The sequence below is a fragment of the Muscardinus avellanarius genome, assembly GCF_963383645.1.
Source record: "Muscardinus avellanarius genome assembly, chromosome: 14".
Lineage (NCBI taxonomy): Eukaryota > Metazoa > Chordata > Mammalia > Rodentia > Gliridae > Muscardinus > Muscardinus avellanarius.
In genome coordinates this window covers 81,970,805-82,031,752 of record NC_137800.1, presented here as the reverse complement: position 1 = coordinate 82,031,752, position 60,948 = coordinate 81,970,805, and the positions used below count along the sequence as shown (strand labels likewise).

The window sequence follows — 60,948 nt, the reverse complement described above, 5'->3', positions numbered from 1 at the left end:
TTGCTTCGAACCTGCGCGATCCTCCTGTCTCTGCCTCCCAAGCGCGGGGATTACAAGCGTGCGCCACTATGCCCGGCAGCAAGACCCTCTTTGAAAATAAAAAGTATAACGCTATGTCTAGCTTAGAAGTAAAATGCCCCTTGCCTTAATGCCAGAAGAGAAAACAGAGATGTAGCATCTTAATACTGATATTCTATAACATGTCATTCATTTTCATTTTTCCTCCAATCTAAATATAGATTTTCTCTAATATGTAACTTAAACAAAAATAATAATTCTAAAATGTAATATTGTTTCCAGACTTCACATTTATAATTTGCTACTTAGAAGTGGTATGTTATGATAAAGTTTTGCACATGCAATAAAAATAGTTTTTTTTAATGCTGGTATCCTATGTGACTTCTGGAAAAATTATTTAAAGTTTGCCTAGAGCTTAGTTACTCTACATAGGTGTAATTTCACTTCCAGCCAAAATTTGGAATTGAGTTCAGAATCTTTGAAGACATCTAAATCACAAGCACAAGCTGGGCATAATGGTGCACGCTTGTAAGCCCAGCACTTGGGAGGCTGAGACAGGAGGATCACACAGGTTCAAACCCAGCCTCAGCTACTTAGTGAGGCTCTCAGCAACTTAGTGAGACCCCTTTTCCAAGTAAAGCATAAAAAATAGGTCTGGGCGGATAGCCCGGAGGTAGAAAGCCCCTGGGTTCCACCCCAATTACCACAAAAAACAAAACAAAACAAAACAAAAAAACCTTAAATCACAAGCACAATATATTTTAAAAAGAGACCAGAGTAGCTCTCAGTAACAAAAAACATGCAGGAGGAATCATAATACTTGACTTTAAATTGTACTACAAAGCTATAATAATAAAACAGCATGGTACTGGCACAAAAACAGATACATAGACCATTGGAGCAGAATAAAAGACTCAGAAACAAAGCCACACACTTATAGCCAATTGATTTTTGACAAAGGGTCCAAAAAATACACAAAAAAAGATAGCATGTTCAACAAATAGTGTTGGCAGAACTGGTTAACCATATGCAGAAAAGTGGAAATACACCCCACTTTCTCAACTGCACAAGAGTCAATTCAAGATAGATCAAAGGTTTGGAAATCAGACCAGAGACCTTGAAGGTCCTTGAAGAGGGCATAGGTCCAAAACTGCAATATATAGACACAGGTAAAAACTTTCTCAACAAGACCCCAAAGGCTCAAGAAACTAAAAGTGGATCTATATGTGGAATATATTAAACTGCAGAACTTCTGTACAGCAAAGGAAACTATGAAGAACCTCAACCTCTAATAAGAAAACTAACATAGGGAAGAAAATTTTTGCCACCTACTCCTCTGATAGAGGATGAATATCCAGAATATACAGAGGACTCAAGAAACTCAGCACTAAGAAAACAAATAACCCAATAAAAAATTGGGCAAGTGAACTCAACAGACACTTCACAAAAGAAGAAATTCAGAGCCGGGCATGGTGGTGCACTCCCAAATTCCAGCATTTGGGAGGCTGAGACCAGAGGTTCACAGTTCGTGGACAGCCTCAGCTACTTAGTGAGGCCCTCTGCAACTCAGTGAGATCCTGTTTCAAAATAAAGAATAAAAAATTGGTCAGGGGGTGTAGCTCGGAGGTCAAATGCCTCTGGGTTCTATCTCCAGACCCTCAAAAAAAAAAAAAAAGAAATTCAAATGGCCAATAAATGTATGAAAAAATGTTCAACCTCATTAGCGATTAGAGAGATGCAAATCAAAACTACCCTGAGATTTTACCTAATTCCAACTAGAATGGCAATTGTTCAAAACACAAACAGTAACAAATGCTAGAGAGGATGTGGAGATGTGGGAATTCTAATACATTGTTGGTGGGACTGCAAATTATTACAACTACTTTGAAAAATAGTATGAAGGATCTTCAGAAGAATGGGAATGAACTTACCATATAATCCAGCAATACCAGTTCTGGGTATCTACCCCAAAGAATGGAAACCGAACTACCAAACTAATGCGTGTGTATCTATGTTCATTGCTACACAGTTCACTATTGCCAAATTATGGAAACAGCCAAGATGTCCATCAACAGATACTAGAATTATGGGATTACAGAACTATGGGTTATATACACCATGGAATTTTACTCAACCATAAAGAAGAACAAAATTACATCATTTACAGGGAAATGGATGGAACTGAAGAACATTATGCTAAGTGAGATTAGTCAGTCATAAAAAATAAGAAATCAGATGCTCTCCCTAATATGTATAAGCTAGGGAGAAAATGGGTCACAGGAGGACCTCTAGACGAAGGAGGAGAAACCATAGATGAGCAAATAAGGCAACCTATCTGAGGGGGATGGGAGGAGGGAAGAGGGAAATTCTCTAATGTACATGATTTACATTCACAAACATATAAAAGTCAACCACTAAGCCAAACATGAGAATGAGGGAGGGGGGAGGAATTAGGTAAGGGATAATTGGGTGATGTGTACATGTATGCCTCTACCATCTTGTACTTCATTAAGATGTACGACTACTATTCACCAATAAAAATTAAAATATAAAAAAGTAGGTCTGGGCATGGTGGCGTATGCTTGTAATCCCAGCATTTGGAGGCAGAGACCAGAGGATCACTGTTCGCAGACAGCCTCAGCTACTTGGTGAGGCCCTTTGCAATTCAGTGAGAACTTGTTTCAAAAATAAAAGGACTAAAAACTAGAGCTGGGGGTGTAGCTCATTGGTACAGTGCCCCTGAGTTCCATCCCTGGTACCAGAAAAAAAATAAAATAAAATTAATTTAATTTAATTTAATTTAAAAAAAAGAGAGAGGACTTCCGGGAAGATGGCGACCGAGAAAAGCGGGGCTTAAGAGTCCCGCTAACAACCAATCTCCATTACCACAAAAAGAGCGCCTTTCATAGCCAGAAAACACCATCACCAGAAAAACAAAAAAAACCACCAGGCTCCAGAGAGAAAGCGGACTGATAACAGAGCTCAGGGCCACAGAGGAGACACACGCGCCCGAGAACGCGGCAGCAGCGCCATACTGCCGGCGGCAGCGGCGAACTCAACGGACAGCTACAGCAAGCCAGGTGAGCCGCTGCGGAACAGCCAGGCGGGATCTTTCGGCGCAGACAGCATTTAAAGCTCCCAGTGGCTGAGCTCAGCACACACTGCAGGGATTCAGAGTGGAAAACAAAACCAGAGAAGAAAAAATACGCCAGCCTCATGGCCGAGGGCGTGGCAGAGGCGCCATATTTCCACCGGCGGCGGCGGCAGCAGCAGTGAATTCACTGAGTCCAGTACAGCTACATCTGCGTACTCAAGAACAGTGAGTCAAATTGCGGGCCACAGAGGAGAAATCGCAGTATTGTGCCTCCTGGGACTTGACCCAGTGAGGGAGTGGTGGTGGCAGAGATATCACACCATAGGAGAACGTGCAACCTGGCACCCCCCATAGTTTAAAGCAGCCTCTATCGACTCTCTGGGTCGGAGACTCTGTGATACAACACAGTAAAGAAGTAGTGGGGTCTGAGATAATACAGACTCGAGATCCAGAGCACCTTAAGTGAAGCCATAGTGACCCAAGGGAAGAACCCAGAGAAGGCACAAACCTCCGAAATCATGGGAAAGAGGAATAACACTGGAGTAATGAATGTGCACAACCCCACAACATCAGAACCTGATAAAACAGAAAATCAGAGATTTCTAGAAGATCAAATCAGGAAAATAACTGTAGAAATAATAGAGGTGCTTCGAAAAGAACTCAGAGAGAGCCAAAAAGAGATAAAGGATGCAATTAATGAAGTAAAGGCCTCAATTCAAAGCACAAACAACCGATTAGACCACATGGAGAACAGAATCTCGCTCTTAGAAGATGAGCAATCCAAAAATGAATGCATAGTTTCTAATCTAGAAAAAAATTTCCAACAGCAGGAATCTGATATTGAAGAAATATGGGCCCATCTTAAGAGAGCTAACCTAAGAATAATTGGAATAGAGGAGGGTAAAGAAAGTGATACCAAAGGGATCAACAATCTCTTCAAGGAAGTAATAGCAGAAAATTTTCCAAATATAGAGCAAGAGGTTGATACACAGATCCAGGAAACTTATAGAACTCCCTTTAGACAGGATCGGAGCAGAGGATCCCCACGCCATATAATTGTCAAAATGACCAATGTGGAAGCCAAGCAGAGAATCTTAAAGGCAACAAAAACAAAGGGCCAACTGACATTCAGAGGCAAACCAATTAGAATCACTCCAGACTTCCCAAACCAAGTCATGAGAGCCAGAAGGGCTTGGAGTAACATATTCCAAACTCTGAAAGAAAACAACTTCCAGCCAAAAATTTCCTATCCAGCAAAACTTTCTATCAAATTAGATGGAGAAATAAGAAGCTTCCATGACAAAGAGAAACTGAAGGAATTTATGTCTTCAAAACCAGCGCTAGAGAAAATACTCAAAGAGATTAACTACAAAGAAGAAATAGGTAACACTCACCAGAACCAGAGAAACAAGAGTTTCCATCCAACAGACAACTAAGATTGGTTATCTGTGGAGATTCATTATTTATGTTAGTCTTTTACCTATCTCTAAGTTGTATTGTTTGCCTTTATTGTTGTTAATTTTTAGGATTTCTAGTTGGAATATTAATATACCTTCAGATATAGCATTTGGAAATATTTTATCCAATTCTATTAGTAACTTTTAACTCTGTTTACATTGTCTTTGGATATACAATATTTTTTTTATTTTTTAGGGAGTTTGTATATTCTTCTGTTGCCTGTGCCATTGAAATCATATCCAAGAAATCACTGCCAATTTCAGTGTTGTGAGGTTTTATGACCCAGATTTTCTCCTAAAAGTTTATAGTCTTAAGATTTATATTTAGGTCTTTTATCTATTTTGAGTTAATACTTGTATGTGGGATTAGGTAAAGGTCCAATTTTATTCTTTTCCATGTAATTATTATTTTTCAACAATATTTAGTTAAAAGATTATTATTTCCACCACCAAATGTTCGTGGAAACCTTGTCAAAAATAACTTGACAATATAGGGAAGAATTTAGCTCTAGGCTTGTATTTAACTCCAATGGTCTATATATCTGCCTTTAGAACAGTACTACACTGTTTCGATTATTGTAGCTTTATATGGTTTGAAATCAGAAAATATATATCTGCTAGCTTTGTTCTTTTTCAAGATCATTTTGGGTATCTAGAATTCATATTCCATATTAGGATAGATTTTTTTCTGAAAAATAAATATATAAATATATGATAGTTTCACCTAAAAAAAACAGAAAAAAATATGCTCTAGTAAGAAAGAAAGCAAAAAGAAATATTGAAATGCTATCTTTAAATCATCAAACGCTTGGTATCAGACAAATGAAACTGTTATGTGAGATTATCATTTTTAATTTTGGATAAATTGCTATAATACTAGATGTCAACCACTAAGCCAAGCATGGGAAGGAGGGATGGGGAGAGAATGGGGTGGGGATCGGGTGGGGGCTGACTGGGCGATGTGTTCATGTATGTCTACAAAAGTTTGTATCCCACTATGATGTATGAATACAGTGCACCAATAAAATAAAATTTAAAAAAAATAAATAAAAAAAAGAGAGACTGTTTGAGGAGAGTTTCTCTCCAGTATAAGTGGCAAATGACCCATCCGAGGCATGTCCTCTTCAGTCTCCCAGCACTCCCAGGCTGAAGCGCCCTCCTTCCCTGAGGCTGGCTGTGCCAGGTCATTGGCATTGGCACTGGTGGCCTTGGTGGCAGTGAAACTGCCTTCAGCAACTGGTACCAGCAGTTGCAGAATGAAGAGCCTGAGGAACCTGAACAGGCTGCAGAGTTCAGGTCTCATTAAGTTGTTGAGGGTCTTGCTAAATATCTGAGGCTGGCCTGGAAACTGATCCTCCTGTCTCAGCCTCCCAAGTTGAGGATAACAGGTGTTTGCCACCAGGCTCAGCTTGCATATTTTGACTACTAAGATGAGTTTGTATTTGCAAAGTCTCCATCTTACAATGAGGCTATTACGCTGCCCAGTTAGGAGAAAAGGGCGAGAGCCAAGGCGGAAGCCACCATCGCTTTGGTTCCTGGAAGAGATGAGGATTTTGTGAATCAGGATGTGTTTCATGAAGCTGACCAGCCGAGGATAGAAAATGGTAGGATTTTCATGTTCAATTTTTACATGGCAGTCCTCTTCAACTGGGTTAGGGTTTTTAGTCTTTAGGCTTGACCACCTCAGCTGCAGGAAGGTATGGGCCATTTCAGGGTTCAGTCTCTCTCTCTAGTTAAGTGGATCCTCGTGGTCAGGTTTCCACCTATTCCCTGGATACTCAGTACTGGCAGTACTGGCTCTGGTGGGTGTTCTTGGTTTTAGACTTTCTCCTGTTTCTCAGAGGATTTATCAACTATGCAAAAATCCAGAAGCTTCCAGAAATCTTCTCAAACCTTCCCAGGAACAGAGCTCTCTTTATTTATTAAGGATGTTTTCTGGCAACAGCCTTTCTGTGTTTATGATTTTTTTCTTCTCAAGGAGCAAGGGAACACCTGCAGGAATTGAATCAAGATGCAGAGCACAGTGGAATAATCACCTGCTTAAAAATACAAACTGTTGAAAATAATTTTTATCTATTTGTTCCATGGTGTAAAATTTTAATAGTTAATGCAGAATTCTATAATCATTGAAGTGGTTGTGGTTAATATTGGATAAGCTCTTTCAGTATAGTTTCAGATTTTGAAAAAAATCACTTTCCTGATTTAATATCAGAGACATGTGGACCTACATAATACCCACCACAAAGTCCTACCTTTCGATTATCATACTTAGAGCAAAGTGCACTACAGGAAGTGAGGAAGTGCCCTGTGCTTGTGCTTCACTATTAGTATGAACCACATTATGATGTGAGCCCATAATGCACCAATGAAAGTATATACAAGAAAAGAAATAATAGGAGAAAAAGAGACAGAGGCCTGCTTCCCAGGCCAGCCAGTGCCGCTCTCATTTCTGGAAAAACAATGCTGTGCTCATGTTATGCTCATCCCTAAGCCCCTCTTTATATTCCATTGTATCCGGTGTGGGAAAGGTCATTCTTGGTAGAAGACTGAAAAATACATAGAATTAATTAACATTAGTAATGAACACGATTCTTGGGTATAGATGAATTATATAAATGTAATAGAAGCTTTACAATCAGGATTGGTTTTAATAAAGATGGGACGGATGGAAGCTTCTGATTTTCTAGTCTCATTTGTTATATAATATGCAAGAAAGGAAACAGTAATGTGGAGATGTTGAACTGCAGTGTGTGTGGGTGCAGCAGTGGCTCCTGGCTGAACAAGTCCATGGCTGGGTCATGCCCAACATCCAAGTCCCCAGTGCTGCTTGTTATGGTTACTGATGGTGTCCCTGTGTGTGAAGGACTTGAGAGAGAAAGGAAGTGCTCGTCCTGGGCCTCAGAAGCCGTCCCCAGGCTTGTTTCCAGATGGGAACATTAGGGACAGAAAATGAGGAAACCTACATACAGAAACATGGCTGGTGGTTCACTTTGTCACTGCACATCCTTCCATGAAAGTAATTGCACCCTAATTAAGACTGAGATAACTTCTGAGCCCAACAGATGTAGTAATTGTGGAGGGACAGGGCAAGTTGTGCTTCGGGGACTGAGATTCTGCAGAGGGCTTCCTTGCTCTGACAGGGTGACAACTGTGAGCTCTGAATCCTTGGTGGTAGATTCTGGTAGCTGAGAGCTCTATAAAACCAGAAGCTGCAGAGGTGAGCTGGGAACCTCATCTGGCCAGCACTGACCCAGAGCCTGTCTGCACCACAGCTACCCAGGTGAGTAGACCTGTCAGATCAGATATATTCAAATGCCTCATGCAAAATTTCCTCAGAAGCATAAATCTCAATCTCTTTTACCAGAACAGATTTGATGACAGTCTCTGTGAGCTTTTATACTGTCACTCTCCTGTTGCCTAAAGGGACAAACCTGGGGCCTGAAAGGTCGAGGGGACGGATGCAGCAGATGATCCTCCAGAGGTGCTCGGCATCTGTGTGACTGTGCTGAGCATCTGCTATTGTCAGCCAGTTCTGGAGTGGATATTGATAAGGTTCTCACTTTGCTGTCTTCCAGAAATTAAGAGGTCAGAAGGGCTATTCAGGTTTTTAGAAGAACACAGTTATTTTTACCTCCATGGTTTTCTGCATTATGCCCATATCAGCATTATAAGTTTTCAGAAGATGTTTTTCACCTAATTGTTGTTGCATTCCTGCATTTTCTTTTTTTCTTTTTCCTTTTTTTTTTTTTGGTGGTACTGGTGTTCCTGGAAGCCCTTCTACCTCCGGGCTACACTCCCAGACCTATTTTTTATATATATTTTTGAAACAGGGTCTCTTATGCCAGCGCGGCTGGCTTCAAACCTGCGCAATCTTGTCTCCACCTCCCAGGCTCGGGGATTACAAGTGTGCGCCACCACGCCCGGCGTATTTCTGCATTTTCAATAAGCCATGATTTGCTTTTCAATTATATCGCTAAGTTTTAACATGCACTGTTTAATCTGATGCCATTCTTCCTGAATTTATCTTTAAACTCTTTGATTCAGATAATATTGTACCATATATGTAAGTCAACCTTATTTGTTTCATGCCTGTTTCCTCAAGAAAGTACTAAAAAATAACTATGAAATGTAGTTTCTCTCTTAAGAATTCTTATTGTGTTTTGGTCTGTCTACGTTATTATGACTGGAGGCAACACACTTTATATTTTTCAATGTTATGTAGCAAGGAGCACTAACCTCATATTTCAGTTGAGAAAATTGGACCTACATAGATTATTATTTACCTGCCTAAACTTCTGGGAGTTGGGTCCAGATGAAGGGTAATGCATCTATCTGAGTACCAAGCCTGTCTTTAATATACTTCACTATACTCTGCAGAAAGCAATCTAGGATCATCTTATCCCCCTTACTCAGACACTCTTAATTTTATTTGTCATAATGAAAGAGAAATGGAAATGACTTATTAGGTGTCTCAGAGGTGGATTCTAAATCAGTCTAAGGCCAGGCGTGGTGGCGCATGCTTGTAATCCCCTTGCTTGGGAGGCTGAGACAGGAGGATCACATAGGTTCAAAGCCAGCCTCAGCAACTTAGTGAGGCTCTTAGCAACTCAGTGAGACCCTGTTTCCAAACAGAGTATAAAATAGGTCTGGGAGTATAGCCTGTAGGTAGAAAAGCCCCTGGGTTCCAACCCCAGTACCACCAATAAATAAATAAATAAATAAATAAATAAATAAATAAATAAATAAATAAAAGCCAGGCATGGTGGCGCACGCTTGTAATCCCCGCGCTTGGGAGGCAGAGACATGAGGATCGCGCTGTTTCAGAGCTAGCCTCGCTGGCTTAATATACCCTGGTTCCAAATTAAAAAAATATAAAATAGGTCTGGGAGTGTAGACCGGAGGTAGAAGGGCTTCCAGGAACCTCAGTACTACCACTAAATAAATAAATAAATAAATAAATAAATAAATAACAAATAAATATAAATAAATAAAATAAATCTAAGAGTTTTTGAACATTGGGAGGAGAAAGAGGGTTGGCAAATGGCAATTTATTGAAATATAAAAACAAACAAGTGTAGGTCTTATAAATTCAATAGGACATGGAGGTATAGTGAGAAAAGTATCGTTAGCAGATTCAGTCTCTGATGAAGTATTCAATTAATTTACCATAGACATATTATCCATAACTGTGGAACTTTCCCTTTGGCCTGTAGCATGAGGCTATTGTATGTTAGACATACGAGATTCTGTCCTGATTTAATGCACTGATGCAGGTTTTAGTCTCCCCATTTAGTAAGATAGGAAACTGAGTGTAAATGGCAGTAATTGGTGTTCCTAGGGTCCTGGGCTCCATGCTACCAACCCAGGTACGGGCCTGTGTTTGTGCATTTTCTGGTGCCAGAGACCAACTCTCAACACAGAGAGATCAACAGCAATCCTTTATTCATTAGCAGGAATAAGAAGAGGAAGGCTTGAAGAATTGTATTCCAAGTATATTCTATATACTTGGATATCCTAGGCATTAGATTCCTTTTATGCTGGAGAAAGTGAGCATAGTTGGACAGAAGTTTGTAGACGAGATATGAGATTGGAGATTTTTGAGGTATAAAGGTAATACCAGGGATGGTGCCAAGTCAGTGTGGATTGATAATGATCAAAGAGGCCTCATTTTTAAGCAGGTTGACAAAATGCCATCGGATGGCAGGCTGAAAGTTACATGTAACCACTGTTCCAAGGTAATGAAGCAGGTGTCAGATACTACCACAACACATTCCTGGAATAATTTCTTTTCATACCAATGTTTCCACAACCTTTTGCTACAATAAGCTGTTACTGGGGATTGCTAATCATAACCTGACAACATACAATCCATCCTTAATTCTCTTGCCATTGTTCCACTTTGATACACATTCAGGATCTACCCAGGCTTCCCTTAGAGGCTCCTAAAGTCACTGGATAAGAATACATCCTGGATGGTACCCCACACCTCTGCTATAAGATACTGAAAGATGAGCATCCATGGTTTCTGCAGTGCATTCACCCTGGAGATAAGCAATCCTGAACATTATTCTCACCAAAATGAGAGATACATTCCTGAAATGAGACACTATGGAAGTTGAAACATGATTCATTTTGAAGATGGTAAAAAAGTTGAAGCAACATTAGTGTGTCCATGATCACATGTTTGGAGGTAAGGCAGACATTTTATGGATGAAGCCAAAGCTTTTGGTATTAGATAATGTGGTTATGATAGATTGCAAAGTCAAACATACAAATAAAAAACAAAGAAAGAAGCAAATAAACAGGAAGAAATGCTGGTTGAGAAATTTTGTGTTTAATGCAGGCCTGCTAAAGTTAAACTTAGATGGGGTATAGAAACGGATTAAAATAGACTGGATTTGCTAATATGAAGGTCAAAATCAAATCTGAGTCAAAAATTTAGATTTTTGAATGTCAGTTCTCAAGATAGCATCAAAGAGTATGGAAATGACATGATCCAAATCTGCTCACTTACTCTTTCTTTCTTTCTTTCTTTCTTTCTTTCTTTCTTTCTCTTTCTTTCTTTCTTTCTTTCTTTCTTTCTTTCTTTCTTTCTTTCTTTCTTTCTTTCTTTCTTTCTTTCTTTCTTTTTTCTGTGATACTAGGAATTGAGTCCAGAGCTATCCTGCCTTCGAACTACACCCTCTACCAATTTGATTTTGATTTAGAAACAGGGTCTCACTAGGTTGCTGAGAGTCTCACTAAGTTGAGAAGACTACTCTTGAATCCACAACCTTCCTGTCTTACCCTCCCAAGTACTGCGATAACAACTGTGTGCTACCACGCCTAGTTTTGCCTTACTTATATGTCTACCCCTTACACTCCAGAAAGTTGCTATAATAGGAAATAAACTTTTAACGAGAAATCTCATTACTGATACTTTTCAAAAAAGTGTTTGTTCCAGCTATTTATTTACTTGTCTATGAAGTAAGAAATGTTTTTGAAACATATCCAAGGAATAATCCTTGTCTTTGTAACAGGACTTGGCTTTGTAGGGAACATCCTCGTTTTTGTCAATTATTTGCGCATCTTTGGAGGCACTGAGATGACATCTGTACACCTTATTCACATGCATCTAGCTGTTACAAATATCGTAATGATTATTTGCAGAGGAATGCTAAAGATAACAGCATTTTTTGACCTGGAGAATTTCCTAGGTGATATAGGCTGTAAGCTTATTATATATCTAGAAAGGGTGGCCCGGGGCCTCTCAGTCTGCAACACCTGTCTCCTTACGGTGGTCCAGGCCATCACCATCAGTCCCAGGGCCTCTGAGTGGAGGAAGCTCAAACTGAAGTCTGCATGGCACATCCTTCCCTTGTTTCTCTTCTTTTGGATACTCAACTCCTTGATAAGCATGAACTTACTATTTTATGTAAAAAATATCAGCAATATGAACACATCACAAATAATTCAAACTGACAGCTACTGTTACTTTCTCTCAGAAAGCTCGATGCTCAGACGGATTTTCCTTGTACTCATGGCTCTGCGAGATGCCTTGTTTCAGGGTGTCATGGGCGGGGCCAGCGGCTACATGGTATTTCTCCTCCACAAGCACCATCAGCAAGTTCTTTACCTTCAGAACTCCAGGCTCCTCTGCAAAACTCCCCCTGAGCTGAAAGCAGCACACAGTGTTCTTTTTCTGATGCTCTTTTATCTTTTATTTTACTGGACAGATTGTTTTATCTTTTTATGTGCAGCTTTCTCTTTAGGGAATTATTTTATACAGCTAATTGTACAAGACTTTTTGATCATTGGTTATGCAGTTCTCAGCCCATTTGTGTTGATTTACAGAGATGGACGTCTGGCTGAATGTTGGTGCACTCAGTAAGAGAGAGACTTTGATAAATGTCTACTTCACTGAGCCTTTCAGTAAGTCAGCTGGAAATAAATGTGTTTGTTTTCCTGTATGCACTAAAAATTTTTAAAAAGTGGCCAAATCTTAGAGATTTTTTTTTTTATACCACCAAGCTGGTACCCCACTGAACTGACTCACAGCTGATAGAAACCAGAGGGACCCCCACTGTAGGGATTGTTATGAAATTGTTAAGAATGAATGTGTCTAACTCTTCCGATATGTAATGATTAGCAAGCAGAGTAAAATGAAATACGATGCAGGGCCCTGTGGTGAGTACCCATAATTCCACCACTTGGGAGGCTGAGACAGGAGAATCACTGGTTCAAAACCTGCCTCAGCAATTTAGAGACACTCTCAACAATCTAGTGAGACACTGTTTCAAATAAAATATAAATATGGCTGTTGTCATAGCTTAGAGGTAGAATGCCCCTGGATTAATCACTATTAGTAAAAAATAAAATGTAGACAGGCGTGGTGGTGCACACTTGTAATTCCAGCACTTGGGAGATTGAGACAGGAGTCTCGCACAGGTTTTAAGCCAGCCTCAGCTACTTAGTGAGACTCTCAACAACTTAGTGAGACCATTAAAAAAAAAAAATATATATATATATATATATATATAGGTCTAGGGGTATAGCCTGGAGGTAGAAAGCCCCTGGGTTCCATCCCCAGTACTATAATAAAATAAAATAAAATGGAATGGAAGGATATATTTAATTGGATGTTTATATTATGAACCTCTTCAAGAATACAAACGAAACTGAAAGTCATTGCTTGTTTTGAGAGCAAATACATTAATGGAAGAATAACAAATGGGACTTTGTTTTTCCTTACTTTAATTGTTGACATCCTAACCATTTAAATGCATTTTTAGCCAATGAGAGAAAATTAATGTTAAATACTATTTGTAGCTTCTTTCAAGGCAGCATTGCTTAGTGCCTTTACATTACACAATGATGTTTTCAGAGATCCACAATACGTTCTAGAGCACAGCTAAGTTAAGGCTTGCCTTTTTTCAATCTCAACTTGGAACCCAAAGATGTATTTGTGTAGAATGCATAGTTCTGGCAGTAAGGTATATCATCAAGCTGTTTAGAATAATTTGCGATGCTATTTTCTTATTTTTCATAGTCATAGTACAGAATATTAGAACTCCTGTAGAGTCTTCTAGTCCACTATGAGAATGCCTCTTTTATCTATCCTCTGGCTCTGGATAACTTTGGGTGTTTTATTTCTGTGGTAAAGAATGGTAAATGCCTGTGCTTTTAGCTGTGGTTATACCAAGTCCAATCAGATTTTAAGTAACTTACTCAAGATATTATGTGACATTCTAATGTGCTCGGGAGTTTAGCTTCCTCATATATCCAAGGCTTGCCTGAACACAAGGTGTACACTATTTACCTTAGCTCCACTAGTGACCTGTGACAGCCTCTTCTTTATATGTGTCCAGAGAACAAGACAGAGCAGGCAATCCCTGAAGAGCTCATTGGTAATTGTCTCTAAAGGAAGTGACACGAATCCTTGAAATGCGATTAGGAATCACATTTAAAATGTAAATGATGGCCGGCCATGGTGGCACACATTTGTAATTCCAGCATTCTGGAGGCTGTGACTGGAGGATGGCAGTTGGTGAACAGGCTCAGCTACTTAGTAACACCCTCCGCAACTTAGTGAGATCCTGTTTCAACAATAAAGAATAAAAAGTAGGGCTGGGGGTGTAGCTTGGAGGTAGCATGCCCCTGGTTTCTATCCCCATTACCGTAAAAAAAAAAAAAAATATATATATATATATATACACACACACACACACACACACACACACACACACACACACACACGATGAATCCTGGCATTGCATTGCTCACCTGTAATGCCAGTGACTCTAAGGAAGGACCTCAAGTTCAAGGCCAGCCTAAGCAACTTAGGGGGAAACCACATCTCAAATTAAAATTAAAAAGGAAGGGGGAGGTAGGTCAGTACCAGAGCATCCCGGGTTCAAATCCTGGTTTTGCAACAACAACAAACATACAAATCAAGTTGTGAAGAAGAAATGAGTGAACATTAAATATAAACAAAGTAAAACCTACGTGGTGGTGCATGCCTGTAACTCCAGTTCTTAGAAAGCGGAGACAGGAGGATCCCAGGTTTAAGGACAATCTCAGCAACTTAACAACACCATGATTTAAAATAAAAACTAAAACAGGAATAGAAGGTCCAGCTCAGACATAGAACACTCCTTGGCTCAACTACTGGAACTGGAAGATCCCACATCTCCAAAAAGACACAGCATCTTAATTAATATGGATATCCTCTGTGACTGGTGGAAAAATTAGAGAAGGTTTGCTGGAGCTTACTTACTCTAAATAAGTATAAATTAGTTATCAGCCCAAATTTAGAATTGAGTTAAAAACATTTCAAGATACCTACAATCATAAGCAGAATATATTAAAAGACAGACTGACCGACCGCCTGAGGGAGAGCTTCTCCTGAAGAGCACCGACCTTACCGACCCACAGTAGGGGCATGGCCTTCGGTCTCCAGCACTCCTAGGCCGCAGCAGCCTCCTTCCCTGTGGCTGGCTCTGCCATGGCATTGGCATTAGGACTGGCTTTGACAGCACTGGCCACAGTGGAACCCACCTGCAGCAACTAGTGAGGAAGAGCGTGGGCAACCTGAACTGCCTGCAGGCGAGGCTGCTCCACCTTCAGCGGCATCTCTGCAGAGAGCAGGGTCTCACTATGCTGCTGAGGGCTCTAAGTTGCTGAGTCTGGCCTGGAACCTGTGATCCTCCTGTCTCAGCCTCTCAAGGTCTGGGAATACAGGCAGGTGCCACCATGCCCAGCTTGCATATTTTGACTACTAAGAAGAGTCTGCGTTGTCAAAGCCCCCATCTTACAATGAGGCTATTACGCTGCCCAGTTAGGAGGAAGGGGAGAGAGAGAAGGCTGAAGCCACCATCGCTTTGGTTCCTGGAAAAGACGATAATTTTGTGGACCGGGATGCCTTTGATGATACTGATCAGCTGAGGGTAGGAAATAGTAGGATTTTCATGTTTACTTTTTTCACTGCAGTCTTTTTCAACTGGGTTAGGGTTTTTAGTCTTTAGGCTGACTGCCTCCGCTGCAGGAAGGTATGGGCCATCTCAGGGTTCAGTCTCTCTCTCTAGTTAAGTGGATCCTCATGGTCAGGTTTCCACCTATTTCCCTGCATATGTGTTGGTCAGCACTGCGTCTGGTGGGTGTTCCTATTTTAGGCTTTCTCCTGTTTCTCAGAGGAGTTTCAATTATGTAAAACTTCAGAAGACGCCAAACCCTTCCCAAATCTCTCTGGTACCAGAGTTCTCTTTATTTATCAAATATTTTTCACACAAAAGCCCTTCTGCATTTATGAATTTTCCCCCAGAAGCAAGGGAATACCTGCAGGAAGTGAACCAAGGCAGAGCACAGTGGAATAATTACTTGCTTTAAAAATAAAGAACTTTTGGAAATGATTACTTCTCTGTATTTGTTCCTGATGCAAATTTTTAATAGTTAATGCAGAATTCTGCAATAATTAAATCATTAGTGGTTTATGTTTGGAAAAAGTGTCTCTATCAAGACTGTGATGTCTTAATAATGCCTTATGGATTTTTGCAATAATTTTCTTTTTTATTTTCCTTTTTTTAATTTTTGTGGTATGGGGGATAGAAATCAGGGGGATTGTACCTCCAAGCCACAACCTCAACCTATTTGTTAGTCTTTTTATTTTTGAAACAGGGTCTCACTGAGTCACAGAGGGCCTCGGTAAGTAGCTGATACTGTCCACAAACCTTGATCCTATGGTCTCTACCTCCAAAATGCTGGGATTATAAGGGAGTGCCACCAAGCCTGGCTTTGCAATAATTTTAAATAACACAAGCCACGTTCCTATGGTCAGTAGAGGGCAGCCTTGCTTTATTCTTACTCCATTTCCAAGCGAATTTGGAATTAATGATTTTAGTGGAAGACATAAGGATAGACAATTTTAAGTGTTTTTTTCAAAAGTTAAAAATTTAATCATAACTACATTTCTGCATATAATCCATATATGCTATTAAATTAATCTTGAGATTTATTCAATTTTACTGTGTGTGAACTCCTGGAAGCAAAATTATAGTGCCCAAATACATTTAAGTAGAATTCCATTGTATGTATTTCTCATAATTGTGCAATTCATTTATCTGTTGATGGAGACCTAAGTTGGTTCCATATTTTGGCTATTGTGAATTGTGCTACTACATGGATATATATATGTTACTATAGTTCTCTGATTTCAACCCCTTTGGAAAGATCCAAGAGCAGTATAGCTGGATCATACGGCGGATCCATTCCCAGTTTTCTAAGGAATCTCCACACCGATCTCCATAGTGGCTGAACTAGTTTGCACTCCCACCAACAGCCTAAAAGAGTTCCTATTTCTCCACATCGTCACTGGCATTTGTTGTTATTTGACTTCTTTATGCTTGCCAGTCTGATTAGGGTTAGATGAAATCTCAGTATAGTTTTGATTTGCATCTCCCTGGTGGCTAATGATGTTGAACATCTTTTCATGTATCTGTTGGCCATTTGTATCTCTTGTTTTGTGAAGTGTCTATTCAATTCAGTTGCCCATTTTTTAATTCAGTTGTTTGTTTTGCTAGTGTAGAGTCTTTCGAGCTCTTTGTATATTCTGGATATTAGCCCTCTATCAGAGTAGTAGCTGGTAAAGATCTCCCATTCTGTATACTTTCTCTTTAGTTTATTGATGGTTTCCTTTGATGAGCAGAAACTTTTTAGTTTGATGCCATCCCATTTGTTGTAATTCTTGTTTAAATTTCCCGCTCTTTGGAGGTCTTGTTGAGGAAGTTACTACCTGGGCCTATATGTTGGAGTGTTGAACCTATGCCCTTCTCTAATAGCTTCACAAGTCTCTGGTCTGATTTCCAGCCAGTAAAGTTAGGCTCCTACCCTTCTGTACAAATTGGAAGAGAGGTGATTGCACTTCCAGAGGCCTCAGCAATTGGGGAAACATCCCTACATTATCAAGTTAACAAGTCCATTACATAGTTTTTATGAAGCTTGCTCCATTTAGACCTGGCAAAAAAAAAAAAAATTTACAAGTTTTCTAGACAAAATACTCTTATCAAAAGTAACAGAGAAAAATGTTCTATATTTAACAGGGAAGATTATTTATCATTCTTTTCCAATTTGTATTTAATCTTACATAAATCACGTGTAATTTACTCAACCTAACTATGCCTGCATTTTCTCCTTCAAAATAAGGGAATGGAAAAATGCACTTATCTCAAAGGACAACATTTAGGCATGAGGATCTGAGGCTCTGCTGGGTGCCAGAAGCAGGGCAGGGCAGGGCAGTTATAGAATAGTTACACAGGAAGCAAGAGAAAACCAGGAAGCAGGAGCTTTCCCCGGAGCCAGTCCAGGTCCTCTCTTGCTGGTGGAAAAGGATGCTGTTCTCTCAATGCAGTCTCATCTTGGTACCTTCATTTATTCACACAGGAGACTGGGAAGGTCTGTGGCAGCAGAATGAATAATGGATAGAAGGGCTATTCTTGGTTATGGCTATGTGTCTTTGAAGCTGCATTGCAGGCTTTGAAAGAAGAGATTGGCCATCTAAATTTTAAGTCTAATTTGTTAATATACAGGGAATAAAACAACTACTATTGTCAAGACCTTGAATGGCAATGTGAGTAGGTGCGGCAAGGTGACCCCTGTCTGGCCATGTCCATGGCTGAGACATGCCTGAGAGCAGAGTCCCCAGTGCTTGTCATCACTGATTCTGTTCCTGTGTATGAATAAGGTCTTGACAGAGAAAGGGAAGTGAGTTGTCCTGAGTCTCAAAAGCTGTCCTCAAGCTGGCTCACAGCCTGTAACATGGGAAGTTGAGGAGAGCCACGGAATATGGAGAAACCTAGATACACAAACTTGCCTACATGTTTACTTTCTTACTGCACATCCTTACATCAATCCCACCCTAATTAAAAGTGAGGCATCTTCTGAGCCACACAAATGTAGTAATTGTGGTGGGACAGGGAAAGTTGTACTTCAGGGATTAAGATTCAGCAGAGCCTTTCCTTCTTCCTGTCACAGCAGCAACTGTGGAAATCAAATCCTTGGTGGTATTTATGGTATCTGAGCGCTCTACAAAAGCAAAAGCTACAGAGATGAGCGGGAAACCTCACCTGGCCAGAATGACTGGTCTGCATACAGCTACCTAGGTGAGTAGACCCGTCTTTCTGATCTACTCACAGGTATCTTAACCTGTCTTTGACCAAGCAAGGAAGTTCATGAGAGCCTCTGTGACCCTCAGCACCATCACTCTTCTTTTCAGCTTTCAAAGGCAGCCACAAGAAGCCAAAAGGGGAAAGGGAAGATTTCCAGGATATGTGAGTTTAGGAGTGCTTAGGTATCTCTGCCCCTGTGCTCAGAAATCTTACACCAGCAGAGAGTTCTGGGGTGGGGCTTTGCATAAGCTCAACTCCTTGTTTCTTCAAGGCTTCAGAAAGATACAGGAGTTTTTCAAGATTCTATGAGAAACTCTTTTCTCTGGCCTCCAATGCATTGTGATTCTGTCAGCATCATTAGCTTTTATACAATTTGTACATTCCATTTTTTGTGTGTGATTTCTGTTTTTCTGAGAAGGTCCACCACCATAGTCAGGTCACTATGTTATAATTTCTTATGTGCATTTCTGTTTAATTTGAAGATATTCTTTCTAAATCCATCCTTAAACCCTTGCTATGGTAACATGGTATATCATGCAATATATGCAAATCACATTCATTTCTTATATGACTATTTTTTTTTTTTTTTGCAGTACTGGGGATTGAACCCAGGGGCATTCTACCTCTTGAGCTACACTTTAAGCCCTATTTTTTAATTCTTTATTTTTTGAAACAGGGTCTCACTAAGCTGCAGAGCACCTCACTAAGTAGCTGAGGCTGGCCCTGAACCTGGGATCCTTCTATCTCAGCTTCCCGGGTACTAGGATTGCAAGCAGGTGCCACCATGCCCTGTTTATATGACTTTTTTAATAGGAGGAACTTTTAAAAACTATAAATACTAAAAATAATTTTTGTCAGGCATAGGGGAGCACATTTGTAATCCCAGCATTTGGGAGGCTGAAGCAGGAGAATCTCAGGCTTTAATCCAGCCTAAGCAACTTAGTGAGACCCTATTTCAAAGTAAAAAACAAAAATAGGGCTAGGGGTGTAGATCAGAGTTATATCACTCTTGGCTTCAATTCCCAGTGCTACACACAATTTTTTTCTTAGAATTGCTACAATGAATTTGCCAGGTTTTGAGTTTGTATAATAAAAGATAACTGATTTAAATTTTATCCTAATATTATGGAGCAAAGAGTGATAATCTTGTTCTGTAGTGGAGAAAACAAGGCCTGATGAATACACGTATCTGCCTACATTGTGGGGTGTTAGATCTAAGTGGGGCTTTATACCTCTATCCTCCCACAAAGCCTGTCTTTTACAGTAATTTAATACAGTGTTTCCCTGGACAAAATGGGAAAATAGTCACCACGCTTTTCTGACATTCTTCACAAAGAAAGAGATGTCAGCCAGGTGTGGTGTCGCACACTTATAATTTCAGCATTTGGTAGGTTGAGACAGGAGGGTCACAGTTTGTGGAAAGCATCAGCTATTTAGTGAGGCCCTTTGCAACTCAGTGAGACCTTGTTTCTTTTCTTTTCTTTCTTTTCTTTTCCTTTCTTTCTTTCTTTCTTTCTTTCTTTCTTTCTTTCTTTCTTTCTTCTTTTCTTTTCTTTCTTTTTTTTTTGTGGTACTAGGGTTTCCTGGAAACTCTTCTACCTCTGAGCATCCTTTACAGGATGCTGAGGCCATTCAAAGGGAACATACACCTCCCATAAAGACCTCTGTGGTCCCCCACAGGGGACCCACCCTGGCTGCACCCAATCTTATTTTTCAGACAAAAGACTATATGGGTGTCTTTGGCTGATTAGAATTTACATTTGGTCTTTTCTAAAGAGGTTATTCAGTTTAACTTGATATTAAGAACTACAAAACTACAAAACACAATGAATAGTATAAGTGTGTATGTGTGTGTTTGTGTATGTGTGTGTGTGTGTGTGTGTGTGTGTGTGTGTGTTACTAAGAATTGAACCCAGTGACATTCAACCTCCAAGCCACACTCCTACACCTTTTGTTTTGAAGCAGGGTCTCCCTAGGTTCTTACTGAAAATTTTGCTAAGCTGATGAGGCTGGTCTCAAACCTGTGATCCTCCTCTGTCAGCCTCCTCCAAGTACTATCATTGAATATATATATATATAAAATTTTTTTTGGTGGTACTGGGGGTGGAACCCAGAGGCTTTCTACCTCCAGGCTATACTCCCAGACCTATTTTTTATATTTTATTTGGAAACAGGGTCTCACTAAGTAGCTGAGGCTGGCTTTGAACCTGTACAATCCTCCTGTCTTAGCCTCCCAAGCACAGGGATTACAGGTGTGTGCCACCACGCCTGGCCATCATTGAATATTTTTAAGCAATAAAATTACAAATTCAGTTAGGGGTTTAAAAATACAGAATTATTAAGATACTGTCCTCAAAGATATATAAAATTTGCAAGCAAAACCAAAACAAATCTGAAAATTAGCACGTGATCCAATAAAAGTGTATTTCAAAAAATTGCTATGTGCACCAAACTGAGAAATACAAAGGAACATTCAACGTAATAAAAGATTATGGAGCCAGGCATGGTGGCACAAGCTTGGGAGGCAGAAACAGGAAGATACCAGGTTCGCGGCCAGCCTCAGCTACTTAGTGAGGCCCTCCACAACTTAGTGAGACCCTGTTTCCAAATTTTAAAAACAATAGGTCTGGGAGTGTAGCTTAGAGGTAGAAGGCTCCTAGTTTCCATCCCCAGTACCACACACACACACACACACACACACACACACACAAATGAGACTATGGAAAATGAACATGGTTAAGTTTTCAGTGTCAAGGAAGTTTAAGCAAAATTTTAAGTCTCTGTGTGTTCAGTATATGAAGGGGCAGGAGGGACAAGCATGGTGTGGAATTGGATGATGTGAATATGATGGAAAGATATGAAAAAAAGAAGCAGTGAGAAATTCTGGTTAAAGTAAATTTGAGTTGAGTGCAACCCTGCTGAAATTTAACCCAGGTAGGATACAGAAATTTGAACAAGTAGAATGGTTGTGCTAGATGGACCTGAAATAGTATCTGGGTAAAAAATTAGACTTTTGAATATTAGCCATCAGGATGACACTTGAAACCATATAGAAAGACCCACAAAAAGGGATTAGTTCTTTAGAAAAATATCTGCTTTGTTAAATATATCAGGATTGTCACTTATACTCCAGAAAATTGCTATGATATAAAATAACTTTTACAGATACATATCAGCTTTACTGATGCCTTCTTCAAAGGGCTGTTTTCTGGATCCAGGTTTTCCTGACTGTGAAATAAGAAATGATCCTGAGCCTTGTCAAAAGAAGAATCTTCATCTTTATGACAAGCCTTGACATTGTGGGGAACATTTCTGTTGTTGTGAATTATATGCATGTTTTTGGAGGCACTGAGAAGACATCTATATATCTTATTCTCATCCACTTGGCTTTTACAAATATCATAACACTTCCTTCCAAGGGAAGGCAAAAGATAGTAGCAGCTTTTGGTTTAAGGAATTTTCTGGATGATACAGGCTGTAAAATTATTATTTATCTGGACCACCTGTCACCTCACAGTGGTCCAGGTCATCACCATCAGTCACAGAGCCTCTGTGTGGAGGAAGTTCAAGCCGAGTTCTGCATGGCACATCCTTCTCTTATTTCTCTTCCTTTTGACATTCAATTCCTTGATAAGCATGAACTTACCATTTTGTGTAAAAAGAAAAATGTCAGCAGCATGAACATATCGCTAATTAGTACAAGTGAAAACTACTGGGGTTTTTGGTACCAAGAAGCTGGATACTCAGATGGATTTTTCTTGCTCTCATGGCCCTGCGAGATGCCCTGTTTCATGGTGTCATGGGCGGGGGCCAGTGTCTACATGGTATTTCTCCTTCTCAAGCACCACCAGCAAGTTCTCTACCTTCAGAACTCCAGGCTCCTCTGCAAAACTCCCCATGAGCTGAAAGCTGCTCAGAGCATTCTCCTTCTGATTTTCTGCTTTTTCTTTTCTTGGATAGATTGTTTTATTTAAGGATATTGAAGTCTATCCTTAGAAAATTCTTCTTTAACAACAACTGCTAAAGAGTTTCTGACCATTGGATATGCAATTGTCATCCCATTTGTGCTGATTCACAGAGATGGACGTCTTGCTGAATGATGTCATGATCATTAAGAGAATCGTTGAGATGTTAAGACTTCATTGATCCTTTCAGTAAGTAAGTTAGAAATGTCAGTTGAGTTCTGCTGTATGTACTACAAACTCAAGTAACAGTAGCTGAAACACAGAGGTGCAATGTTTTACCACAGAGCTGGGGACTCTCCTGAGCTGACACGTGGGTGATAGGAAGCAGAGGGACCCAGCCCTCTCCTCATTCCCCATCTTGCCACCTTCAGGAAGGGGCTGATATTCTTATGCACATTAAATGGCTTTTTCGGCTTCATCACTTCTGGTGGTAAAATGCAGAAATGTGATTTGACAAATATTGTGAAAATTATTAATTTGTATACTCTTTGACACTAGGATCAAATCTTGCAGATATACTAGTTCATGTAAGAGATAACTATACAGATATTTCAGAGTATTCATAAATATCAAGCCATCTATGAGGATTTTTTGACAAAAATCACATGGTCATCTTAATAGATGCCGACAACATATTGGATAAAATCCAATACCCATTCATGCTAAGAATACTGAAGAAATTAGGGAGAGAAAGAACTTATCTCAACTTTATAAAGGCAATATACAAAACCCGATGTGGGCAGGGTGGTGTATGTCTGTAATCATAGTACTTAAGAGGCTGAGACTGGAGGAACACAGGTTTGAGAACAGCCTCAGCAACATTGCAAGACTCCTAGAAACCTACCTAGAACTTGTTACAAAACAAAAAATAAAAAGGGCTAAGGAGGTAGATTGGAGGTAGAGTACTGCTGAATTCAATGCCTACTGCACACACGCACACACACCAAAAACCAACAAAAACCTCCAAACTCAAAAACATCATACTTAGTGAAAATACTGAAAAATATTTTCTTTAAAATCAAGAAAAAGAGGAGGATGCTCGCTCTCTTCCCTCTTATTCTATATGTTACTTACAATTTTAGCTAAAGCAATAAGGCCAGAAAAGGAAATTATAGGGGTATAAATAGAGAAAAAGAAATAAAACTATCTGTTTCCAGATGATAAGATTCTATACTTAGAGGATACAAAAATCTCATCCAAGATATTCTAGCACTGGTCAATTTAGCACAGTAGCTAGATACAAAATAAACTTTCAAATTTAACATCTGTATTAAATTTAATTTTAAAATTTAATTATCAGTATTTTTCTGTATCCCAACCACAAATCACTGAAAAAAAAATCAAAAGAATTTCATTTTTAAATAACCTTTTAAGATGCTTAACTATAAACCTAAGTAAGGAAGTGAAAGGCCTGTGCAATAGAATTATAGACTCTCTGAAGAAATAAATTGAAGAAAACCTTAATAGATTGAAAAACATCCCATGTTCTTGGATAGGCAGAATAAATATTGTTAAAATGGCCATAGTACCAAAAGCAATCTGCAAATTCAATGCAATCTCCAAAGCAATTCTGATAAATAATAACCATCCTGGAGGCATCATAATACATGATTTAAAATTATACTACAGTTATAGTAACAAACACAGCATGATACTGGCATAAAAACAGATACAAGGACCAACCAAATAGAAGATACAGGGACAAACGTACAGACTTTACAAACTCACAACTCACACTTACAGCCAACTGATTTTGGACAAAGAAACCAAAGCATATACTAGAGAAGAGACAACTTTTTCAACAATGTTGTGATAACTGGATTTCCATACATAGAAGAATGAAAATAGACCTGCAACTCTCACCCTGCACAAAAATCAGCTCAAGATGGATCAAAGACCTAGAAATTAGACCAAAAATTTGTAATTACCAGAAGAAAACAAGGCCCAAATCCCCAAGCAAGGCCCAACATGGGCACTGGTAGAGATGTCCTCAATAAGACCCCTGAAGCTCAGAAAATAAAATGGAGAATCAATGTACTGGATGGCACGAAGCTAAAGTTCTGTGCAACAAAAGAAATAACCGAAAGTCTGAAGAGAAAGCCTTTTACAAAATAGGAGAAAATCTTTGCCAGATACTTTTCTGATTGAAGATTAATATCTAGAATACATAAAAAACTAAAACAAAAATGGGCAATTGAACTAAATTGACATTTTTCCTAATATGAAATAAAAATGGCCAACAAACATGAAAGTGCTCAACGTCATTAGCAATCAAGGCAGTACAAATAAAAATTTCACTGATAGTCCACCTAACTCTATTTAGAACAATCAGTAAGAATACAAATAAGGAACTGGCTGCCTCGTGCGAATTGCACAGCTCAGCTCCGGCGGCTGGGACCAGGATTCTAAAGGAGTCCTTCGGTTCTGCAGCTCCAGCGACCCCGACACCTACCCTTTCCCAGTGTGCCGCGCCTGGTCCCGCAGACTGGTGCGCACAGTGGCATGGCTCCCAGGGGTGCCCATGGAACCCAGGTCGGCGCAGACGTCACCCTACCGAGCTCTAGTGGCCGCCAGCCCCGCAGCCAAGTGCCCCGGCTTGGGGCAGGGGGCGGGAATGCAAGACCAGGACATCTCTCTGGCCTGCCAGCTTTGGTCTCAATAGCTAGGAAACTCCTGCGGGCGGAATCTGCAGATCCGGGAGCGCCCAGGTTAAAAGAGGCACAGCCGTGAGCAATTGGGGTAAGAGAAACTCAGTGAGACCCGGTTTCAAAATAAAGCATAAAAAACAGGGCAGGGGGTGTAGCTCGGAGGTCGAATGCCCCTGGGTTCCATCCCCGAACCCGCAAAAAAAAAAAAAAAAAAAAAGAGAGAGAGAGAGAGAGACAGAGAGACAGAGAGACAGAGAGAGATCCCATTTGACCCAAGCCCTCTCCTCATGCAATACCTTGCCTTTCTCCACTCTCTGTCTCCAGGGAGAGTGGGGGTGGGCTGGGGTGTGGGGAGGCAGTTCTTTAACAGCCCAGGGCTAGGACAGGGCGTGGAAAGGGAAACTGGAGACTCAGCGCCAGCGCCAAGCGCGCTGGAAGTTTCCGGGGCGCGCCAGCCAGCTGGGCTGCCGCGCGGTGACCTCTAGATTCAGCTGGGAACCTGATGGAGGAGTTACCAAGGAATTCGCAGGACTGGCTTGCGAGGAAAGAAAAGCTTGCTGTCTCCATGGTCCTTCCGTCCTCTGTGTTCTCCCTTGTTCACCCATGCCCAAAAGCTGCGCTCCGGAGCTGGGGCGAGGAGAGCTATGGGGCAACCGGGTGCTCCGTGTGCCCCGCCGCGGTCCGCGGGTTCCCCAACCCGGGCACCTCCAGCCAACCTCTCCGCTGATCCCGCCCACAACTGCAGCGCCGAGAGCTACATTTACCAGGACTCCATCGCCCTGCCCTGGAAAGCGCTGCTGGTTGTGCCGCTGGCGCTCATCGCCATGGCCACCACGCTCTCCAATGCCTTTGTGATCGCCACGGTGTATCGGACCCGCAATTGCACACCCCTGAGAACTACCTGATCGCCTCCCTGGCGGTCACCGACCTGCTCGTGTCCAGCCTGGTGATGCCCATTAGAGCTGTGTACACGGTCACCGGCCGCTGGACGCTGGGCCAGGTGGTCTGCGACCTCTGGCTGTCGTCGGACATCACCTGTTGCACCGCCTCCATCATGCACCTGTGTGTCATCGCCCTGGACCGCTACTGGGCCATCACGGACGCAGTGGAGTATTCGGCTGAAAGGACTCCCCAGAGGGTGGCGGTCACGATCGCACTGGTGTGGGTCTTCTCCATCTGCATCTCGCTGGTCAAAGACGAAAAAGAGGTGTTGGACTGCTTAGTGAACACCGACCACAGGCTGTACACGGTCTACTCCACGGTGGGTGCTTTCTACTTACCCGCCCTGCTCCTCACCGCCCTCTATGGCAGCATCTAGGTGGAGGCCCTCTCCCGGATTTTGAAACAGACGCCCAACAAGATTGGCCAGCGCCTGACCCGAGCCCAGCAGATCACCGACTCCCCCGGGTCCATGTCCTCGGTCACCTCCGTCAACTCGCGGGCTCCAGACGTGCCCAGCGAATCCAGGTCTCCGGTGTACTGGAACCAAGTCTCCGACGTGCGAGTCGCCGACGCCCTGCTGGAAAAGAAGTTTCTTCTAAGAAATTTCTAAGTTTTTAAATTCCTGTTCAGCGATCGTCAAACTACAACTCTTACAACTCAAACAAAATATTTTGTGTGGTGTCAAAGTCTGCAGGTTGCTTTATTTTTCCTCCTAATTTCCATGTAACTGTTATTTTACACATTTAAGTCCCCATAAATGAAGAGTATGATGGATAACTCAGCCCAAAGTGCTGCTATATATGTCTTATTAATGCAATCTGTTAAACCGATTAGTATTAAAATAATATATTAGAAGCCGGGCATGGTGGCACACACTTGTAATCCCCGCGCTTGGGAGGCTGACAGGAGGATTGCACGGGTTCAAAGCCAGCTACTTAGTGAGGCTCACAGCAACTTAGTGAGACCCTGTTTCCAAATAAAATATAAAAAAGGTCTGGGGGTATAGCCCGGAGGAGGTAGAAAGCCTCTGGGTTCCACCCCCAGTACCACACACACACACACACACACACACACACACACACACACAAAGAATTGTATATTAGAGCTCTATGTTCCTAGACAAGAAAAGATTTTTATTCCTTATGGAATTAGGTGAGATATAAAGGAGTCCATTGAAACAGGAATGGTTCTTATACAACTAAGGAATGAGGGGGGTAATAGGAGGGAATGTATATTTTGACTTGTAAAAAAATCTTAAAATGCATGAGACATTTTTCTGATAGTCATTTGCACTCTCCTTCCCATCTGTGATTCTTTTCTATGCAAACATATAATGTTACTAAAAGAACTAGTTTTCTTCCCCAGAAACCTACATGCAGCAAGAGTCCTACCAACTATACTAAATAGAAAGAGAGAGATTTTAAAAAGGAAAAAACTTTTATTTTTCTTTGCTGTCGAAGTTTGGGTAGGAACAGAGATTATTAGAAAATGCTATGCAAGAAATTCAGAAAAGCTTAGAGAAATTGAAATTGAGCCTATTTTATTTATAACTTAAAGAACCAGCCCTCAGACTTACTAAATAATCAGGAAAGTGGCAAGCTTTTTAACCTTGGAAATTTGCCACTAACCTGACACTAAAATAAAATATCTGAACAACTTTAAATGTATCTCTTCAAGATTCAATAGTACTTTGTTATTTCAAATTCACTCTGAGGGCTCCCTAATGCAGGGCAAAATCACACACTAAAAAATAAAAAAGTATAATCATAATAGAAAAGTAGTCTTGAAGGATCATCTGCATAGAAAAATGTGTATGTGTATTATTAAAATGCCAAAGAAGCTGGGCGTGGTGGCATATGCTTGTAATCCCAGTATTTGGGAGGCTGAGACCAGAGGATGGTGATTCGTGGACAGCCTCAGCTACTTAGTGAGGCCCTCTGCAACTCAGTGAGACCCTGTTTCAAAATAAAAGAATAAAAAATAGGGCAGGGGGTGTAGCTTGGAGGTCAAATGCCCCTGGGTTCCATCCCCAGACCCGCAAAAAAAAAAAAAAAAAAAAAAGCCAAAAGATTCGCATCCCTTTCTTCAAAGGGCTTTCTGCAGCTGACATGTTTTGTCCACAGAAGCAAGTTGCCTTTATAAAATGGACTCATTCTCTGCTTGAAGCTCTCCAGCCCAGATTGCCAGACAGTAGATGTATTTGAGCTAAAGTATACACTGCTTGCCTACTGTGTAGACTTTCACTCTGGGGTAATACTCATGAAAATATACCATTCAAAAGTCTACATGTAAGCTAGGTAAAAAAGGGGATTTTGATCAACATTGTACCTGTCACTAGTGTAAGATAAATTTTAGGCATTAGATAATCCTATACCTCTGCTGGATTCCCAAGTTTCTTTGTTCACTTTTTGCAACATTTCTCCTATGGTAGAATGTACACAGAGCATGCTTATTTTTATGTTATTAATACTTAGCCTTCTGTTTAGGCAGCTGTGTTTTCTTGGGCCCTAAGAGGCAATTAAGTCAACTTCGAAGAGCCTTATGGGAAAAATTAATGGAAACAAATACCCTTTACAAATGATTTCTTTATAAGGCACCTACAATGACTGTGTCCTCATATTAACAAAACACAATCAATTTAGTCAAATGGGTTCTTTGCCATTTTGTAAATTACCCACCTTAATTCTTGCTTGTTTATTTGGCTGAATTGATTGGACTTGGAGCATATTGTATCCAGTAGAAGCTTGCAACCCCTTGTAGTTATAAGAGATCTAGACTCATCATCCAGCATTGCACATGATTATGCAAGGTGCATTATTCATCCCAGGGGTATACAGTTAAGACTGTTAAGCACTTTTTCAGTTACTACTGTCTATAGTATAGTTTGTTTCATAAATTAGACACATGGCTATTCTTCAGAACCTGAAATGGAAGATAGAAATGTTTAACTTACATAGAAATAAAAATATATTTTCTTGACTGTAGCAACAAAAACATTTTACATATTGTTTAATTGTACAAATTTTCACACAAATATATGAATGTATACTCATCTAAAAATAACAATATTGTCTACTGTTTTTAGGGATTTTAGAGTTTCCTTTTTAAAAATGGACACTGCACCCATGAATGAATGTTTAGTAAGTTCAACAAATTTCCTACAGAACAATATTTGTCACATTTCCTTTCTATTATCTTAATTTTGTCTTCTAAGAAAACCCTAAGAAACTATAATATATTCAAGTAGTAAAGCCTCAGATTATGTGTATTTGGTGGAATTTCTGTGACTAAAAACTGCCTTTGGTATTCCATCTTTCAGCAAATGTATAATTGGAAATAAAGTTTAGGAAAACAATGAAATAAAAGTCTTTTTGTGTTATAAAAAAGAATACAAACAATAATAAATGTTGACAAGCATATGGGGAAATGGGAACTCTTAGACACTGTTGTTAGGATTATAAACTAGTACAAAGCCTGTTTAGATCGGTATGGAGGCTCCTCAAAAGATTGGGAGTAGAACTGCTAAATGAAGCAGCTTTATTACTCCTAGATATCTTTCCAAAATAATTAAAGTCAGAATACTATAGAGACACATGCATACCCATGTTCATTGCAGCACATTTCACAATAGGTAAATTATAGAATCAACCTAGGTGTTTGTCAACAGATGCATGGATAAAGAAAATGTGGCGCATAGACAGAACGGAATGTTACTCAGTCATAAAGAAGAACAAAATTAAGCCATTTCAGGAGTGGATGGAACTAATGAATATTATGCTAAGTGAAATCAGCCAGTGTCAGTAGTCAAGGATCATATATTTTCTTTCCTATGGAGAAACTAGAGAGAAAATAGAAAAAAAAAAAAAGGGTCTTCAGATAAATGAGGAGAGAAACCAGTAGAAGAGTGGAAGGGGATTGGGGGAAGGAAATAAAGAGAAGAAAAATAAGGACGGAAGAAGGAAACAGTTCAAATAAGGCTATGCCCAAACATGAAGGTATACTATCTATCCCACTAACGTTTGCAGGAAGGAGGAGAGGAGAATAAGTCGGTAGAATAGCCGGTGGAATACAGAAGGAGATACACCATGTTACACCTGCATGTATATTTGTATCGCTGAATCTCACTATGATATGTAATTATAATGTACCAACAAAGTTATAAAAATTAATCTTTGAAGGATCTGGGCTGAGTTTTAGCAGAATATAGAGTTTTCAAAGTTATAAATGGAATAACAATCTGTATGATAATCTGTAGATAGTGACCTATACTTAGCAAGCAGTACTGCTTTAAAGGACCTCCTGTGGACAGGAGCACAGAAAGAGACTTTTACCAGATGGACAGCTGCATTAATACTAGGCTCTGAGGTGTGTGTGTGTGTGTGTGTGTGTGTGTGTGTGTGTGTGTAAAAAAACCAGTAAAACCATATCTGGTATAAGCGTGAAGCTGTCCCAACCTGGATACATCTATGAGAATCCACTGTTATTCTCCCAGACTGTCTTCTGCATTAGATGAATAGAAGAGTTAAATAGCGATATGATGGACATCATCACAGCTGCATCTTTCATGGCCTTGTTAGTGGCACAGATCTCTGCTGTCTCTCAAGGAGTGAGGCAATCCTTTGGGTTCACAATTTTTCTACATGGAAGAAACTCTTTTCTGAGGATTTCTGCCATAGTCAATATAAAAAAGCCCAGAAAGAGATGTACAACTGAGGTAAATCCTGTGAAAATGTTTATTCTATAAATGCTAATATTTATTCATACAGGAATATTTTTTAGTCTCTTCTGTATGCATAATCCTGCAGTGGTTTTTCAAAGAAAAAGGACATAAATGTAGGCAAAGAGAGTGAAACAGAAAATGACACTAAATCAATATTTGATAATTCTCTAAAGTACCTATATTCAAAATGCCTTGACCATAAATTCATTTCATAATTTTAATTTAATTAATGATAGAACATGGATCTTCATATTATAGTACACTATCCATTAGTATATGACTTCAGGACAAGTACATTATAATTTGGAATATCAGTTTTCTTATATGTTGAAGGGAAACCATAATAGCAAATACATTTCCTTGCAAGATGTAGGAAAAATTCAAATATTTTGATATATACTTGACAGTGTGTAAACATTAAAAAATTTATTATTAAAACCATAATTGTTAAGATAACAGGAATGGTACTTCATTGAATTACTAAAAAGGAATAAAAACTATACATTTTCCTTCTGTACCAATGTTGTCTTTCAAGATTTTCCTGACACTGGAATTTGTGAAATAATCTCCAATGGCCATTTCTTCTTTTATATTCTGGAATACACATGAAGGGAATGTACTAAAGATGGAATAAGAACATAGAATAGTTTTGGGGGTACATACTTCCCCATCCCAGAATCACCCAGCAGGAGAGTTCTACAGGTGTTCACTGCCAGTCCAGATGGGAGTTGAAAGTCTTCTCCATTACCATTATTTCTGGACTGTTCCTTTATCTCAAGCAGTTTTCAAGTCTGTGAGAGATGTGAGTCATACTGAGACTGGGAGACTCACTTTTCCAGAGAGGGCTGAAAGCAATACTGACAGAGAATGGGCAGGTGAATCCCAGGATGGGGAAGAAACAGTTACTGATTAGGGCCTTGAACTCTAGTGTCAGAATCTCTGGGTTCTAATTGTGATTCTGTGTCTATTGTCTGTGTGTGTTGAGGAAAGATAATAAAAAACAAAACTTCTGCCAAATTACAAAACCTCTACAAAAAGAGAAAGAAAATAAATTTTAATTGAAAATTTTGAAATATAATATGACACACAGTACAAGAAATCCGCCAGAGACATAACAGTATAGGAGGATAAATGTACCTTTCACAGTCAATCAGGAAAGCTCACGGAGTCCAGGTTCTCAAGAAAAGATAATGCATCTTTGAGAAAAAACACTTGACAGAACTTGTCGCACACAGTTTACCCTATATTTACCTGGGGATTAGAGTGATAATTTATGTAAATTCTATTTATTCATAAAAATACAAAGTCTAAACACCTTTTGTACAGAAGAATGATTTTGCATCTTGAAAGAAGTCCCCGTTTAGACTAGGCTCCTCCCCTTCTGTAGAAAATGAACCATAAAGCACTATATTGCTTGATGATTGTACTTCTACAGAGGATTTCGGGGTGGGCAAAACATCCCAGAGATTCAAGCTAGCAAGAGAATTATATACCTTTTATAAAGAGTTATATACAGCTAAACCTAGCAAGAACAAAATACCCTAACAAAAGTGATAGGGTAATATGTCTAACTACAGCAAGGAAAATTACTGTTATTATTAAGTTTGTATTTATACTTACATATAACAAGTGCAACTAACTCAACCCAACCATGTCTCATTTCCCAATTCAAAATAATGAAATATAAACACCACTTATCTCAAAGAGAGACTCTTATTTGTGGCAAGAGGATTTGAGCATCTATTGGGTTTAGGATGCCCCTCTAGGCACTGAGATTCAGTCACCCAGATTCAAAAGGAGGACCAGAGAATAGGACATTATTTCCTAGGACTGCTCAGAGCCTTTTTGCTTCTGCAACATAAGGATCTCCAGAAGCCAGAGGTAGGCATGTGCCTACTTTTATTCACAGGCTTTGCATGGGGCATTTTGAAGATGCTTGGCAGTAGAGTGGAAATAAAGATCACCCTTGGTTTACATGAATTACTGAAACGTCCTTGACAGTTGTGCTGTAGGGTTGGTGCTTCAAAGGGAGGGAGCATCTAGATTTTAAGCCCTATTTATTGTTTAGTATACAAGGAACCATTTCCTTGTATACTACTTCTGGAAAAGACCTTGAATTGCAATGTGAGTAGATGCAGCAAGGTGACTCCTGTCTGACTAAGTTTGTGGCTGAGATGTGCATAGAAAGCAGAGCCCCCAGTGATGGTCATCATTGATGATGCTCCTAAATGTGAAGAACTTGAGAGAGAAAAGGAAGTGACTTGTTCTGTGTCTCAGAAGCCATCAACATGATGGTTCATAGCTTGTAACTTTAGGAAGTTGAAGGGAGGGACAGAAGATCAAGAACCTAGACAGAAACTTGGCCAGATGTTCACTTTCTCACTGCAATCCTTCTATTCAGTTAATTGCATCCTAATTAAGATTGAGAAAACTTTTGAGGTAAACAAATGTAGTAATTGCGGAGGGACAGGGAAAGTTGTACTTCAGAGACTGGGATCCTGCAGAGGGTTTGCTTCCTCTTGACAGGGTGTCAATTGTGAAAATTGAATCCTTGGTGGTATTTAATGGTAGTCAGGAGCTCTGCAAAAACACAAGGTCTGAAGATGACCTGGGAAGCCTCCCCTCCCCAGGACTGACCCAGTGTTTATCTGCACTGCAGCTTCCAAGGTGAGTAAACTGTCATTTCTGACTTACATCCAGCACAGATCTTCAATCTCTTTGACAAAGAAAAAGAGAGTTGATGAGACGATCTATGATCTTTAGGACCTTAACTCTTCTTTTGTTTTTAGAAAAACCAATTCCAGGATATGTGACTCCAGAAGTTCTTAGCTATCTCTGTCCCTGTGCTCAGGATCTGATACCAGAAGGGAGTTCTGGCATTGGTCTAGGCATAAAAACAACTCCTTGTTTCAGTAAAGAAATTAGAAAGATATAGGAACATTTCAAGTGTATGGGAAGAATTCTCATTTATTTAGATTTCAACTTCAGTCGCATTAATACTCTATTAGCATCAGTATTTTAATAGGATTTTCATATTTCATTTTGGTGTATTTGTGTACTTTCAAGACTGGCTACCCTTGTCTTTTTCATTATGTTGCTAACCCCCTAAGTGCATTTCTGTTTAATTTGAAGACTTTTTTCTACATTCATCCTTACACTCATACTATTGTAACACATAATAGTGTGCAACATATGTGTGTGTGATTATTCTTTATATGCATTTTTGAAAGGGAGAAATATTAATATCTGTTAAGTTTTCTTTATATCGGAGATTGAACTCAGGGACATTCTACCTCTGAGCTATACTCCCAGCCCTATTTTTTATTCTTTATTTTGAAACAGGGTCTCATTAAGTTATGAAGGGCCTCACTAAATAGCTGAGGCTGTCTGTGAACCTTGATCTTCCTGTCTCAGCCTCCCAAGTACTGGGGTTACAAGAGTGTGCCACCAAAGCCGGCTCTGTTAAAGTTTAAAATTCTTCACTAAAAATGTATTATATGAATTTGCCAGAATTTGCATTGCTATATCATAAGATAACTCACTTTAATTTTGTCCTAGTGTTATGTACCAAGGTGAAATAATCTAATTTTCTATTTCAGAAAACTGGGTCTGACAAATGCACTCATCTGCCTAAGCTATGAAGTCTCAGATACTAGTGGGGCATTATACATCTATCCTAACACAAAGCCTTACGCAAAAGTTTGCCACAGCATTTCTCTGGAAAATATGGGAGATTAATCATTCCTTCCTCTTCTGATTTTTCTCTTTTTTTTCAGAAAATAACAAAAAATAACATTATATGTCCAAAACCTAGTCCCAAGTATGATTCAGAGGGTTGGAATTTAGTGAAAGGGAGAGTGGAAAAATGAAAAAAAAAACAAACAAACAGACTACAACAGAAAAAGAATATAGAGTTATGTGGAGTGCAGTTATTTTTAATAAATCCAATCTCTGACTAAATACACAGTTAAATTTTATTATAGACTCAATTATTACTGGTGCTGCATTGCCATTAAAGCTTGCAGCACATTGCATGGTTTGCTAGATATTTAGAATGGTCTACTTCTTTCTATGATGTTTTGGTATGGACAGGGAAAGGGTTCAAAGGCAAAAACTAATATTCTAGAATCATGAGCTCCCTGTATCACACCTGGCCACAGCCTGAGTTTATGCATTTGATGCTGCCAGAAACCTGCAGCACAGGGAAGGTGTAAGCAATTTAAGCCATAATGGACTGTATAGATAGTAGAGAGGAAAAGCTTAAAAATTGCATTCAAAGTATACACAAGCAGTACAAATTCCATAGCTTAAATCAATCATCCAGGTTTCTTTTATTCTGGAGAAATTGCCACAGTTTGAAAGAAATTCCTACATGATAAATGAGATTTGAAAAACTTATATGTGAAAAAAAATAAATAAATAAAATAGCTAAAATTTGACTGAGATAAATTGTCATTAAAGAGACACTATACAGTAATACCAAATAAAGTCTCTTGAATTTTTACTGACATTATTTTCAATTCTTTCCAAGTGTTATATAGAAATTTATGCCAAAATATTTAAAGTGTTTTGCATTGCCAATGATTTTTCATTGTTTTATTTTTAGCTTTGCTTATGTGTAATTACAAAAAAACTAGAAGAATAACAAACATCTGCAAAAATCTGGTGTTTTCAGGATTCCATGTGTTCAAATGCAATGGGTCTAATCTGTTCTAAGGAATGCTTATAAAAAGATAAACAAAAGAAAAAAGAATAGTCTTATAACAAATATGTAATGTTAGCTCATGGTCTCTTCTTTTGTTGATACCAAAAAGTCAATTAACTGATGTTAAAATTAATTAATATTAGTTGCACATGAAATCTAACAGTGTGAAAACAACATCTAAGATATATCTTCACAAATAAAACATATGAGTAAAAGCACAAGATGATACCATTTAACATTGTATCTTCATATTTATGTAGAATTTAAAAATCACACACTATAATAAGAATTATAATCCAAATTTATATATTTTATTATTACTAGTTTATTTGATTTTATAAAAATATCATTCACAAAAAAGTAGATTACAGCTTCTATTCTGAAAGACTTCAAATAATTCCTAAAGAAAATTATTGTTCACTAATAAATATAAGATCATTTGTCATAGAGCCTAATCAATACATGAAGAAAATGTTCTGGAAATGTCTGTGACTTTTCAGAAAGTTAGTATTCTGAGAAAAAAAATACAGACATTTAATGGCAATAAAAAAGCTATAAGAAAGTCTAAAATTTAATGATTCTACTGTTGGCCTCATATGTAGATTTAAAATTAAAGTCTTAATTTCAGAGAATAAGCCAGTTCTGCAGTTTCATTTACGGTGTATGCTTGATTGACTGTGTATCTTTTAAACTTAGCATCCTTTATATTTAGAATGGCAGTTAACAAAAGAGCTGATGAGAAACATGGTCAAAAGCTGCTTCTCATAATAAAGAAATTTTTTAGCCCAATGTGATCATGAAAACTGTCTAAAAAGCTTCAGTCAAACAATCAAATGCTAGATTTATGTTTAATTACTGAGTGGCAACTGGAAAACTCACTTAATTTCTTTACATTTCAATTTATTACCTTAAGTGTCTGTAAAAATAAAATATTTTGAAAGTGTAAATGGTTAGTAAATGTGCCTGGAAGAAAGTGAGTCATCCATAAATGCTTTCTGTCATTGTTATTTTTATTAAACACAGAGACCCAGATTGGATTCTAGCTCTTTTTCTCATTAGTCCTCAACAATAAGAAACTGACTTAAAAAAAAGAAAAACTTATATGCGAAAGTTTAACATTTATGACAATCAGCTTTAATAAATAAAGGTCAACGTCACCCTATTGGTAAAGAGAATAGGAAAAAACAAAACAAAACAAAAGGAAAGCAGGCTGAAAAGTGGACCAGAGTCAGTGTTTCTCCCAAAATGTGCAGCAGCTGTAAAATGTCATTTTATCCCCCTATGTCAGCAATTTCATAACAATGATGACAAATCATCTTTGCTACATTTAGCCATGCTGGAGACAGAATTCATAAGCTGCCCTTACCTCATGATTGCCCACATCGCAATTAATCTCTTTATTCCAATATTCGTTGATAAACATCCACATGCATATAACTGAGCCAGGCTTTGCTAAGAGCCACAAAAGGTCACTCAGAGGCAATGCAGACTTCTCTCTTAAGGACCTTTCTGGAGTGTCACCTTGTGGTCCCTCCAGGGCATCCATTTTGGCTACATCTAGTCAGTCATTTTTTTTTTTTTTTTTACTTTTTTTTCAGTCAAGAGATATATTAATGGGTATCACTGGCTAAATAAGCTTTAAGTGTTGGATCCTGTTTCTAAAAGACACTTGATTTGAGGGTATAAAACACTGAATATTTGGAAGTAATGAAATCGCAGGCTAAGCTGGGGGTTCAGAATTAAAGAAATAATGAGTTTGGCATTATAGATATAAAATGTTGAAGCAAAAAATAAACCTAAAAATTGTTATATTAATCAAAATGTGAAATAGAAAGTATGATTTTAAAAAATAAGTGTCACTATAGAGGTTGAAATATGGGGACTTCTGGGAAGATGGCCACTGAGAAAAGCAGCGTTTATGAGTCCTGCTAAAACTTGATCTCTATTGCCACAAAATCAGCACTTTTCATAGTCAGAAAACACTAGTAACAGAGAAATAAAAAATGTAAACACAAGAGACAGAGAAAAAAAAAGACTAGAAGAACAACCAGAGACCAGAAAAGAAATCAAGCCCACAATGCGGTGGCGGAGCCGCGCCAGCACCATCTTCCCTCACAGCACCAGGATTCAGAGAGGAAAGGTAAACAAAGAGCTGAAGTGAGCAGCTGCGGATCATTCGGGTGTAATTCAGCAGTTTTTTCAGTACAAAGAACGTCTAAAACTCCCAGTGGCCGAGCTCATCATGCCTTCCAGGGACTCAGAATGGAGCTTAAAACCAGAAAAGAAATACGCCAGCCTCACGGCCAAGGGCGTGGCAGCAGCGCCATATTGCCAGCAGTGACAGCGAGTTCACCGCACCCCACAACAGCTCCTGGTCAGAGCGCACAATAACTGTGAGTGAAATTGCGGCCCCTATAGGAGAAATCCCTGTACTGCACTCCCAGGGACTTGCACAGCTTTGATAATCTCCTTGAATCTGAGATTTTGCAGTCCATCCCAGTGAAGGAGTAGCAGTGGCAGAGATACCACACACTAGTCGCAGCTCCCCATGGGAATACGCTCAGCCCGGAACCCCAGGGAGTTACTCCCTGGGTCTGAGACTTTGTGGTACAACCCAGTAAAGGAGTAGTGGTGGCTGAGATTACCACAGACTCGAGATACAGAGCACCCTAAATGAAGTCATAGTGACCCAGGGAAGGCACAAAAGTCTGAAATCATGGGAAAGAGAAACAACAATAGAGCAATAAATCCCCACAACTCCATATTATCAGAACCTGATAACAAAGAAATTCAGAGATCTCCAGAAGATCAAATCAGGAATATAACTGTAGAAATAATACAGGACCTTTGAAAAGAATTCAGGGAGAATTTAAAAGAAATAAAGGATGCAATCATTGAGGTAAAGGCCTCAATTCAAAGTATAAACAATCGATTAGACCACATGGAGAATAGAATCTCGCTCCTAGAAGATGATCACTCCAAAAATGAATGCATAATTTATAACTTAGAAAAAAAATCAGACAGCAGGAATCTGATATTGAAGAAATATGGGCCCATTTTACAAGAGCTAACCTAAGAATAATCGGAATAGAGGAGGGAAAAGAAGGTGAAACCAAAGGGATCAATAATCTCTTCAAATAAATAATAGCAGAAATTTTTCCAAACATAGAGGAAGAGGTTGGTACACAGGTCCAGGAAACTTATAGAACTCCCTTTAGACAGGATCAGAGAAGAGGATCCCCACGCCACATAATTGTCAAAATGACCAATGTAGAAGCCAAGCAGAGAATCTTAAAGGCAACAAAAACAAAGGGCCAAGGGACATTCAGAGGCAAACCAATTAGAATCACTCCAGAATTCCCAAACCAAGTCATGAAAGCCAGAAGGGCTTGGAGTAACATATTCCAAACTCTGAAAGAAAACAACTTCTAGCCAAAAATTTCCTACCCAACAAAACTTTCTCTCAAATTAGATGGAGAAATAAGAAGCTTCCATGACAAACAGAAACTGAAGGAATTTTTGTCTTCAAAACCAGCACTAGAGAAAATACTCAAAGAGATTAACTACAAAGAAGAAATAGGTAATACACACCAGAACCAGAGAAACAAGATTTTCCATTCAGCAGACAACTAAGATTGGTTATATTTGGAGATTCATTATTTATTTTAGTCTTTTACCTATTTCTAAATTGTATTGTTTGCTTTTATTGTTGCTAATTTTTAGGATTTTTATTTGGAATATTAATATACCTTCAGATACAGCATTTGGAAATATTTTATCCCATTCTATCAGTAACTTTTAACTCTGTTTACATTGTCTTTGGATGTACAATATTTTTTTATTTTTTTAGGAAGTTTGTTTATTCTTTTGTTGCCTGTGCCTTTGAAATCATATCCAAGAAATCACTGCCAATTTCAATGTTGTGAAGTTTTATGACCCAGGTTTTTTTCTAAAAGTTTATAGTGTTAAGATTTACATTTAGGTCTTTTATCTATTTTGAGTTAATATTTGTATATGGTGTTAGGTAAGGGTCCAATTTTATTCTTTTTCATGTAATTATTATTTTTCAACAATAATTAGTGAAGAATTTATTATTTCCTTCACCAAATGTTAGGTAAGGGTCCAATTTTATTCTTTTTTCATATAATTATTATTTTTCAACAATAATTAGTGAAAAGTTTATTATTTCCGTCACCAAATGTTCTTGGAAACCTTGTCAAAAATAACTTGATCATATATGGAAGAATTTATTTCTAGGCTTTTTATGTGATTCCACTGGTTTATATATCTGCCTTTATAGCAGTACTACACTGTTTCAACTATTGTAGCTTTATAAGGTTTGAAATAAAAAATGTACATCTTCTAGCTTTGTTCTTTTTCAAGATTGTTTTGGGTATTTAGAGTTCATATTTCATGTTAGGATAGATTTTTTTTCTGAAAAGTAAATAAATGTATGATAGTTTCACCTTAAAAAAAAAAGAAAAAATATACTCTGGTAAGAAAGAAAGCAAAAAGAAATATTGAAATATTATCTCTAAGTGAGCATAAGCTTGATATCAGACAAATGAATCTGTTATGTGATATTATCATTGTTAATTTTGGATAAGTTGCTATAATATTAGATGTCAACCACTAAGCCAAGCATGGGAAGGAGGGATGGGGAGGGAATGGGGTGGGGATTCGGTAGGGGCTAACTGGGCAATATGTGCATGTATGTCTACACAAGTTTTTTTTTATCCCATTATGATGTAATAATACAGTGCACCAATAAAAGAATTAATTTAAAAAAGGAATATGGGTGGATTTGAGCTGAGGAAGTTGAAAAAACAGGATTTTATAAGTATCAATTTCTTCGATAGCAGACAGGTGAAGCAGGAGCCCTAGGCTTTTGGAATTGGGTGATAGAAATATGAGATTAAAAAACACAAGGAGAAATGATGGTTGGAGAGTTTGGGGGTTTAATGCTACCCCGCTGAGGATAAAAAAATAATATGGGATATGTAAGCATTTGAACTGGTTGATTAGTTTTGCTAGTATAGAACTCAAATAAATCTTGATTAAAAATTTAGATTTTTGAATGCTAGACTTTAAGATGGCAATAGAGAGTACATGGAATAACCCACAACCAGTGCCATGGACAAATATTTTGCCTATTACATATATCATGACTATTTCTTGCATTCCAGAAATTGCTATGCTAAAAATACTTCATGCAGAAAGATATCAGCATTACTGATGCTTCCCTCAAAAGGGTGTTTGCTGGACTCAAGTTTTCCTGCTTGCAAAGTAAGAAATGGTGTTGAAACTTATTGAGAAAAGAATTTTCATCTTTCTCATGGGACTTGGTATTATGGGGAACATCTTTGTCTTTACGAATTACATGTGCATTGTTGGAGGCACTGAGAAGACAAATATACATCTTATTCTCATCCATTTGGTTGTTACAAATATCATATTGCTTCTTTCCAAAGGAATAAAGACGACACTAGCAGCTTTTGGGTTGAATAATTTCCTAGATAATACAGTGTGTAAAATTGTTGTTTATGTGGAGAGAGTGGCCCGGGGCCTCACAATCTGTACCACCTGTCTCCTCACAGTGGTCCAGGCTCTCACCATCAGTTCCAGAGCCTCTGGGTGGAAGAGGCTCAAGCCAAGGTCTTCTTGGCACATCTTTCTGTTATTTATCTTCTTTTGGATATTCAATTCCTTGATAAGCATAAACTTACTCTTTCACATCAAAAGCATCAGCAGCATGAACACTTCACTACTCAGTAAAAGTGACAAGTACTGTTATTTTTTCTCAGAAAGTTTGGTAATCAGATCACTTTTCATCACTCTTATGGTCCTGCGAGATGCCCTGTTTCAGGGTATCATGGGCGGGGCCAGTGGCTACATGATATTTCTCCTCCACAAGCACCACCAACAGGTTTTCTACCTGCAGAACTCCAGGATCCTCTGCAAAATTCCCCCTGAGATAAAAGCTGCTCAAAGTGTTCTTCTTCTGATGCTCTGTTATCTTTTAGTTTATTGGACAGATTATTTTATTTCATTTTATTTAAGCCTCTCCTTAGAGGCTACTTCCATAGCCATAAATGTTCGAGAATTTCTTACTATTGCGTATGCAATTCTATGCCCATTTCTGCTGATTCACAGAGATGGACAGCTAATTAAATGTTGGCATACTCAGCAAGAGAGGCATACTTAGAGAAATTGTCTATGGTATTGATCTTTTCAGTAAGTGTGAAATAAGTTTTGTCCTGTTTGTACTAAAAAGATAAGTTAGAATAGCTGAAACAGAGCTGTGAAGTCTCATATCACAGCACTGGGGATTCTCCTCAGCTGACATACAAGAAATAGGATGCCAGAGGGACCCAGCCATCTCCTCATTCTCCTTCCTGCCACCCTTCAAGGAAGACCCGATATTCTTAGGCATGTTAGATGGCTTTTTCACTTCAGTCACTTCTGGTGAAAGAGATAAACCTTCTAATTGAAAACACTCTAATATAGAGAATATACAGAACACTCAAGAAACTTAACACTTAAAAAAACCCAAATAATGGCTGGGCGTGGTGGCGCACGCTTGTAATCCCCGTGCTTGGGAGGCCAGTTGTTTACGTACTCTCTCCACATAAACAACTGGCCTCCCAAGCGCGGGGAGGCAGAGACAGGAGGATCGCGCAGAGACAGGAGGCAGAGACAGGAGGATCGCGCAGGTTCGAAGCCAGCCGCGCGCGCTGGCTTAGGAGACCCTGTTTCCAAATAAAAATGTAAAAATAGGTCTGGGAGTGTAGCCCCGAGGTAGAAGGGCTTCCAGGAACCCCAGTACCACCAAAAAAAATAATAATAATCCAATAAAAAAAATGGGCAAGTGAACTAAATAGGCACTTCACGAAAGAAGAAATTCAAATGGCCAATAAATGCATGAAAAAATGCTCGACATTATTGGCAATCAGAGAGATGCAAATCAAAATCACCCTGAGATTTTACCTAATCCCAACTAAAATGGCAATCATTCAAAACACAAACAACAACAAATGCTGGCGAGGATGTGGGGAGGTGGGAACTCTAAAATATTGTTGGTGGGATTGCAAATTAGTGCAACCACTTTGTAAAACAGTATGGAGAATGGGAATAAATTTAGCATTTTATCTAGCAATACCATGTCTGGTTCCAAACTAATGCATGTTCATAGCTGCACAATTCACCACTGCCAAACTCTGGATCCAGCCAAAATGTCCATCAACCAATGAATGGATTACAAAACTGTGGGATATGTACACAATGGAATTTTACTGAGCCATAGTAAAACACAATTACATTATTTACAGGGAAATGGATGGATCTTGAGGACATTATGCTAAGCAAGATTAGTCGGTCACAAAAAAATAAAAAATTGAATGCTTTCCCTAATATGCAAAAGCTTGGGAGAAATGGGTCATAGGAGGAACTCTAGATGAAAAAGGAGATCCTACAGAGGAGCAAATAAGGCAACCTAACTGAGGGGATGAGAGGGGGGAGATGGAAACTCTCTAAGGCACATGATGTACTTAAACAAACTTATCAAAGTCAACCACTAAGCCAAGTTAATTTTATTTATAGGAATAAATTTTAATTTATTTTTAATTTTATTTATAATTTCTTAATTTTATTTATAGGAATGCTCCAGTAGATATTTTCTAGGTTGCTTAGCTCTCCTCATGAATTTCTTCCTTAAATGGATGTTATAAAACTAGATATGTACATAAAATATTAAAATTGGTTTCTCATACCACAAAGAAAGCTCAATTCAAATGGACTAAAACTTGGACATAAGACCCCAAATCATAGAACTGATCAAACACAATATAGGGGGAAACCATTCATGACCTCTTTCTTGCCAAGCAGTTTCTGTATGTGACAAAAGTAGCAGAGGAACAATGGAACAAAAGCTCCTGCTTGCAAAGGAAATAATCAACACAATAGAAAGACAGCTTGTGAGATTAAAGAAATACTTTACACCCTGTGCATCATAAATGTTTACTATCAAAAACATATGAGAGACTCAGATAACTCTAGAACATAAATAACCATGTTAAACATGGGCAAAGGGAGTTAAATATATTTTTCTAAAGAATGTATACATAATTTGGCCATTAGACATAGGAACAGGTGCTAAACACACTGATAACCATAGAAATACAATCAAAACCACCATAGATACTACCTCAAGCCTGTTATATGGGCTATTAGCTAAGAAATAAGAGAGAACAAATGTTAGAGGTAACATGGAGGAAAAGGTGATTTTTGTGTATTTTTTGTGCACTGTTGGTGAGACTATAAATAACTATTGCATTATGAAAAATAGTAGGGGAAATCTGGGAGTGCTGGTATATGTTTGTAATCTCAGTACTTGGGAGGCTGAGATAGGAGTATCACAGGTTCATGGCCAGCCTCAGCTACTTAGTGAGGCCCACTGCAACTTAGTGTTTCAAAATAAAAAATAAAAAATAAATTGGGCTGGGAGTGTATCTCAGAGATAGAATTCCCCTGGGTTCCATCCTGAGTGCCACATACACACACAAAAAGAATAAAAATAGGGATGTAGTCCCAGGAAGAATACTCCTGGGTTTCTTATTTATTCCTATACAGACTAACCATTTCCAAGTATCCAACAGACCTTCCTGGCACCTTCCAAGACACCACTGGAGTTGTGAGTACGAATGTGTTCTGGAATGAGGCAACCAGGGACAGCAATATTCCATGATGAAGTGGCTAAGTGGTTAAGGTGATGAACTGTTAATCCATTGTATTCTATACACATGAGTTCGAATCCCACTCTAGTTGTTGTCCACTCTGAGTCCTCAGAAGTCTTTTCCTGGAGCCATTAGCTTGAGATCAACTGTTTCAAGACCTATGTGTTCCAGATGAAGACATCTTTCCCTATTTAACATCATTTGTCTAGCTCTTCTGCTCCCTATGACCTTTATTTACCTTGTTTTCTTCCTTTCTCTTAAAAGAAAAATAATCACATTAATAGTATTAATTTTTCAAACATCAGACAACAGTTTTCTGAATATTCCTCAATACAACCCCATCTATCATATTGTTCTCTTCATATTTAGCAGACTCTTTGACACAACTTTTGATTTCAACCAATTCATCTAAGTAGAGTACTTCACAATATCAATTTAATAAGGTGGTAAATATAATAAAAAAAGAGAGGTGGAAAGATATGCCTAGCATAGAGGAGTGGGTTTGTGAGAGCAGTCCAAGTAACTTATAAGAAAGGATTTGAGAGTCTCATTGTTCTGGCTTACTACTGTGAAAAGGAAACAATTTTATGACAGTGATAAAGTCAGCAAGCCATAGAGGCGAAGGCACTAATTCGATGTGTAGCTATTGAATCAACTGTGAGTAAACAAATTTATGGCACTGAGAGATGAACACAGAAGTTTCAATAGTAGTTTAGTATGTTAGGATTAGTTAGTTTTAAGTCACAGCTTAACTCTCAAAGTTTTACTGTAAATATATACTGCAAATATAGACAATTGTTAATGGTACTGTTCTGATACACAGAATATATTGTAAAATGATTAACAATAAATACAATCTTGTTCACAAAATATGTTGTTTCTTTTCATAATTTCACCACTAACGTTTGACTAATCCAGATTTTCCAGTGTTTTCTCACTTATTTTAGTATTTAATTACTAAATATTAGTATTTAGTATATTTAGTATTTAGTATTATAAATTTAGTATTTAGTATTTAATTACATACCAGTGGAGTATAGGTTATCTATGTATAGATATTTGAGATATCTATGTAATTTAGGAGAGTGATTGAAGTTTTTTCTTCCTCCAAAATTCTAAAGAGTTTTTCAATCTACATCATCTTTTACTATAAACCTACTAACTTTAAGATTTTTTTGCTAAAAATATTTTTCCAAGTTTTTCTTTCAAAAGGAACGCTTTAGTATGGCTTTGTTCAAGTTTTATGTTTTCTTTGAAAAATGTCTATTCAATTACTTTGTGGGTTATTCTCTGTAGTCTCTATTGCCATCTTAAAGTCTAGCATTCAAAAATCTAAAATTTTAATCAAGATTTACTTGATTTGTTTTGAGTTCCTTGTATAGATTGGTTGTTAGCCCACTAAATATTTTTCCAATTGCACATATTTCTCTAATTCTGTAGGTTGTCTTTTCAAATTGTTGATTATTTCCTCTGATGTGCATAGTTTTGTGTGTGTGTATGTACAGAAAGTTTTTAATATGATAGAATATCAATTTAAAATTTTGCTTTTGTAGCCTGAACTTTTGATATCATATCCACAAAATTATTGCCAAGGAGCTTCCTCCCCATGTTTTTTGTATATACTCTTGAAATTCAGACATTAAACTCTTTAATCCATTTTGAGGTGATTTTTGTGGTGGTATAAAAGATCAACTCTATTCTTTTGAATAACACTTATTTAAGAAATCTAAGTTCCAGGGAAAACTTAACTAATTTTTATTAACAGTCACAACTCATTCCTTATTCATGTAGATGCTTGGTCTATTCTTACACTCACTCACCTCTTCATCATTCAACATTTTAATGTCACTTTTTGGCAATCATCAAGAGTATAAACAATAGTAATCACTGGCAAGTATGTGGGTAAATATGAACTCTTACATACTGTGGATAGGATTATAAATTAGTGTAACCACTATGGAGATCAGTGTAGAGGTTCCTCAGAAGAGTAGGATGTTATCTGCCATATGACCCAGCTATACTACTCCTCTGTATCTTTCCAAAATAATTAAAGTTATAATACTAGTGATACATGCAAGCCCATGTTTATAGCAGCATAATTCACAATAGCCCAGTAATGGAACAAATCTAGGTGCCCGTCAACAGATGAATGGCTAATAAAAATGTATATACACACAATGAAATTTTACTCAATCATAAAGAACAAAATTATGTCACTTGCAGAAAAATGGGTAGAACTACAAAATACTCTGCTAAGTGAGATCAGCCAGTTGCAGCAAGTGAAGGGCATATGTGTTCTCTCATATGTGGGAAGCTAGAACAAAAATAGCAGATGAAAGGGACTTCAGAAGATGAGGAGAGAACTCGGTAGAAGATTGGAAGTGTTTGGGGCAGAAAGGGGGGTGGAAATGAGCATTGGAGAAAGGAACTGTTCAAATAGTTACCTTCATAAACGGTTTCACTACTAATCTCACTAACATGTATGAGGAAAGAGAAAGGGGAAGTAAGGGGGTACACAGAAAACTTTACCAAGTAATATGTGTACATATGTTTGTATCACACTGAATCTCACTAGGTTGTATAATTACAATGCACCAGTAAAAGTATAAAAATGCATTTTTATAACATAAACAATAAATGTCCATCTTAATCTCATATCCAGGATGCACATTTCTTCCTCTGTCAGTTACTGACCAGTTCAGGAGTTGTTTGCATTGTCTTGCTGTTTATTCTGGATATTATGAAGAGGCTATCACAGGACAACTGTGGAACTGACATCAGTACTATACTTCTTGTATTCAGGAAAGCCTGAGTTATATAAAGAAGACAAATTCTTGAACATATTATAGCAAACATAATAAAATTAATGTTACTTAATATATGTGTAAACATTGTACAATCAAACTCCAAAGAATGGCATTCACCATTGCTAGAACAGAGTTAAAAACACAAATACATAAAGGGTCCTAAAGAGATATAATAGAGGCATCCTTTATGGTGGAGTGGATTTCACTCTATATCACTTCTCATATTTTGTACTATGAATATGTGAAACAAAATAGTATCATTTTTTTCTAAATGACTAGATTCAGTATCTTATAGCCAAACAACACATTCTACATAAAAATGTCTTTTGGTTCCAAGTGAAGAAAAAGAAATGGCACGCAGATAGCATTGGTAGTATAAAGACATTAAGAAACGTAGCTACAAGTTGTGTTGAACATCAGGTTTTTATTCACTTTTTTTAAAAGTGTATCTAAGCTGGGCGTGGTGGTGCACGCTTGTAATCCCTGCACGTGGGAGGCGGAGACAGGAGGATCGCACAGGTTCGAAGCCAGCTTAAGAGACCCTGTTTCCAAATAAAAAAGTATAAAAATAGGTCTGGGAGTGTAGCCCAGAAGAAGAAGGGTTTCCAGGAACCCCAGTACCATCAAATTAAAAAGTGCATTTAAATAGTTAGCAATCAGAAAATACAATGAGAAAAAATTCTCCTTAGCCTATTTTCTCTCCAAAGGTGGATCTACACATTCAATTTATTTTATACTCATTCAGAAGGTCATAATGTAGACTACATCCACTTAAATATAGTACTATAATCCACTTAAAATACTCTACGTCACTCTTTAAATTAATTACATATTAACACAATTTAAACTTGTTCATCCTTTCAGAAGTTCAATAGAATTCTCATGGATGTATTTATATTTATGAAAACACTAGAAAAAGAATATGGCTCTTTTAAAGGATAATTAGGTTTGTTTTAAAAATAGCATTAGTCAGGCATGGTGTTGCACACCTTATATCCTAGTACTTGTGAGGCTGAGATAGGAGGATTGCAGGTCTGTGGCCAGCCTCCGTGATTTAGTGAGGTCCTTGAAAATTATTGAGAATATCTTTCAAAACATAAAGACAAAATAGGGCTAAGGGTGTACCTCAGAGGTAGAATGCCTTTTGTGTCACACAAAAATAAAATAACCACATTAAAATTGAGAATGTTTTTTTATAACTTCTGCCTTGCATGAAGGTGTATAGCTGTAAAATTATGCCCCAGAAGTAAACTTCTTGGATCAGAGATCGATTACATAAATAATTGTGATAGAATTTGCCAAATTGCTTTCTTGCATTTTACTACCAGAAGTGGGGACAGTGAAAGAGCCATCTAATATGCATGAGAATATCAGCACCTTGCTAAAGGACAGCAGGATGGAGAATGAAGATGTGGCTGGATCCCTCTGCTTCCTACGAGCTGTGTGTCAGCTCAGGAGGGTCCTCAGTACTGCTGTATAAGAGGACAATGCTATGTTTCACTATGACTTGACTTTGTAGTACATATGACACAATACAACTAACAATAATTCCAGACCTACTTACTGAAAGGCTCAATGCAATAAAATTTTTTTTCATATTTGTCTTTCTCATTGAGCACCTCAACATTCAGCCAGACGTCCATCTCTGTGTATCAGCACAAATGGGCTGACAATGGCATAACCAATGGTCAGAAATTCGTGAAGACCTATTGCTATAGAATTATTCTTTAAGGAGAAATTTGAATATAAAGAAATAGAACAGTCAATCCAATAAAAGAAAAGAAAGCAGAGCATCAGAAGGAGAATGCTCTGAGCGGCTTTCAGCTCAGGGGGAGTTTTGCAGAGGATCCTGGAGTTCTGAAGGTAGAGAACTTGCTGGTGGTGTCTGTGGAGGAGAAATACCATGTAGCTGCTGGCCCCACCCATGACACCCTGAAACAGGGCATCTCGCAGGACCATGAGAATGAGAAAAATCCATCTGATTATCCTGCTTTCTGTAACAAAATAACAGTAACTGTCACTTTTACTAATTTGCGAAGTATTCATGCTGTTGATATTTTTTAGGTAAAATGGTAAGTTTATGCTTACCAAGGAATTGAGTATCCACAAGAACAGAAACAGAGAAAAAATGTGCCATGTAGACTTCAGCTTGAGCCTCTTCCACCTGGAAGCTCTGGGACTAATGGTGATGGCCTGGACCACTGTGAGGAGGCAGGTGGTGCAGATTGAAAGGCCCCTGGCCACCCTCTCCAGGTAACCAGTAATCTTACATCCTATATCTTCGAGGAAGTTTCTCAAACCAAATACTCCTATTGTCTTTCTCACTCCTTTGGAAAGAAGCATTATGATATTTGTGAAAACCAAATGAATGAGAATAAGGTGTGTAGATGTCTTCTCAGTGCCTCCAAAACTACATGTGTAATTCACAAAGACAAAGACATTCCCCATAATGCCAAGTCCTGTTAGAAAGATGAAGATTCTTTCCTTGAAAAGGCTCAAGACCATTTCTACTTCATTGACAGAAAAACCTGGATCGAGTCAACACCTTTTTGAAGAAAACATTAGCAATGATTATATGTATTACTACAGTTATTTACTGTCATAGCAATTATCTGGTGTACATGCAACTTCATAATATATAAAAGGGAGAAGTTTTTGTTCGTAGGACTTTTTATGGCACTGTTTATGGACCATTCTACATAGCCTCAAATGCAATCTAAATGACTAGTATTTTAAAAACTAAAATTTCAATCCAGATTTTTTGGAGCGCCATACCAGTAATATCAATTTACTTGTTCAAGTCCTTATATAGCTCATCTCTGCTCAATCTCATCAGGGTCACATATAACAACAAAATTGCCCAAGCAGAGCCGGGCGTGGTGGCGCATGCTTTGTAATCCCAGTACTTGGGAGGCTGAGACCGGAGAATCCCGATTCACAGCCAGGCCAGCCTCAGCTACTTAGTGAGGCCCTCCACAACTTAGTGAGATCCTGTTTCAAAATAAAGAATAAAAAAAAGGTCTGGGGTTATACTCAGAAGTAAAATGCCCCTGGGTTCAATCCTCAGTACCACACACACACACACCAAAAAAAAATTGCCCAACCAGAAATTTCCAACACAGTTAAATTTAAAATACTTAAGTGATACATGCATACTCATGTTTACAGCAGCACAATTCAAAATAGCCAAACAATGGAACCAACCCTGTTATCCGTGAATAGATGAATTGATAAGGAAAATGTATATACACACAATGGAACTTTACACAAAAAGAATAAAATTATGTAATTGGTAGGAAAATAAATAGAAATAAAAATATTATGCTAAGTGAGATAAGCCAAACTCAGCAAGTCAAGGACCATATGTTTTCTCTCTAATACAGAAACTAGAATAAAAATAGGAGACAAAATAGGGACTATAGAAAATGAGGTGATAACTCAGTAGAAAATTGGAAGGGTGTTTGGGGAGGGAAATGGGGAAGAGCAAAATGAAAACTGAGGAAGGGAACAGTTCAAATAAATTTAAATCCACACAAGGTTTTACTGCCAATCTCACTGACATGCATGTGGAGGGAGGAAGGAGAAATGAGAGAATGAGATACGAAGGGAAATTCACCATATATGTATATATGTTTGTATCATATTTCTTACTAAGATGTATAAATACAATGCACCAATAAAAGTATAAAAATGAGCTGGGCATGGTGGCACACGCTTGTAATCCCAGACTGAGACAGGAGGATCGCGGTTTGCTGACAGCCTCAGCTACTTACTGAGGCCCTCTGCAACTCCGTGAGACCCTGTTTCAAAATAAAGAATAAAAAATAGGGCTGGGAGTGTAGCTCAGAGGTAGAATGTCCCTGGGTTCCATCCTCAGTACCACAAAAAATAAATAAAAGTATAAAAATGTATTTTTAACATAAAATAAGTCATTCTTAATTGCATTTCCAGGATTCACACCCCTTCCTTTTGAGTCAGTTACCATTCTGTTCAGAGATTGCTTGCATTAGCTTGTTCTCTATGCCAGATATTAGGAAGAGGCTTTCATGGGGGAAACTGTGGAGCTGAAATCAATACTACACTCCTTTTTTCAATTAAGTCTGATTTATATGAAGGAGACAAATTCCTGAACATATATGGCATAATGAAGTAAAATTAATAAGTTACTTAGCATTCATCATTGCTGAAACAGAAGTAAAACACCTAAATACATAAAGGGACATATGGAGAGATTGAAGAGGCATATTTTAAGGTGTAGTGGAATTCTCTGTACATCAGTTCTAATATTTTGTACTATTAATATGTGAAACAAGTAAAATAGCATAAAAATTTTTTCTAAATAACTTGATCAAATACCTTGTTGCCAGAACTACACATTCTATATAAATATGTCTTTTGAATCCAAGTTTAAAAAAAAGGTAAACTCTTCACTTAAGATTCAAAATATTTGTGGATCTCTAAAGACAGAAAACACAGATACTGTGAGTAGTGTGAAGACACTAGGAAATTCCTTTAAAGAACTACAAATTGTGATCAACATTAGTTTTGTATTCATTTGTTCATGACCTTCTTCAGTGGTCATGATATACATATACAAAATTACCAATGCCAACCTGAGTGTTTGTGTGTGGGAGTTGGGGGAAGGCTTGCTAAGTGTTGACTGCATGTGTCTCTATCACTCTAAACTTCATTGTGATGTATTATTACAATACACCAGTAAAAAATAAAAATGCCTTTAAATGGCTGGAAAGTCAGAAATACACCTAGAGAATTAGGCACATAATGGAAAAGACAAGGGTGGACCATCTAGAAAATACAGAAATTGACCACAAATGAAGTGTGAAAAACCTGTAAGAGCTAATGATGCTGGTGGAGTTGGAATGCAGGTGAAATTGGGGCCCAAGGAAATAGAATTTTCTTAGAAACTTGAAACTCCTATTTCTTTTATTCCTCCAATAAATCAAGGCAGTAAACATATGCAAAGTTCTACCTCAGAACTCTCTGCTTATATCAGATCCTGGGTTGCTTAAGAATTTCTGGAGAGACATCTACTGGAACTGGTCCCTTCACCCTTCTGGCCTCAGGTCCTTGCCTTTTAAAGACAAGAAGAAGACTCAGGGAGCTTCCCATCAACTTTCTCATGTGATTAAAGGGATTGAGATTTGTGCTACTGAAGAAATTTTTCATGATGTATGTAAGAAAATAAGAAAGACAGGTTTACTTACCTGGCTAGCTGTGGTGCAGACAGGTTCTGGGTCAGTGTGGCCAGGTAAGGCTTCCAAGGTCATCTTTGCAGTTTCTGGTTTTGTAGGGCTCTCAGCTATAAGGAATTACCATCAAGGACTCAGTTCTCACAGTTGTCACCCTGTCAAGAAGAAGGAAACCCTCTGCAGAATCTTAATCCCTGATGTATAACTTTCCCTGTCCCTCCACAATTACTACATTTGTTTGTCTCAAAAGTTATCTCAATTATAATGTAATTATCTTCATAGAAGGATGTATAGGGAGAAAGTGAACAACTTACCGAGTTCTGTATCTAGGTTTCTTTAGTTCTCTATCCCTCTCATCAACTTCCCAAAAGTCTCAATATATACCAGCATGGGGATGGCTTCTGAGACACAGGCACAAGGGAATATCATCAATGATGACCAGCACTGGGAACTCCAAGTTTTCTGAGGACATCCCAGTGTTGGACTTGGTCAGACAGGAGTCACCTTACTTTACCTATACACACTGCAGATTAGTGGTTGTTTTTTTACTTATATATTAAATAGAAAATTAGGGTTTTTTTCAATCTACCTGTTCAACTACCTGTTCAACTCCCCCCACCCCTGGTTTTAGAAACATCAATCTTAGAGGGCTCCAAGGGCACTGGTTCAATGTGTTTATACCCAAGGATAGTTCTTCCATCCATTATTCATTCTACTACAAAGGAACCTCCAGTCCCTGGTGCACAGGAATATAAATAAATGTGGGCAAAGGGCAAGTGTATAGGTGAGAATAGCACCTTTTTCCAGAAGCAAGAGGGGCCCTGGATTGGCCTTGATAGCAGGCTCTGAGTCCCCAGTAGTTCTTGTTTCCTGGTAATTGTATCCTCATTGCACACAGGTGTACCTGACACCCAATAGATTCTAAAATTATCCTGCCATAAATAAAAGAGTTGCAACTTGAGATAGGTGTGATTTCTATTCCATGGTTTTTAATGTAGGTATTCAGGCACAGATAGATTAAGTTGCACATGATATATGTAAGGTAAAATATGAATTGAAAATTATAATAATTAATTTTCTGTGGCTCAATAAGAAACACTTGCCTCTGTCACGTTTGTTTTGTTTAGAAAACTTGTAAAATATTTTTCTGCCAAGTTGAGATGTATATAAGCCTTTACAACAAAAAGCCCAGAATAGCCAAAGTAGTACTCAGCAACAAAAACCATGGAGAAGGAATCACAATACCTGACTTTAAACTATACTACAAAGCCATGGTCATAAAAACAGCATGTTACTGGCACAAAAACAGATACATAGACCAATGGAGCAGAATAGAAGACCCAGAAACAAGTCCACACACTTACAGCCAATTGATTTTTGACAAAGGGGCCAAAAACATACACTGGGAAAAAGATAGCCTGTTCAATAAATGGTGTTGGCAAAACTGGTTAACCATATGCAGAAAATTGGAAATTAATCCCACTTTCTCACCCTGCACAAGAGTCAATTCAAGATGGATCAAAGACTTGGAAATTAGACCAGAGTCCTTGAGGCTCCTTGAAGAGGGCATAGGTCCAACACTGCAACACATTGGCACAGATAAAAACTTTCTCAACAAGACCCCAAAGGCACAACAAACTAAAAGGCAAATCAATACGTGGGATTGCATGAAACTGAAGAGCTTCTGTACAACATAGGAAACTGTCAAGAACTTCAATCGAGAGTCAACTGAATGGGAGAAGATTTTTACCAACTACTCCTCCGATAGAGGACTAATATCTAGAATATACAGAGAGCTCAAGAAACTCGACACTAAATAAACAAATAATCCAATCCAAAAATAGGCAAAAAAACTAAATAGACACTTCACAAAAGAAGAAATTCAAATGGCCAATAAATACATGAAAAAATGTTCAACATCATTGATAATCAGAGAGATGCAAATCAAAACTACCTTGACATTTCACCTTACCCCAACTAGAATGGCAACCATTCAAAACACAAACAACAGCAAATGCTGGCAAGGATGTGGAGAAGTGGGAACTCTAAAATCTTGTTGGTGGGATTGCAAATTAGTGCAACCACTTTGGAAAATAGTATGGAGAATACTCAGAAGAATGGGAACAAATTTACCAATCGATCCAGCAATACTACTTCTGGGTATCTACCCAAAAGGAAGGAAACCAAACTACCAAACTAATGCATGTATATCTATGTTCATAGCTGCACAATTCACCATAGCCAAACTATGGAACCAGCCAAGATGTCCATCAACAGATGAATGGATTACAAAACTGTGGGATATGTACACAACAGAATTTTACTCAGCCATTAAAAAAAAAACACAATTGCAGCATTTACAGGGAAATGGATGGATCTTGAGGACATTATGCTAAGTGAGATTAGTCATTCGCAAAAAGTAAGGAATCAGATGCTTTCCTTAATATGCTAAAGCTAAGGTGAAAGGGGTCATAGGAGGAACTCCAGGTGAAAAAGGAGATCCTATAGAGGAGCAAATAAGGCAACCTAACTGTGGGGATGGGGGGGGAAGGAAACTCTTTAAAGCACACGATATACTTATCCATATCATAGTCAACCACTAAACCAAGCATGAGAGGGAGGGATGGGGAGGGAATGGGGTGGTTTTGGGGTGGAGGCTGGCTGGGTGATGTGTGCATTTATCTCTACACAAGTTTTTTGCTTCATTATGATGTATAAATACAATGTACCAATACAAAATTTTAAAAAAGCAATACAACTGTTTTTATCTTTTTTTATTTATTTATTTTTTTTTTTTTGGTGGTACTGGGGTTTCTGGAAGCCCTTCTACCTCCGGGCTACACTCCCAGACCTATTTTTTACATTTTCACTTTGGAAACAGGGTCTCCTAAACCAGCGCGCGCGGCTGGCTTCGAACCTGCGCGATCCTCCTGTTTCTGCCTCCCAAGCGCGGGGATTACAAGCGTGCGCCACCACGCCCGGCCAACTGTTTTTATCTTGACAATTCAGGGATGTTTTCTCAAGCCCTTAAAGCCTCTGTAGAAGTTCAATCAGTAAGATTATGCCCTTTCTTCCACTTTCTACAAAGAAGGACAGTAGTCCAACTTCACTGGGGACTTACTCCAAGTTAAAACATTATCTCTTGCCAAAAAGACATCAGAACTTTATTTTTCTTTGATAAAGGTGATCAATTAACACAGATCACTCCAGTCCCCAGATAAATAAATAGAGGAGGCACTTGTGTGAAATATGATGCTCTTAAGTCCTCTTTCTTGAAAATGATTTGTCATTTTTCCTGAGACAGTGGACTCAATGGTTTTCCCAGATTTCCTAAAAAAGCTCCATTTTTATGTCTGTATTTTGAATATTTGTATTGGAAATCTTACTATTTTAATTAAAATTATTTTCTTTCTCATTCCACAGAGGATTTGTAGGTTGGCATGATAATTTTTAACAATAATTTTTCCCAAGTCACAGAAATAATAGACACAAAATCAGGATTTGAACCAAGAGATTCTGACACAAGAGATCAATGTATTAACCAGCAACCGTTGCTTCCTCTGCCTGGAATTCACCTCCCCTTCTTGGGTCGGTCATGCTTTTAATTGGCTCCACTGTCTGGAAAGATGGGTCTTTCACTCTCCGTATGACTCACATCTATCACAGAATTGAAAAATACCTGAGATAGATAAATGCTATGAAATGAAGCTCCCTCTTCCATCCATTTATGAGAAATAAAATTTGGGTTGTATTTTACAACAATGGAATCTTGAGTGTGTTTAGGGTGCTTATAAAACATCTGGATATCTACTCAAAAAAATGGAAACCAAACTAACAAACTAATGCATGCGTGTCTATATTCATAGCTGCACAATTCACAATTGCCAAACTATGGAACCAGCCAAGATGTTCATGAACAGATGAATGGATTACAAAACTATGGGATATGTACACAATGGAATTTACTCAGCCATAAATAAGAACACAATTATATCATTTACAGGGAAATGGATGGAACTTAAGAACAATATGCTAAGTGAGATTAGTCAGTCACAAAAAATTAGAAATAGAATATTCTCCCTAATACACAGAAGCTAGGGGGAAAATAGGAGGAACTCTAGATAAAAAGGGAGAAATTATAGGTGAGCATATAATGCGACCTAACTGAGGGGATGAGAAGGGAGAAGAGGGAAATTCCCTAATGTACATGATGTACATTCACAAACATATCAAAGTCAATCACTAAGCCAAACATGAGAATGAAGGAGGGAGAAGGAATGGGGCAGTAATTGGGTAAGAGCTAATTGGGTGATATGTGCATGTATACCTCTACCATCTTATACTCCATCAAGATGTATGACTATAATGCACCCATAAAAATTTAAAAAAGAAAAAAGAAAAACAATCACAAAATTTAAAAATGATTTTAATTCTTAAATTAAACATACTACATGCTGCTTTATAAACATTGACTTTCTCTTGCCTACTCACCCCCTTTTTTTGGTTTCTTTCTCTGTGCCTGTATACTTCTCTGTTTTTGATAACAATTATAGAATTATAAAAATAAAGGGGTTCTTCATAAATATTTTAGTTATAAGCTACAGAGTAAAAAATACATACATCCTGGAGGCCCAAAGAAAGAGGGAATACAAGCAAGCAAGGGGAGTCAAAGACACACAATCCCTAAGGCCACACCCCCAAGGACCCACCTTCTCCAGCTACACTCTGCTGCCTTATATTTCCACCCAAGTAAATCCATTACAATGGCTTTATCCATGATGAGATTACAATTCTCATGACTTAACTATATCAACCTTGAATATTAATAATTAACTCTCTAGAGGACATTCTATACCAAACTCTAACACTTGCCCCTGGCCCCTGAAAAGCTCCTGCCCATTTAAGAATGTAAAATGCATTTAGTCCATCTCCAAGAGTTCCCAAAATATTAACAGTTCTAGCATCACTCAAGTCCTAAAGTCCAAAGTTTCCTCAGTGACTCAAGGTAAACTCTTGTGAGCCCCTATAAAAGGAAATAAAAATCAAGATAATAAGTGAGTTATATGCATTGGATATAAAATGGCACAGAGTAAATAATTCCATTTCAAAGGGAAGGAATCAGATCTTAGGAAGAAGAAATGGGACTAAAATAGTATCAGAATTCAGCAGGACAAGCATCTAAATCCTGCAGCTCTATTTCTGGCATCCAGGGCAAGTGGCAGTGAGAATCAACCTCCTTTTTGACTTAATTGATTGCAAGGGACTGGACCATTGCTCGCAGCTTACAGCATTTCCTCATAGATGTTTCATCTTTCTGGCATTTCTAAATTATGATTTTTTTTTCTTACAACTTTGGATTCACCTTCACAGATTTGCAGATTGTTCCATTTGGGCCTGCTTGCAGAAATTCTAACCCTGCCACACATTGCCTGGTTCCCTAGGCCTTCCTTTGGAATCTGGGGGAAAACCTCCATGGTCCCCTTTTTTTTTCCCAAGCAAAGCCAGCATTATGTGAGCACCAAAATGGACCGCTATCAGAAAAGGTAGCCACGCCCTCTTTTATCATTGTTGCTGGGCCCTTTCTAATCACAGCCACAGGGTCTGCTCCACCTAGGCCACAGCCCAGCCCACAGCCATCTGGGCTGCTGCTGGTCCGAACTCCATCTTCTGCCTCCATCACAGCCATTGCAGAGCCTGCCCCATGATCAATGGTGCTGGGTCTCTCTCCAGCAAGGCCTCATTCCTTCTTCATTTCTATGCAAACAATTTGATCTCCCTTCACCCATCTTTCTTTCTCAGCACCACCTCTCTTGGCTCCAGCTCTATGCTTTTCTGAACAAACTGCAAGTCTGTAAAGTGCCTCTGCTTTACTTTCTGCTCCCCAAATTTGGTGTTCAATTCACTGAATGCAGACATCAATATCCATAATGCAGTTTGGCTATTTTACGGTTTTGAGATTTTCTCTGTCCGTTTATTAATCAGTCTAGCATCTTTAAATTCTGCCTCACACAAAATTTCAGGACATGGGCAAAATGCTGTTAAGTACTTTGCTTGAATGTAACAAATGTGGCTTCTACTCCATTTTCCTATCGAGTACTCTCTGCCCTCTAAAATCTCCTGAGCACAGTCTCTTCTGTATACCATTATAACCACAATCTGGCCCTTCCAATTTCCTCACAAAATAGTTCCAACAATTCACAATCTGCATGGTTACATATATATATATGGTTATACCCCACATCTGATACCAATTTCTGTTTTAGCATTCTTAGTGCTATAATTTAAAGACTTGACTGTGTAATTTAGAAGAAGTGTTAGGCAGGTAGGTAGCTAGACATTAGCAGAATGGGAGAAGTGAGACAGACCAGAAGTTTACCTGCAGAGCCTTGCTCACTCTGACCCCCTCCCCTGTAACCCCAGTACTTGGGAGGCTGAGACAAGAGGATCACAGGTTCTTGAACAGCCTCCAAAACTTAATGAGGCCCTCCATAACTTTGTGAGACTCTGTTTCAAAATAATGCTGCATCCTTCAAGTGATTGTGAAGATTAATACCACCATCAAGACTTGAAAGATAAAAGTTCAGTAAAATTTATATTAATCAATATAAGTACATTAATATGGTAAGTGTTACACATTTTAAGATCTTTTGATGATGTCAACTCAATTCTTCCTATCAGTTTCATCCATGATGTGATCAATGACAGAGTTCCCGTCTTTGGCATGGCTGAATAGTATTCCATGAATGTATTTGTGTGTGTGTGTGTGTGTGTGTGTGTGTGTGTGTGTTTTCCTCATGTGTCAATTGATGGACACTAAAGTTGGTTCCATCTTTTGACTATTTCTGTTGTAGTAAACATAAAATATATGTATCGTTGACTTGCTGCTTTAATATCCTTTAAATTTATAACCAGCTGTGGGGTGCTGGGCCACATAGTAGCTAGAATTCTAGGATCAGGCAGATGTTTTATCAGGAAAACATAATGCATGGCCTTAAAAACAGTGTTCTACAAAAGCCAGAAAACACCATAACTTTAAAAATAACACAATAAGTAAAAGGCAGAAGAAAGCCAGGTGTGATGGCATATGCTTGTAATCCCAGCATTTGGGAGGCTGAGAGCCAAAAATCATGGTTTGCCAAAAGCCTCAGCTACTTAGTGAGGCCTCTGCAACTCAATGAGACTCTGTTTCAAAATAAAGAATACAAAATAGGGCTGGGGGTGTAGCTCAGAGGACAATGCCCCTGGGTCCCAACCCCAGTACCCTCCCCACACATACGCGCGCGCGCGCGCGCACACACACACACACACACACACACACACACACACACACACACACACAGCAGAAGAAAAAAGCAATCAAAGAGCAGAAAAGAAACCCACTTGCCTCGTGGCTGCAGGCACCACAACTTGCTTCGCTGCACCTGACTCCAGAAACAAACAAACAAAATAACTAAGGGCCTGAAGTAAGCAGCTGCAGATAATTTGAATTGTAAGCCATCAGTTCCTCCTGTGCTAACACCGGCTACAACTTCCAGCAGTGGCTGCCAAGCTCACCACGCTCTCCAGAGATTCAGAGCAACGTTCAACAAAACCAGAAAAGACACCCACCCGCCTGCGGCTGTGGGCACCACAGCAGTGCCATCTTCCCTCACTGCACCCGACTCCAGGGACAAACAGGAAAACAATCAATGACTTGAATTAGCAGCTGCAGATAATTTGAATTCTAAGTCATCAGTTCCTCCTGTGCTAACACCGGTTACAACTTGCAGCAGTGGCGGCCAAGCTCACCATGCTCTCCAGAGATCTAGACTGGGCTCAACAGCACTGTAAGTGAAGCCGCCATCCCATGGGAGAAGGCCTAGTGAGGCGCCCCCAGGGATTCGCCCAGCTGTGATAAACTCCCTGGGCCTGAGACTGTGTGGTTCAGCCTAGCAAAGGTGGGGTCAGAGTCTGCTTTTGGACATAGCAGAGGCTCCAACAGACTCAGGCTCTGCATCAGTGGAAAGTGTGGAGGGAAACCTACACTTAACACTAGATCCAACTAGTAGGATCTCCAGGATCACCACAGGTCACCCAATTGTGGCGAATGGGGAGAAGTCAGACAAACCCTGCCTTAGCTGTGGAGAACAGAAACTCTTAAATTAAGCTTGGTCTCAGAGGCATCCACCACCTATGAAGGCAGGGAGAGACTGAGACTCCACATCTGTGGAAGACATGGAGAGTGACCTAAGCTTAACATTATATCCAGCCCCATTAATATCAGCCATCTGCATAGACTGAGAAAGACTCAGAGAAAAAGGCTTGCAGAAGGAAAGGTGCCGGTGGCACTTGGTGTCTGCACAGAGAGAGACTGCAAAGGTCCAGTCTTCTGACTATTTATATATTTGTAGGGCTGTACTAATTTGTTGTTTTGGTTTTTGTTTCTAGATTTTTTTGTGTGCGAGTGTGTATACTTGCTTGCTCTCTTCCCAAACCCTCTCCCAAGCTTCTTCCCTTTTACATACCTTCTCTC

At 38.6% G+C, this 60,948-nt stretch overlaps 3 protein-coding genes and 3 pseudogenes across 6 annotated transcripts; 5 read left to right on the top strand and 1 right to left on the bottom strand.

Moving 5' to 3' along the window:
• Positions 1-5,684: 5,684 nt before the first annotated feature.
• On the top strand, positions 5,685-6,495 carry LOC308273225 (NEDD4 family-interacting protein 1-like; annotated as a pseudogene). Its single transcript has 2 exons — positions 5,685-5,859; positions 5,958-6,495. The product of its transcript is annotated as an NEDD4 family-interacting protein 1-like (transcript).
• Positions 6,496-11,542: 5,047 nt separating this feature from the next.
• Positions 11,543-12,439, top strand: LOC308273224 (vomeronasal type-1 receptor 4-like; the record flags this gene model as incomplete). Its single annotated transcript, XM_080710311.1, has 1 exon — positions 11,543-12,439. The coding sequence occupies one exon, from the start codon at positions 11,543-11,545 to the stop codon at positions 12,437-12,439; it is 897 nt and encodes a 298-aa protein (XP_080566437.1).
• Positions 12,440-21,949: 9,510 nt separating this feature from the next.
• LOC308273223 (vomeronasal type-1 receptor 4-like) lies at positions 21,950-22,807 on the top strand (annotated as a pseudogene). Its single transcript has one exon. The product of its transcript is annotated as a vomeronasal type-1 receptor 4-like (transcript).
• A 3,157-nt stretch (positions 22,808-25,964) lies between these two features.
• Positions 25,965-26,872, top strand: LOC308273222 (5-hydroxytryptamine receptor 1B-like; annotated as a pseudogene). The gene has a single exon. The product of its transcript is annotated as a 5-hydroxytryptamine receptor 1B-like (transcript).
• A 14,108-nt stretch (positions 26,873-40,980) lies between these two features.
• On the top strand, positions 40,981-41,892 carry LOC308273221 (vomeronasal type-1 receptor 3-like; the record flags this gene model as incomplete). Its single annotated transcript, XM_080710310.1, has 1 exon — positions 40,981-41,892. One exon carries the CDS (start codon positions 40,981-40,983, stop codon positions 41,890-41,892), a length of 912 nt encoding a protein of 303 aa, XP_080566436.1.
• Positions 41,893-48,846: 6,954 nt separating this feature from the next.
• LOC308273220 (vomeronasal type-1 receptor 4-like) lies at positions 48,847-49,731 on the bottom strand (the record flags this gene model as incomplete). The annotated part of the gene is made up of 1 exon (XM_080710309.1): positions 48,847-49,731. The coding sequence occupies one exon, from the start codon at positions 49,729-49,731 to the stop codon at positions 48,847-48,849; it is 885 nt and encodes a 294-aa protein (XP_080566435.1).
• Positions 49,732-60,948: the final 11,217 nt, after the last annotated feature.